Consider the following 72,089-nt stretch of genomic DNA (forward strand, 5'->3'; position numbering starts at 1 on the left):
CCGTCCGACAATGCAAAATGTTCTAACAGATGTTTAGGTACTGGCGAAATCTTGTCTGGATCGTTGAGAAACTGGGGTATTTCGTTACTAGCCTTTTTGGTAGCTATGCATTTCCGCACGCCGTTCCACATTCTTTTTGAGTTAGTAATATGCGAGTTAATCTCACGTGTGAACGCCGCCTGCTTCTCCGCTCTCACCATCTCGGTGACGTGGTTCCTCAACTGGCGGTAGTAGCGGTGCGCGGCGGAGTCGCGCGGCTGGGCGGCAGCGCGCGCGCCGGCTCAGATGAATTTTGAGGATTTTGAGAATTTTGAGGCTCAGATGTGTCAGAAGGTTCACTAGAAGTATCAGCTGTTTGAGACAAGTCTTCGGTCTCCTCTTCCTGCAGTTCTGATAATGGTACAATAACGCTATTATTTTGAACTGTGTGCTCAAGAAAAACAGCATCCCTGCTTTTGTATATTCTTCTCTGCTTTAAATCATAAAATCTGTATCCCTTAGTGTATTCACAGTATCCGACGAATAACATTTTGACCGCCTTAGGGTCCCATTTTTGTCTTTTCTCTTTAGGCACATGAACCATGGCTTGACAACCAAATATTCTTAAATTATCAATATTAGGCTTCTTACCAGACCACATTTCATATGGTGTCTTGTAGTCCAGAGCTTTGGTTGGTGACCGATTAATTATGTAAGCAGCTGTAGATACTGCCTCGGCCCAAAATGCTTTTTCTAACCTGGAATTCAGAATCAAACATTTAGCTTTTTGCACCAGATTTTGGTGCATCCTTTCGGCCATCCCATTCTGTTCACTGCAGTAAGGATTCGTTGTTTGATGTTGTATGCCGAATTTATTCAAAAATAATTTAAATTCCTTATTAATGTATTCTGTTCCATTGTCAGAACGGATCATTTTTATTTTCTTTCCAGTCTCATTTTCCACTAGATTCTTAAAATCCTTAAAGCTCTGTAAAGTTACAGACTTGTTTTTCATAAAATAAACATAAACTTTCCTACTATAATCGTCAATAAAATTGACATAATATTTGGAACCCCCTATAGAGTTAGTTTCCATCGGTCCACAAACATCTGTGTGAATTAGTTGCAAAGGTTCAGTAGCCCTGGTTCCAACATTTTTAAATGGTTGTCGTTTCATTTTACCTGCCATACAGGTTGTACAGACTTGGCTGCCTTTTTTTGATAATTTTACACCCTCTGTACAATCAACTATTTTTTGTAAATCTGTGAAGTTCAGATGAGCCATTCGAAGATGGCAAATATTTATATCTTGTTCTTCAACGGTTGATAAAAATGCCAGTGCTACAGAAATTTCTTTTAAAAGATACATGTTATTGCACTTATAAGCTGTCATGATCAGTCTTTTATTTTGATAAACTATACAGGCATTTTTTTCAAAATGAAGCACACAGCCATTATTTGTCATCTCACTTACAGAAAGTAAGTTAGTAGCCAGAGTAGGTACATATAACACATTTCTAACCTGAATTGTCTGAGGTTTGCCTTCGGAGTCTTTTATTTGTAAGTTCACGTTGCCACATCCTTCCACTTTTAAAGTCTCCTTATCTGCCACCTTAATGCTACTTACTGTTGACGAAGTAACATTGTACATCCAGTTTCTGTTCCTACACATGTGGTAAGAACAGCCAGAATCGATATACCAGCGGTTCTCATCCAAATTGTCTGCAACAGAAAAAGCGGCAAAATAACCATTATTTTGGGTATTTGTTTTATTTTTCTTCTGGAAGTGACAGTTACTGCTAAAATGGCCATATTTATTGCAATTATAGCATCTTGGCCCCTTCTTTTGTTGATTTCCATGTGAACTTTTCTGAGACTTAGGTATATTTTTAGTTTTATTATGGTTTACATATAACGCTGCAGAATCTGAAGTTTTCACCTCCTGGAGCAGCTTTGTTTTTACAAAATCAGCTGTAATGGACACACCTGAGCTCTCAATAGCCATGATCATCGGTTTGTAGACATCAGGAAGACCAGCGAGCAGCAAAGTACCAAGCCACTCATCTTCGACTACAAATTTAATATTTCTAAGCTTATGAGCTGTTGTCATTACTTTATTTACGTACTCTTCAATACCAGAGCTGTCCTCCAACTTGGCTGAAATCAGATCTCGTAATAAACCTACTTTTCTACTGAGCCCGGAGTCGTCAAACACTTGTCCTAATTTTGTCCATACCTGTTTCGCCGTGGTCGCCTCCTGTACATGGACGTAGTTAATAGGATCAATCAGAAGTATTATCTTCGACTTTGCTTTTGTATCCTTCTTGACGTTTGCCACATAACCGGCACTTGGTTTGATAGTCTCCCACAAGTCCTCATGTTCCAAGTAATTTTTGACCGCAAATTTCCATGTCGGGTAATTTTCCCTGCCAATTAACTTCTCAATTGTGCCCATTGATATTTGCGCAGACATGATTCAATGATAATTTAGGCTGAAATTGCTGATAAGATAAAAACTTGCCACACAGCGCATGGGCACTTTGAGGTTAAGTTAACCTTTTTTGACAACTGAGCCGCGAAACTTGTCGGTAAAACACTAATTTTAATTATTTGAGGTAAAAATAGCCCATAACCTCTTAGAAACCTCTAATATTGAGCAGATTAATGTTTTAATTAATATTTAAGGGCTTAGGAAAATGCGAAATGAAACCATCGGATGTAAGACATAGACAAGAGATTTATTTTTTTAAATAGAGATGTTACACATACATGTCAAAACTGTGTTGCTATAGTTTGCGTTTAACTATCTATTCTAACAGTTATTATCTTCACAATTACAACGAAATATGAATATGTGGGTATACACGATAAAGCCCAATACTTGTCGCTCACCAGTCGGCCGCTCGCTATGACGCGGAACGGAGGTGCTAAGAGACCATTTTTGTTTTCGAGTGATCAAAGTAAGTATTTACGAGAAATATTTTGTCATATTATTCAAAACTAAATAATCCTAGAGTTAGATTGGTATTTGAATATTCTCCTTCTTAACTGAAAATATTGATTACAGTTAAGCTCTAAAATAATAAACCTTTTTATAATAAACATTGGGTTTTATTTACGTTCCAATTATTTATGTTACTATTGACCCGCACGAAAGGGTCAATTGTACCACAAGGAATCATTGACGAAAAACGGGATTTTCTACCATACTCTTACCGTTTATTAACAATTACCCTCAAAAATACGTAAATCAATAACCTACTATTTCATAAGTACGTACAGTTTTGGTTCAGCTCATATACATTCTGAACTAGGAACCAATATCCAAAAAATGGTACTATTGCTCCCGGTCTACCCTACGTTCACTTCACAAGTTTTTATATGTAACTACCTATGTGAATTCAACTATCATCGTCGCGATCACTAGGTACACTCCACGTCACATTTTTAGGGTTCCGTACCCAAAGGGTAAAACGGGACCCTATTCCTATTACTAAGACTTCGCTGTCCGTCCGTCCGTCCGTCTGTCTGTCACCAGGCTGTATCTCACGAAACGTGATAGCTAGACAGTCGAAATTTTCACAGATGATGTATTTCTGTTGCCGCTATAACAACAAATACTAAAAACAGAATAAAATAAAGATTTAAATGGGGCTCCCATATAACAAACGTGATTTTTGACCAAAGTTAAGCAACGTCGGGAGTGGTCAGTACTTGGATGGGTGACCGTTTTCTTTTTGCTTTTTATTTTCGTTTTTTTTTGCATTATGGTACGGAACCCTTCGTGCGCGAGTCCGACTCGCACTTGCCCGGTTTTTATCATAGCTACTCATATTATTGTATCCTTTTTGAAGCCGTTTTTACTTATTTTTTAAAGATGAATTTTATTTGAGTTAAATTTTTAGACGAAGCAAAATCAATTCTCTATTTCCTACACTTGGTTAAAATATCGTCGTTTGTAACTGGATATAAAGATTAATTTGTAGAAGGGTAAGATAATGATAGCAATTAAATATTCAAGTATAAATCCAATCAGGGAAGTCTCGCACTGTTATTACACGTAACACAAATCACATGCCTGAAATATTCACCATTAAACATGCATGGCTACTGCAATTCACTGCTATAATCCTCACGCCAATTTTCGATTTATTTGATCGGACAGTTCATTTATTCGCTAGGGTCGGACAGCATTAGACTTATCTTTAGAAGCCGTCCAACGTTCAAAAATGTCGATAGAGGGATATAAACAAATTAGAAAAAAAAAATCATCGCGTTATTCACTACAAAACATGCTAAAGTGTCTTGAAGACCCTGAACACCCGTCAATGGGTCCGTTTCTCCGCTTTATAAATCTCACGGGAAACTGGCACCCGAACATGGAATTAAAATCCACCCGTTTCAAACAGGTGGTATTTTACATTACCATGACCTTTTTCTTCACCCAGTATTTAAAGTGTGTGATCGGCTTAAGTCTAAGTGCCCTCCTTTTCATTCTACAAACCCTCCCTTTTCACATGGGCACACCTAAGTGCATCTATTTCCGGAAGGACCATCATCTCTGGCAGAAACTGATCGACTATATGTCACGCACAGAGCTGCGACAGCTCTCTGGTGAAGATGAAGAAGTTATCGACGTTATGGGCGAGTATATTAGGAAGAGTAGAAGAGTAATTTACTCATTTTGGTTTATGGCTATCTGTTGCAACATAAGTATATTCACTGAGCCGTACCAGAAAAATCAAGTTGTGGAGAATGGAACGGATATTTATGTACCGCTTTTCCATTTTTACGTTCCTTTCAACCAAGAGGTTCCACCAGGATACTATTATTCTATGGTTCTTCAGACAATTCTAGGTAATATAATGAGTTCATACGTCATCTCTTGGGACTCGTTGGTAATGTCTACGTTCATATTTTTCGCTGGTCAGCTCAAGATTTCTCGCGTCTATTGTACCAAAGTTATAGACCCTGAGAACAAAGAAAGAAGTCACCAGAATATTATAAAATGTCACCGTTTCCACACGACTCTCATTGAGTAAGATATCATTTTATTAAGCAATTTATTCATAGTACCTACTTACATAGTTGGTATGTAGATGAGGACACGAGTGAAACGCACCGTAGCTATTTGCACACTGGTTTATTGATAATAGGCCTACCGCGGGGGGGCGCGGGCGCAGCCGCTACTAATCATACGTACTAATAGTGATCATTGATGAATTTCAAAGCCAAAACGGTTTATCGTCTTATATGAGATATTTTTGAGATACCTACTCCTGTACTCTTACTGCCAACTTGCTGTGCTGCCTTATATGCTAGGTCGTAATGGCCAATAGTTTAAAATAAAGTAGCCGTGATCATGTTGCTATTAGCTACAGTAGCTTTCGTTAGAAAAATAACAACGTCCTGTAACTTTTTTTGTCTCCGTCCCATCTATTTGCAGACACCAGAAATTATTCCAAAAATTGATATCATCCGTGATGTGCATATATCTCGTTGCGATATCTATCAACCTAGGATCCTGCATCATAGTAATCTCAAATGTAAGTGCCTATAATCTTCTCATTAATCTTAATCGTCTCCTTCTCATAGATTTTGTGCTGCCGGGTATCATAGTCTACGCAGAATAAATGACCCACTCGCTATTTACATTATCTTTCCCTATTATACTCGCAGCTCGCAGATGTGTTAATTAGGGTTCGATAGTTTTGATTTTTAAATGTCGTTTATAACTGGATAATTATAAAGATTAAAGACGAAGGTTTTCAGCCAGTGTGTGTTGCGGAACAAAGACGTGGTCTCACATTGGGTCTCAAAGCTCCATGCTTCGCGGTTTATCTGTGAAATTAGGAGATCAAGACTCTTCTTGATCTCAGCAAGAGTTGCCAGACTTAAGAGCCAACGGGATTGGTCATTTCTCCATACAAACGTACTCCTCGTTTTCCTCCGTGGTTTTTGAAGCTAGAGCAATGATTTTTTCAACACAGATTAATATTGTCAATATCTGTGTCGGACCGTTTTGCTTTTTTTGATATTCTTGTTTTTTAAGGCGCTAGAGCCCTTCTAAAATGGCCAAAATGGCCTAATTGACTATGCCGCAATGAGAGGCGTGGCATTCAAAACTGATATCAATGAGCCAAAAAAGCAAAACGGTCCGACACAGATAATTTCATAATCATTTAGATTTCCAAATTTGGTTACGATTGGTTAAGTTTTGGAGGAGGAAACAGAGGAGTACGAAACCTCGATTTTTGAGATTTTTACGCAGGATTTTTCGCCTTGTCCTTATCGCACTACTTTTAGGTGCCGCTTCCGTTAGCGAGACGGGTATATTTACCTAAAATATTTAAAACTCAGCTCCTGTTTCGTCTTAAGTTGCAGTGGGCGGGACATATAACTGACATAGCACATGGGGCACGAAGATTCTTGAGTGACTACGGCGAACCTTACCTATCTACTTACTTTTTATTCTAAACAAATGAAATATAATTTAATTGTTATAGTTTATCATTTCAGGCGTCAGGCGATTTACCAGCAATTATGGCGGCCATACTATTCATATTTGGCATTTTAGTCCAACTTTTGATATTCTATTGGTTCAGCAATGAAGTTACAGAAGAGGTTAGTAATAAATAAATAATAAATGGTGTTCATAAAAAAATAACATGATTTAAAACTATCTATAAACTAAACAAATTAGAAAATTAGGTACTTAAAAATGAAACGAATATACAGTCCGTTATAATAAAGATTAAATAAATACTGCGGCGGTGCGGCGCTGGCATGCCACATGCCCGGTATGCGCCGGAGTCCTCCCGAGCGCGCCGGCTGCCGGTCGCTCGCGGTATCGTGAGGGATGTTCCCTCGTCAGTTTGCGTTGCACGGAGGAGATCCTTTTCGATGATCTCCGCTACCGTCCGCCGAGTTCCGCAGGCCTTTACAAATAAATCACGCCCGTTGAGACGGGACATAATAGGGAAATGCAAAAAAAAGTAAAACACCGAAGTTCGAACGTTCTTTATGAAGAACTTAATTAGGGCTGCCAGATGGTCGGGATTTGGCGGGATTCTCCCGATTTTTAGCATGTGCTCCCAATTCCCGACAAAGTGAAAATTATCCCGAAAAACAGCTTCACGTTATAAAACAATAATTACAAGTTCCGAACTGTCGTCGAGCGAGCGAGCGACACGTGTTGATAATATAGGTAGATAATGAGAAGACATTTTTTTCTGTTTGTTCAAGATCTCAAAGAATTTATACTATTTTTATATAAAAACGTCTATGGGCAGAGCAGCTGACGTAGTGCCAATAATGTAAAATATCGTTGGTTTTAATACAATTACATACTTTAATTTGCATGATTGTTTTTCCCGACATAAGTTCCAAAATCCCGAAAAATTTATATTTTTTCCCGATAATAGCGCCTTTTGATCTGGATCTGGTAAATATCAAATATTTATATATTATTTGTACATAAGTTCCGAAAAACTCATTGGTACGAGCCGGGGTTAGAACCCGCGACCTCCAGATTGCAAGTCGCACGCTCTTACCGCTAGGCCACCAGCGCTTATTATTAATCCGTTAATCTTTTTTTTATTTTTTCGAATCTTTATTAATTACAGAGTTTATCAGTTAGCTCCGGTATATTCGAAAGCAAATGGATAACCATGGATGCAAAAATACAAAAGGAAGTAGCTTTGCTGCAGCTCACCACATCCAAACGGCTTTGTTTCAAAGCCGGACCATTTAATGAAATGTCTCTCAACACCTTTGTTGCAGTAAGTAGTGAATCTTGTGTGATTTTAATAACAAAACTTCCGTGAGACACAGACATATTAAATATATTAAAAACGGGTCACTCACGTATTTTAAGTCGAAAAACGCTCGACATGTTTCACTCCGTACCGAGGAGTGTCATCAGGAGCATGCGTTTACGGTGACGGACCGGCGCAGACTGCGGGCCGCAGCTCTCCGCGCCCGATGACTCGGCGCAGGCGCCGGTGGCGGCAGGGGGGGCGAGAAACTACCCTCATTTATGGCATTATTGTTAAATGATGGGTTGCACACAACACTCACTACGTCATTCGCTAATGGTTCGGCCACACTGTCCACCGACGTAGTATCCAAAATAGTCGGTACGGAGTGAAACATGTCGAGCGTTTTTCGACTTAAAATACGTGAGTGACCCGTTTTTAATATATTTAATATGAATCTTGTGTGAATTAAATTATACCGGGAAGTACCTATTTCAATTTAAACTTTAGTCATATTTATGTCCAGGCTAAAGGTGACACGAATATTCGGCTCGCAGGTAGGTATCCAGTCATCGATATGTATAATCTTCACATATTACACCTAAAATTAAATGTGTTCGATAAAGAAATAGTACATTACGAAAAGTAGAAAATTCGCAACGAGTGGCGATAAATTAAAACACAACCAAATAGTGTTCTAATTTAGAAAAAAAAATGTTTCGATCGGACACTATAAATTAGCACCATAAGGTAACTAAGGGTACTAGTGCTCGACATGCTAAAGCCCAATAGATGACACCTTGCTGTCACCTCTATTGGCAATGACTTAAAGGGGCCCACTGATTAACAGTCCGCCGGACGGTATCAGCCTGTCAATTAGAACAAAATTTTGACCCGATCCCGATACCGTCCGGCGGACTGTTAATCAGTGGACCCCTTTAGTTTCAAAATGACATGTAGTACTGGGACCGCGTCGAGCACCAGTACGTTTACCTTATTTACTGTAAATATTGTTTTTTATATTTGTGTTTATCATACGACTGGACTGTGCGTTGTCGCCATTATCTTCCAAGCTAAATGTAAAGTTAAATCATTTAATAATTTATTGTTTCAGATCCTAAAAACCAGCTATAGTTTCTTTACCCTACTGCAAGAAACAAAGTAGGAGCCCAAGCCCAATTCAACTTTCTACACATCCACACAAAATAACATAGTGTACTTAAGCTGTTTCTGTCTACCACTTTAATCACCATTATAAAACTAAAAAACACGTAGAATAATAAATTATATTGTTAAGTAGTACCTAGTAGGTTTGCGCCTGTACAGTCTGGGTGTATACCCAGCTGCAAAAGTGCATGGCCACTTTGTGAATTGAACTCTATTCTCTCGTTGTACCTAGAAAGAAAGTTGTCTAGCAAATCACACATTAACAGTACTCACACAATAGGTAAAACATGAACAACACAAAAGTAAACCAAAAATAAAGCTTGGATTGAATAACAATAAAATTGTCTTATTTGGTATGAATGTTATTAAATATATTAAAAACGGGTCACTCACGGAAGTTTTGTTATTAAAATGGTATGAGAGTTATTTTAAGTATCTATTTTGGCAACGTCCCTCAGTCCAATCCGGGCATTCCCAGTTAAGCATGGTTAAAGTTGAAAATGAAAGAATAATAAAATTTACTCTGGAAAGTCTTGTCAATGTGTGTTACCAGTGATGACTTACGGCTCCGAAACGTGGTCTTTCACTATCGGCCTCATCTCAAAGCTCAAAGTCGCTCAACGAGCTATGGAGAGGGCTATGCTCGGAGTTTCTCTACGTGATCGAATCAGAAATGAGGAGATCCGTAGACGAACTAAAGTCACCGACATAGCCCACCGGATTAGCAAGCTGAAGTAGCAATGGGCAGGCCACATTGCACGCAGAGAAGATGGCCGCTGGGGTCGAAAAGTGCTCGAGTGGAGACCACGGACTAGCAAGCGCAGCGTAGGACGTCCACCCACAAGATGGACATACGATCTTGTTAAGGTCGCCGGAAAACGCTGGATGCGGGTCGCTTCCAACCGGTACGTATGGAGGTCCATGGGGGAGGCCTATATTCAGCAGTGGACGTCTTATGGCTGAGATGATGACCTCTGGAAAGTCTTACCAGGGCATTTAAAATTCAAATCATAATGTATGTATGTCTTTTTGATGATTTATTAGTGCATACAAACTTAATATAATACATTTATGCAATTAGGTCGGACCTTAGGCAGGGGTGCGAAACTCCTGACTTCGGGTAAACTCGGCTCCGTTCGGCTCAGCATTGCTCCGAGCAATTATTACGGTTGACACAACTTGACGTCCCTTTGCGTGCACGACCACAGATAAGATAATGGCTTGAATTTTGACAACCCTAAATAGCCGAAAGGGATAGTGCCATACTTATATTAGAAAGGGACAGCATAATTCGACCCTGAACCGCTGTCAAACTTCGTTTTTGTAGGAAGTTTCCTTTCTGTACGGTAGTAATATCACTTATTCTGTGCATTAGGGGCCGTCTTTCAGAATGGTCTAGGAGGGATTTAATAATGAAATTAGTAACGACGAATTGATAGAATTAACTTTGATCAACAAAGGTTCGCTTCTTTCTCTTGTTTACTTGGTAATTTTAGTAATTTTTTCTAACCCATCAGCAATTTAGGAGTATTTTTTATAGAATAGCTACAGCGCAGCGCTCCCGGTTTTTGAAGAACTTATAAACAATTTTGGCCGTAGCCTTAGACCTACCACAAATGATTGAAATATCGAGCTGTATTCGATTTAACGACGTAAGTGACCTTTTATAAATACTGTATAATAATAATAATAGTTCTACATGACATCAAATCTCTTCGAACGGCCTCTACGTGTTGGATCCATATCCCCACGCACGCCTTATAAATGACCGGGCTCGAAAGAGTTTTAAAACGGAGATACAAATAATAATGATAGCCCGCGGGGGCAGCTTGCGGCAAGCTGACGGTCAGTGGCGACGTCACGGACCCCTATTCCAGAGGGCACTTTCATCTGGCCCTCGCCTCTGTGCTTGCCTTGACTGGCCGGCCAGAGTGGAGTCGCAAGAGCGGGACCTATGCTCCAGGTTGGAAGTGTAAAATGTCATAACGCCGGCGGCCTGCTGAACGGATTACCGGGATCTGGCTACCGCAGACCCTCTCGACAACCTCATAGCCACTCCAAAGTGTTGCCCTATTGTCGCACTGTGCGTGCGGCCATTGCGGGGCCCACTCAATGAGTTGGCGAGTAACCACCTGTCTTTTACAATTTTGAGACTGATTGTCACGGCAGGTGTCCGCTAGTCTCCTCCCATAGCCTGATATCCAGTCCATCTAACATTCAAATCTATAGTCTATGACCTTAGTTCCCATCGCAGCACAAAAGTGCTGCACTGCAATAGTCTTTGCACCTGGCGGGGCCATCTCCGGATGTATCACATTGTGCGTTCGGGAATGGTATCTGTAATATCTGTGGTATTAGTATCCGAAACAAATGTAACAGTATAGGACGTTTCCGAACGTAGTTTTAAAAAATTGATATGTAATGTCAAATGGGTGACCACACCCTCTTTGCCGGAAGCTTCCCTAATGATAAGTACTACTTGCTGTAAAATAACTCAATAACTAAAATAAAACATAAGTGTTCCTCCAAACCTGCGTTTCACTGAACTCCAAATACTACATGGCGCAGCCGGTAGGATTATTATTCGGGTATCCGCCACGTGTATCCCTTGCTTTTAGATTAACTTGTCTTCAAGGGCCTCTGCTCTGTTGGCTTCGGCCCCACGCACGCCTCCCAAAAGTCCGGGACCCCATGGTCCCGAGATATGGGAAGACAGACAAATAATAATGAAGCCCGCAGGGCAGCTTGTGGTGAGCTGTTGGGGAGTAACGACCCCACGGACCCGAGTGCTCCCGAGAGTCGGTCAGGGTCTCCGTCTCCGGCGTGTCTTCGTCGGTCGGAGTCGATCTCAAGGGGACCCGCAGGACTCTCAGCTCTGGCTTGCCTTCATTGGCCGTCCAGAGAGGAGTCGCTAGCGCTATATGCTCCAGGGATGGAAGTGAAAGATGCATAAAATGCGAGTTGGCACAGTGGCTGCTGGCTGGTAACAGCCACTGGGTAGAAAGCGGCGCACACCACTCGACACCCCTGACGAGCCGCTCACACCGATGTTGCTCCTGGTCGTCTTCGATACGGCAGTTTCAGGGGCCCATCTAGTCAGCGGCAAGTCACCACCTGCCTCGATAACGTGTAAAACATTGTTATGGCAGGTGTCCGACCTCTCTACATTAGCCCAGTCTCATTGTCCACCCAAACTTGAATCTATATCTATAGACCGGTATATACTGGTCACTTTTTCTACAATAGTCCCAATGCCTGCTGAGACCGGTTCATGGGTGTCTATTGTTCCGCCTGTGAACGGGTTCCAGCAGGCGTTCTACATGACATTAAAGCTCTCCAAGGGGCCTCTACGTGTTGGATCTATATCCCCACGCAAGCCTATCAAAAGACCGGGATTTATAGGCCCGTGAAATCCAAAATGGAGATACAAGAATAAGAATAAGAAGAATAATATTTGTTTAATTTAGTGGATAACATTTTAGTTTCCAATAGAGTGTTTTTCAACTTACGCTGCTCTTACACATTTAGTTTTGAAAAGTTTGTTGCAAAAAGTACTATCTGTATGTATTATCAACGCCCCATATCTTAGACCGGGAGATAGTGACACATTTTACTGGGTCATTTGTACCAGTATGGCGGTTCGTCAGGGGTCTAAGTGCGTAATGAAGGAAATAAAAATTATGGTCATAGCGCTGGTACCGGCGGCCCAATCGCGTGGGCGTTAGTCGAACGTGTCGGATAAAATACGAGTGTCGAACGATTTGTTCCACAAAAATCCTCGTATTTTCCGATAGTCCATAAAAAAGAAGTAGGCGGTAGCGTAATGCCATACTTCTCCGGTGTGACTTACAGCCCACCATACTGAGGCGATCACATTAATTTAAAAAAAACAATTCAATCATTTGTGCCAAGCTAATTTTTGCACAGGTGATCATCGTCGAGCAGCCATTCATGGACATCAGCATGCCATACTTTTCGGATGGTTCCAAATGGCCGCCATACCGCCGCAAGGGAGTTATTTTTTTTTATATTGCTAAACGATTTGTACCATCTTGAAATTTTTTTTCAACACTTTCTGTGTGATCATAAATGGAAATCTCATAATGCCATACCTGTAGGAGGTGGCAAATATGTACAATTTTTATTTTTTATTTCAAGTATGGTGCCCCTTTTTCCCCCTATTAGAAGTATGGCAAATATAATAATGGTCACATTGCATCATATAATTTCCAAAAATCCAAATGCCATACTGGTACAAATCGTCAAATTTTTTTTTTTATTTTAAGTCTTGGCTTAAGTCTCACAGTCGTCCGCCCCGTAGTTATAATCTGGAATATTTTTTTTAGGTATAATTGTATCCAAACAAACAGAATATGATGATGCCATGCTGTAAAACATTATTTTACGTATTGTATAGTCGTATTTTTGAAACGTAGCGATTAAATAAGTTTTTCAAGTATGGCAGCACTTTTTCCTCCTACTATAAGTATGGCAATTATAATAACGGTCACATTTTATCAAATACTCTCCAAAAATTTAAATGCAATACTGGTACAAATCGTTTATCAAAAAAAAAAAAAACTTAACTCCCTTGCGGCGGTATGGCGGCCATTTGGAACCGTCCGAAGAGTATGGCATGGTGATGTCCATGAATGGCTGCTCGACGATGATCACCTGTGCAAAAATTAGCTTGGCACAAATGATTGAATTGTTTTCTTTTAAATTAATGTGTTCGCCTCAGTATGGCGGGCTGTAAGTCACACCGGAGAAGTATGGCATTACGCTACCGCCTACTTCTTTTTTATGGACTATCGGAAAATACGAGGATTTTTGTGGAACAAATCGTTCGACACTCGTATTTTATCCGACATGTTCGAGTAACGCCCACGCGATTGAGCCGCCGGTACCAGCGCTATGACAATCATTTTTTTTTCCTTCATTACGTACTTAGACCCCTGACGAACCGCCATACTGGTACAAATGACCCAGTAAAATGTGTCACTATCTCCCGGTCTATCTGTATCAGTGTGATAAGCCCGCTCCACACTCGCGTCCGCGGCTTCACGCCGCGATTCGCGCACGAGTGTGGAGCGGGCTATAACCTTTAGACTTTGCACATTGTATTTTCGGTAGTCATTCTAGGTATTTTATTAGACTATCGGAGTTAATTTAAAGATAACATTTTTTATGATATCAGTTATGTATTTCCATTTATTTCTTTGTGCAACAATAACACAGGGAGTATTAAATCATCAGATCAGGGTGACAACCAAAACTCACTAATTACTGCCACGATTTCTTGGGTTCTATTATCTCTGTTCCTCTACGTATGTTCTCACTGCTTAGGGTGAAAAATTTTGTGTACTACACGAGATCAAAGTTATGTACATCTCGTGCGCTTTTGAATCCCTTACTACGGTCAAGATTCTATAGAATTATTTAATCTTTAGAAATTATAGAATCTTTCGCTTGCACGGGACTCAATATAAGCACTCGAAGAAATATGAAACTTTGATCTCTTGTTGTACAAATAACTATAATTCAAACTGGTCTGAGAGAGTGATAATGTTTACGCAGAGTAGTATCTGTAGGCTACGCCATCCCATGCGCTGTTGGTAGCCGTCTGAAAAAAACAAGTTTGCTTAATGTTCTAATAGGTTTCATATTAATAACTAAAACAATACTTTTATTTCATGTCTTTAAAGTGGAATGCAACTGTTTTGGAACCGTGATTCTGTACGGAACTCTGGTAGATAATCGAAAAAATTCCTATGCTTTTTCTCACCATGTAAAGCTTATCTTTATTCGTCAAAAACTGGTGTGAAAGTTGCATTTTATCCACAAGAGTGCAAAGTAATTTGATGCAGTTGTTTCCTCGCGTTGACTGCGGGAAACAGACTATTACTTAAGTGATAATTTTGAATGATAAATAAAAGCTTTATTTGGATTTGAATTGTAATTTTTTACAGTTAGTCCTTGCGTTGGTCTAGTGAACCTTGTTTTTGTTTCACTCGGCATTAGAGCGCCCGCTAGCTGAGGGCTTACCGCCATCCACGTTAGACGTGTTGCCTCCCTGTCACACTTACATACGAATTTACGAGTGCGACGGAGAGGCAACACGTCGAACGTGGTTCGCGGTTGGCCCTCAGGGCTATAACCGCGAAAATCGAAGTTCGCAAATTGCGGGCATTTTTCTCTGTCACTCTAATTACGCCTTCATTGGAGTAAAAGAGAAAGATCCCCGCAATTTGCGAATTTCGGTTTTCGCGGTAGCCCCTCTGGCGCGGGTGCAAGTAGCGGGCGCACGCACACGGGTGTCATGAAATCCGTCGCACGCGTCCGCGCCAATTAGCGTTGGTTGCTCATACTATTTTTCGTTAACCCCACATTAATGCTCATACAATTTTTCGTTAACCCCACATTAACCCGCTCACCCGCTCCATGCAACCGATTGCAACCGCGCCGCGCCAACTAACTAGCGTACGCCATTAGTAGAGTCTGACAAAAAAGAATAGAAATTTAAAAGTGGCATTACAGTAGTGTCGTCCCTTTTTCTTATATAAATTTTAAAGGGACGACACTACAGTATTGCCACTTTTTAATTTCTACTCTTTTTTGTCAGACTATATGATAGGTTTTTTTTAACTTACCACGACAAGTTTGTTGTCTGAAAACTGTTTCTTAAAGGTGATAGTGCGGCCGTCTTGAAACTTTTGCGTTTGCGTGACAGTGTCACCCTCCACCACGAAGGTGGACTTGCACTGGAATCAAAAACCAAATTCTATATATCTTATTTACCCAATTTAATCCGGCTATTTAAGTAATTGGACATATTTTTTACTATGTAAGTGAGTATAATTTGCACACGCCACCGATTTACCCACTCTCTTGCTTGATGTGTTTCAGTGAACTCTATTGCCTAGGTAATAAGGGTGATGGCTGGTCAATCGCCAGAATGTCTGGCATGAAGAATAATAGGTATCTGAGTTTCTCTAACTGTCCCATTTGGATAAAACCTTGTATAAATATATACAGCTGTCAGAAAAGGGGATATATGGAAATGATTACCTGATGTCCATCACCGACGGTCTCGTCCAACTCCACGCCCGGCTGGAAACTGGTAGTTTTGTTCAATAATTTCTGGGTGTAGGTATCACCATTTTTCTCCAAAATGAGTGTGGCTTTTTGGGAGCAGATTTCATCAATTTTTTCCTTTGGCACTCCTGAAAATATTGTTTTTAATTTTTATATGGAGCTCAGAAGAACAGATGCGGCATAGGATTTTTAGGGAGTACTTATAGAGGATTTTAACACATTCACTGCCCCCGACGCACATGTGCGTTCACCGTCATACAAGTTTGTTCCTAGGCCACGCCCCCTGAATGCGTTAAATGACTAACAACGCGCATGTGACACCCGTAGGCAGCAACAGCATATGGGCTCATAGGTACAATATGAGCTCAATTTCACCGTAATGTTATAAAAATTCGTCCTGTCGAAAACGTATGCGATTTTGGAACAATGGATAATTGCATAGGTTTAGCTACATTTGTTTATTGTTTGTGTATTGGGATTTCTTGTTTAATTCGCCTACAATGACGACTTCTCAGACTTACTAAAATTATGAATACATTTTTATCAAAATCGATTAAAAAACAGAATCGACAACAATTTTTTTCCCCAATCAAGAAAATAAAATGAAAATCGACCAAATAGCATCTACTTCTTAACAGAAATATGGAGCAGCGATGCAACTCAGTAAACAAACCACAAAGTGAACTGACTGCTTTCAATTCGAAATATCAGCAAAAAACTTCTAAGGAAACTTTATATGGTATTAAAAAAACTTACCCAGAGCTGCAAGGAACTCGTCGAATTTCTCGTGTTTCTCGAAAGTGAACGTTTTTCCGAAGTAAGACATTTTGTCAGGAACTTTCAGATCAAATAAGAGCACAAAGTACCGTTTATAGTCCCCACACGAGTACTGTCGGCGCCAATGAGTTGCAGTTAACCTAAATAGAATGAGTTCCCTTTTTATATTAATCTATAGACAGGTTAATCAGTTTTTGTGGGAGATTAAGATAAGCTATATATATAGATACATTTCTTCTATAGTTATCGGTAGTTTTAAGGATCAGTTTTATCAATTATCAATGTGTATGTAGTGTACGTGAAGGTGTATACTGTTCAAGTGCTGCAAAACAATTGATTAGATATGATTAGGTATTATTTGTTGCACTTCAGATTTCTGGGTCACCGAGCAGGGTGCGTTTTATGACCTGAGTGAAAAGATTTTCGTTCATTAACGTGGCTTAACGTGCGAACCATAATTGCTAACAAATTTCTATGCATGGGGTCACTTATTGAAATCAGTGTCAATAAAACAGTACCTAATAGTCATTAAAACCCAACAAGGCCTTGGAGTGTCTAGCAATAAAATGATCATATAATATAGTAGCGTAAACAATTGAATTTTGAAATTTCAGTACCCTCCCTTATTAGAGAATAAAGTATTATTGCTTGCTTAATAGCAGCAGCATAGACGCCGCAGGGTGGATTTCAAAATCCAGCGAAAACTTATGGTTCGGTCTTTATAAAAAAAACTAGTAGGTTGTGCGAGTTGCAACTTTTTTATATGTTTTTAAGAACTATTATCTTCATGTTCCTTCAATTACCATCTCCAATAACTTAATAGTTTTTTTTATATAAAATGTTTTATGTGTCTAAAATCATCACCGTCGACCGGAAAAATCTGAACCTTTTTGTTTGCAGTGAAAATTATAGCATACCTATCGTACGATTGCGATTTTTCTTTTACTTATATCTTTTCCATGTTGTTGTTTAACACATGAAAAAATATGCAATAATTCCTTCACCGAGAAAGTACATTTAAAAATATTTAAAATTTTGTCACGCATATTCGTCAACACCGTCATGGTAATGTCAATGTGAGCTTATCTCGGTGTATGAACAACGAAATACCGCTAAAGGTCCTTGCCCTATTTTTCACTTTAGTATAGAATGCCGAAAATGATTTCACTATAAAGTCACATCACTGAATCGTGAGAAATATTACGAACAAATTTGTAAAACGTAGTTTGTCACAACAGAGCATCATCACCGTTATGCTTTGGTTTAAAAAAGTTACAAATGATATATTAGAAATAATTACTGAAATGAATGGCAAACTACATGAAGTTTATTGTGTAGCATAGACATTAACTACTATTATTCGTATTCTAGAAATAAAAACAAGAAACTCTCAAATCGTCAACACCATACCCATCATCACCGGGAAAAAATGACGACCGGTGATGATTTCATGTGTATGGTGATGACGGTTCTCAGAAACTTTTCTAGTTATTTTGCTATAATTCATTATGAAATTAAGCTGTATGTTTGAAAAACGTTCTCTATGTCTTCTAACACTATATAATGTCTACCTTATAAATGTAGAATAAATGTACAAGAAGATATAACTATTTCTTTCACACTAGAGGATGCTTAGTTTTTAATTAACATTTTGACTGAAGTAGGCAAAATTTAGGTCATTTAGAACTTAGAACATATAAATGTTTTTTTTTTTTATAATCTAATAATGTAAATCGTGCAACTTAGAGTCTGTAATTGCATGTTAGTCGTGTTAAAACAAAGTATTTAAACAAGCAACATATATTAAGTTTTAAGCGACCATAGGCTACGGTACTGGCTCACTATCGTGATGGCTTTATGTTTTTTGATAATATTATATTAATTGATGTATATAATTACAGCAATTAATAATTATACCATTGGGTAGTCACCGGACCCAATACCTAACATTTTGTAACTTATGACATGCATTACAAGTAGGGGTCTTGCAACTTATAAAACACTGATTATATATTAATGTTTAGCTATTAAACAACATATATATGGATTGGGGGGTGAAGTTGCTCGCGTCCGTGGGAATTACCTTCCACTACCCCACACGTGCCCCCCGGGTGGTGCTAAACGAGTAACAACGCCGAGCATCGGGCGGCGGCAAATAACCCGACACCCTGAATTAAAGGGCGGCAACAGAGGCCGTGAGGATTAAATAACCTCTAAAAGACTGGGACGGAAAGGAATGGGACACTACCGTTACTGATTTATCCCAAGAAAATTACCATGCATAGCAACACTACACGGAATGGTTTGTCGGGCCACCCGGCTGACACCCGGCGCCAGGGCGGGTCCGGGCCCCCTGGTGTGAAATTGGCGACCGGCTACAAAACAGCGCATCGACAGGCTGTTGGTAGAAAATGGGCTACTGTCGATCAGATGCCACCAATAAAACGTAGACAAACCATGAAGGAGGTCTTGAAAATAGCTACCTGGAACGTCAGAGGCCTTCTAAAAGCCGGCAAAATTGAAATCATAGAGCGAGAGATGGAGAGGTACGGAATCGATATCCTGGGATTCAGCGAGACGCATATAAGGGAAAGTGGCCATTTCACATCTCCAACTGGCAACCTCCAGATAAATTCCGGTACACCGGATAACGTTTTTAGCGGAGTCGGCTTTTTAATATCCAAGAAGTTGTCGGAAAAAGTGATGGGATATGACACGGTTAGCGATCGAGTTGTGAAGCTCAGGATTTCAGCACATCCATGTCCAATCAACCTCATACAGGTGTATGCGCCAACACTGGAGTCATCAGTCGAAGATATAACGGCTTTCTATGCAACCCTTAGAGACGTGTATCAAAGAACACCAAACAAAGAAGTGACGGTTGTGTTGGGTGACTTCAATGCCAAGGTCGGCACGACTACACTCGATGACGATCTTAGGGACGTCGTAGGAAAATTTGGTCTAGGAGTGAGGAACGAGCGGGGACAAAGACTGCTAGACTTCTGCGCGGAGCAAGGAACCACCATAATGAACACATGGTTTCAACAGCACCCACGGAGGCTGTGGACTTGGCGCTCCCCCAATGGGAAGTATAAGAACCAGATAGACTTTGTTCTCATAGGGAAGCGATGGCGCTCTTCTATCTTAAACACAAAGACGAGACCAGGGGCAGACTGTGGCAGTGACCACCAACTTCTGGCAGTCACACTTAGAGTGCGGCTGAAGGCACCCAAGAGCAACACCATCAGGGCAACGGTGACGCTTTCTGAGTCTCAACTAGCAGCATTTAAAGAGCAAGTAAAGACCCCACTCAACGACATCGAAGTAGACGATTTTGAGTCAGCCAACGCAACTTGGGAGAAGCTGAAGGTGACACTCACTACAACAGTTCAACGAGTACGGCAAGACCGGAGTGAAAATCGCCCTAAGGCAGAATGGATGAGTGATGAAGCCTGGTCCGCTGTTCTGGAGAGGAAAGCCCTTAAAGAGAGTGGCATAACCACGGAGGAGCGGCGGCAACGTTACTCAAAGTTGCATAGCAAGGTGCAGAACCTGTGCAGAAGAGACAGAAGTGCCTATTTGGATACAGTATGCCAGGAGTTAGAGAAAAACGCCCAAAAAGCTCACGCTCGAGATATGTTTCAAAAAGTGAAATTTCTTGCAAGAGAATTTAAACCTAAGAGTTGGACAGTAGAAGATGAAAAGGGAGTGCCTATTGTTGACACGGCATTAGTACTAGAGCGATGGAGATCGTACTGTCAGAGTCTTTATAGGAGTAACGCATCCGAAGAAGGTGACGAGAGAATGGACTACAATACTAAAGAACCTGACATTCTCCTTCGGGAAGTGGAACTTGCTATCGGGAAACTAAAACAGAAGGCACCTGGCAGTGACGGAATAACAGCACAAATACTAAAACAATTAGGAAACGCCGGTACTAAACTGATCCATACCATATGCCTCAAGGTTTGGCGTACGGGCCAGTGGCCAGAAGACTGGATAGAGTCGATCGTAGTACCACTGCATAAAAAAGGATCGACACGCAAATGCGAGAACTATAGGACTATCTCGATGATATCACATGCGAGCAAAATTCTTCTCTATATTATTAAAGAGAGACTAGCCTACTACAGTGACAAAGTGATTTCCAGGGAACAAGCCGGTTTTGTTAAAAACAGAGGGACGCGTGAGCAAATATTTAACTTGAGACAGTTAATAGAAAAAAGTCGGGAATTCAACCCATACCGTTAGCACTATGTTTTATAGACTACGCAAAAGCGTTCGACTGTATTAACTGGAGTCATATGCTGCGAGTCATGGATGAGATGGGCATACCCGAGCACCTAAGGTTTCTGATTCAAAACTTATACCTAGATGGACAGTCGAAAGTAAGGCTAGATAACACCGTCTCAGGCAATTTTAAGCCAGAACGTGGAGTCCGCCAGGGCTGTATACTCTCCCCTGTACTTTTTAATCTGGTTGGAGAACACATTATGCGTAGAGTACTGGAAAACTGGAATGGCGGTGTAAAGATAGGAGGAAATCGCATAAATAATCTACGCTTCGCCGACGATACGACTCTGGTGGGATCGAACGAGGAGGAGTTAGCGGAAATGTTGAGGACCCTGGAAACAGTCAGCTTGGAGTACGGCTTGAGAATCAATAGAGGCAAGACCAAGCTGATGTTCGTAGACAGGAACAACACTGCGCCACGTACGTACGAACTCCAAGATCTGGATACTGTGGACGATTTCATATACCTGGGCTCTCTAATACGATCCAATGGCGACTGCGACAAAGAGGTGGTGCGCAGAGGTCAGATGGCAAAAGCCGCGGTAAAAAGATTGGAGAAGATATGGAAGAACCGCGGAATACGCGTGAAAACAAAAGTGAATTTAATGCGGACCCTAATCTTCTCCATCTTTCTATATGCGTCAGAAACGTGGACCCTGAAGGCAAGAACAAAGGAAAGGATTGATGCGTTCGAAATGTGGTGTTGGCGGAAAATGCTGGGGATCAAGTGGACGGACCGCCGCACAAACGAATCAATCCTTAGCCAGCTGAAAATTCGAACACGACTCTCCACTATTTGCACACAGCGCATACTTCGATTCTTCGGACACGTGGCTAGACGCGAAGATAGTCTAGAGGTATTGATAATGGTCGGTCACGTAGAAGGGAAGAGAAGTAGAGGAAGAGCGCCTACCCGGTGGATAGACACAGTAAAGGCATATGCAGGACCCAAGGCCCAGACCTGCCTGCAAATGGCGCAGGATAGGAGTGCCTGGAAGAAAGTGGTATTAAGCGTTGGTAATCACGACCCTCAGCAATGAGGATACGACTGGAAAGAAGAAGATATGGATTTAAATCATTATAGCTATTTTTAAAGTTAATTAATAAAACAACAAAAATACAAACTTGTGCAATGAATCAAACTATCAAAAAAAAGTAATATATCATAAAAATTAAGCTCATTGGTAAGCCAGTAATTTTATAATATGACATAAATACCAAGTTATGCAGTAGATAAAAGAAGATGCGGGTTTAAACTGATAATAAGAGTACAATATTGTTAATATAATTTAACATTGAAAAAACCCAAAAAAATAAATGAATACATAAATTGCCTATTTCGGAACATAAATTATTTAAAATTATACAATAAAAATACTTGTTATATATTTATTTATATGAATAAAATGTATTTTTTATAATTTTCTAAAAATAATTTATGTAGCTAGTCTTATGTTCAAAAACATGTTATTTGTAATGTTTATTAAAGTTCTAAAGTCTTACAATTAAAAAAAGTTTTTGTTTTTTTAATACGTTTTTAATACATATGTAAATTAGTTCCCAAATCGTCATTACCGTACATGCAGTGTCATTACCGTCTATAAAAGAGTCATTACCATACCATGGTTGTCATCACCATCTTGCGTTTTTATTTTCCGAAAGCGATAACTTCAAATATAAGCCACAAATGATCCTCAATATACAGCCCCCCATTACTTTACCCAGCTAGAATCGTGTTAAATTAAACATTAAAAAAAAATTTTTTTTGTATGGTGAAATTTTTTGTGCTGAAATCCACCCCGCAGCAGTAATTTCACATCACAACAGTACCGCAGCTACATTATCAGCAGTTACTTTAGTTGCCATGCGAATGTTACTTGTACTAGTCAATCATCAATTTTAAGTGGACGACCTTTACAAGTCTGTGTAATTTAATAGGTACCAGAGTCAAAAAAAAACTTATATAAATGATCATAATTAAGAACAAACAATTTATAGGTACCTACTTTATGGTCAGTATTACCTAATTATTTCCCTGAAAACATATGATCTTAAGGTCATCGATTTAAATTAAATACTTAGCCAGCAATTGCCCACTTCCCCGCCTCATTATCCCAAGGGTCGGCAAACTTTTTAGAAGAAGAGCCAATCGTAGTAGAAATCATGGACAGGATAGACATGGCAGGGTTAGTATATTGAACCTAATGAAATGTGGTTTACAAGTTTCCAGTAATCTACAAACAGATCTTAAACATTTTTTTGCATCTTAAAAGCAACCTCGCGATCAGAGGAATTTCCCCAGAACATGACGCCGTATCTTAGTGTTGATACTTCATAGGCAGTCAGTAAGTTGTATGCAGACTCGTTAACTCTTTTACTTAGATTATACAATGCATTTATGAGAAAATCTGGTGAGCTTATTAAATACAATTTCAATTTGTTTTTTCCACGTCAACTTATTGTCTAAACTTAGTCCTTAAAAATTTGTTAAGTATGTCATTTTCATCAATAATGTTATCTTTATATGACACAGTGAGATTAGGCAATTTGTTTATTCTTTGTTTATTGTGCGCTAGGATTAATAACATATACCTATGCTGCTCTTACTCACTTAGTTTTGCGTAAGGGGAAGCAGGACTTATAAACAGATTCAATATGAATTGAAATGTTTGTTACAAAATGTAGGCCGTCTATCAACGCCCCATATCTTTATCAGTGTGATGTTTTCGTTCGTTGTTCTAGGTATTTTATTAATTTTATTATATCAGAGTGCGAAAAACAAAACAAACAACAGGTTTATTTCATAACGTTTTATAAAATTGGTTCTATAGTTAATTTAAAGATAAGATTTATTATGATATCAGTTATATCCATTTATTTCTCTGTGCGACAATAATACATAGGAAGTAAATCGTCAGATGACAACCAGAACTAACTAATTACTACCACGAGTTCAGAGCCATAGTCCACCGTAGTAGAACCAAAACAAAGTTGAATTTGTGTAGGTACCTATTTTTTGAGTTAGTGAGTTTTGGTTGTCACTTGACGAAATCGTTTTGGAATGTCATAAAAGTGTATAATATTGATGAAAACTACACTTTTTAAATATCTTACTCGAGTTTTCCAAAAGCTATTATGACCTTCAACTTAAATATTAACCTTTTTTTATGATTAACATTAATTTAATTTAATTTAATTCAAACGGGTCTGAGAGAGCGATAATGTTTACGCCGAGTAGTATCTGTAAGCTACGCCATCCCAAGCGCTGGTGGTAGCCGTCTGAAAAAAAATAAGCAGTTTTGACTTATTCACAGTGTTAGTGATGGTACTTGCCATAACTATTCCAAATTTTAGGTACCTACATCAAACGGTCTTTGAGAAAAACGCATTTAACCGATTTGCAAGACCGAAGTGATCCCATAAGAGCACCGTGAACAAAGTTTTGTACGGTGCTCTAAAAACAAGATATGCTTTGTTAAATGTGTTTGATGATAATGATACTAAAATATAACGATTTCAAAAACAAATGGCATAAATTATTGTGTTTTATAGTCTGGATGAATTCTATAGCTTTAAGTTTTAATTTAATACTTGTGAAATTTAAAGTAATAATGTAGGTACCTATGTGTATGGTGTAAATACTCTAAATGTTCAAGTAGTATCTATGTGTAAGAATAGCTAGGTCCTTTTGTATTGCATAAATATGTATACAATTCCAAGTTTCACATGCCAAATGGCAAAATATAAAAAAAAAAGTTATTTATTTAGGTATGAACCCATTACATTACAATAATAATTACATGCTAAATATTATTTATAAATTAAAGCTATAAGTAGCCTATAACTTAAAAAGTAGGTACTAATTAAATTAAATTAAATAGGTGCAAAATAAATAAATTAAATAGATATTAAATATAGTGCATGCGCTGTATAAATGAATAAATAAATATTATAGGACATTTTTTTACACGAATTGACTAAGCCCCACGGTAAGCCCTGAAGGCTTGTGTTGTGGGTACTTAGACAACGATATATATAATATATAAATACTTATGTACATAGAAAACAACCATGAGTCAGGAACAAATATCTGTGTCATCACACAACTAAATGCCCTTACCGGGATTCGAACCCGGGACCATCGGCTTCATAGGCAGGGTCACTACCCATTAGGCCAGACCGGTCGTCAATCGGTCGGAGTGAGTGATTTATTCACTTGAATACATAAGTGAATACCTACTTAAATCATTAATTAACTAGATTTATTTCACGTTTTTAAGTCTGGTACTAGTAGGTTATAGAAGGATCCCATAGCTATGCATTCTTTTTCACCACACCAGCACGTAAAGCCTATCTTTATTCGGCATAAACTGATGAGATCTTAGTTGCTTTTTATTCAATAAGCGTGGCAAAGTAATTTGACACAAATTTTGAGTTTTTTTTTTAATACCACATCGGTGGCAAACAAGTATACGGCCCGCCTGATGGTAAGCAGTCACCGTAGCCTATGGACGCCTGCAACTCCAACATGTGCGTTGCCGATCTTTTAAAAACCTGTACTTACACTTCTTTTTTGAAGAACCCCATACAGTAGACCCCCGGGAAAACCTCGGAAGGGAGCTTATTCCACAGCCGGAGCGTCCGCGGGAGGAAATTCCTCTTAAGGGGCCCACTGATTAACAGCCCGCCGGAGGGTATCGGCCTGTCAGTTAGAATAAAATTTTGACAGTTCCGAACAACTGACAGGCCGATACCGTCCGGCGGACTGTTAATCAGTGGGCCCCTTTAAATCGCACAATTAATGTTGTTTAATGTTTTGGTTGTTTCGTCATGTTGGTTGGTGGAATTGACTATTACCTAAGTGATGATTTTGAATGACAAAAACCTTTTTAAAAGCGTTCATTTGGATTGTATTAGTAATATTGTATAGTTAGTATTTTCCCTGCGTTGGTGTGGTGAATATTATTGTTTCACTAGGTACCAATTAAATAAATAAATAATAAATATTATAGGACAATTTTACACAGATCGACCTAGTCCCACAGTAAGCTCAATAAGGCTTGTGTTGTGGGCACTAGACGAGGATATTTATATAATACACGTATATATAAATACTTATACATAGAAAACATCCATAGCTCAGGAACAAATATTTGTGATGAACACACAAATAAATGCCCTTACCAGGATTCGAACCCGGGACCTCCTGCTTCGTAGGCAGGGTCACTACCGACTAGGCTAGGAGGCCGTTAAAAGGCCGCAATTAGGTATTCTGATAAGTTTATTTTAACTTACCACGACAAGCTTGTTGTCTGAGAACTGTTTCTTAAAGGTGATAGTGCGGCCTTCCGGAAACTTTTGCGTTTGCGTGATAGTGTCACCCTCCACCACGAAAGTGGTCTTGGACTGGAATCAAAAAAATATCTTATTTATCCAATTTAATCCGGTTATTTAAGTAATTAGACATATTTTTATTAGGTATACGCTTGGTGTAACAATACCATATCCTGCTTTAACACTTGCTACGAATTGGACAGACCCACTGATATAAAAAATGTTTTGCGAATACAGACTTTCACAAATATTGGTTGCTATATTTTCATATAAAAGAGTATAATACGGCCTCACACTTAAAGGGGCCTCGCGGAAGCCTCGCCCACGGCTAGATTAGTTCACGCTACGCCACTGGTAATAAGGGTGAGGGCTGGTCAATCGCCAGAATGGCATGAAGAATAGTAGGTAATCTGATTTTCCCTAATTGTCCGATTTTGATAACACTTTGTATAAATATATACATTTGCCAGAAAAGGGGATATATGGCTAATTATTAAGTACCTGAACACCATTTCTGACGGTCTCGTCGAACTCCACGCCCGACTTGAAACTTGTAGTTTTGTTCATATATTTCTGGGTGTAGGTATCTCCATTTTTTTCCAAAACGAGAGTGGCTTTTTGGGAGCAGAAGTCATCTATATTGTCCTTTGGCACTCCTGAAAACAATATTTTAAATCAAATCAAAATCGTTTCATTTCATTCATTCGTTAATTTTTGTTATAATTATGGTGCTCAGATTTTTAGAGAGTACCTAGGTATCTACTACCTATAGTCATCGAAATTACGTGGTTTATCGGGTGGCACTTGCACTATTTAGGGCATATTTTCGTTTTTTTTTTCGTCAGATTCCGATAAATCGAATCGAATAGATAGATAGAGTTCCCTATTCTGTACAATTTAAGCGCAATTTCATCGTATGTCCGAAAATCTTCCTGTACCTAAATTACGACAACGTATCGGATTTTCGTAACTCAATGAAAAACTACAAAAATGTAGTACCAAAATTAATACTTATAAAAATCGGACAAAAAAATAACACTTACGAAAACAAAATAAAAATCGGTCTATTAGCATTTGCTTCATCATTATTTTAAAGAAAGATGATGCTATCGATGCAACTCAATAATAAATCACGATGTGAATTGACCGCTTTCAAAAGAAATGTCAGCAAAAAAACATGCAAGTATTATATTAGGTATTATAAAAAAAACTTACCCAGAGCTGCAAGAAACTCGTCGAATTTCTCGTGTTTCTCGAAAGTGAACGTTTTTCCAAAGTAAGACATTTTGTCAGGAGCTTTAGATCAAGTAAATAAGAGCACAAAGTACTGTTTATAGTCCCCACACGAGTACTGTAAATACTGTAATCTACTTAGGATGAGTCCCCTTTTATATATTAATATAAGACAGGTTAATCAGTTTTTTTGGGAAATTAAGATAAGCTATATACAGATAAGCTTCTTAGATAGTTATCGGTTGTTTTAAGGAGCAATTCATGGCAGTTCGCAGTTATGTTATCATAAGTAGGTATATGTACCTCTATAAGTAGTATACGTGAAGGTGTGCATTGTTCAAGTACAAAAAAAAATGATTAGATATGATAAGGTATTATTTGGTGCATTCTAGCATGAGTTGCGTTTTCGCGCGCGAGTCCCTGCTTGAAGTCGCGCTAGATGTATGGACTGATGGAGTCGCGCGCGAGTCCCTGCTTGATTTCGCGCTAGATGTATGGACTGATGGAGTCGCGCGCGAGTCCCTGCTTGAAGTCGCGCTAGATGTATGGACTGATGGAGTCGCGCGCGAGTCCCTGCTTGATTTCGCGCTAGATGTATGGACTGATGGAGTCGCGCGCGAGTCCCTGCTTGAAGTCGCGCGCGAGTCCCTGCTTGAAGTCGCGCTAGATGTATGGACTGATAGAGTCGCGCGCGAGTCCCTGCTTGAAGTCGCGCTAGATGTATGGACTGATAGAGTCGCGCGCGAGTCCCTGCTTGAAGTCGCGCTAGATGTATGGACTGATAGAGTCGCGCGCGAGTCCCTGCTTGAAGTCGCGCTAGATGTATGGACTGATAGAGTCGCGCGCGAGTCCCTGCTTGAAGTCGCGCTAGATGTATGGACTGATAGAGTCGCGCGCGAGTCCCTGCTTGAAGTCGCGCTAGATGTATGGACTGATAGAGTCGCGCGCGAGTCCCTGCTTGAAGTCGCGCTAGATGTATGGACTGATAGAGTCGCGCGCAAGTCCCTGCTTGAAGTCGCGCTAGATGTATGGACTGATAGAGTCGCGCGCGAGTCCCTGCTTGAAGTCGCGCTAGATGTATGGACTGATAGAGTCGCGCGCGAGTCCCTGCTTGAAGTCGCGCTAGATGTATGGACTGATAGAGTCGCGCGCGAGTCCCTGCTTGAAGTCGCGCTAGATGTATGGACTGATAGAGTCGCGCGCGAGTCCCTGCTTGAAGTCGCGCTAGATGTATGGACTGATGGAGTCGCGCGCGAGTCCCTGCTTGAAGTCGCGCTAGATGTATGGACTGATGGAGTCGCGAGTGAGAACGCAACTCATCAGCATCAGTATTTTGTTTGCGCTACAAATGATACTAACTAATTAAGTACCTACAAATTCTTTTTTTCTACCCCAGCACTTCTATTTGTCAATTAAATGATTGCCAGTGATATCAAATCAACTTCATTTGAAGCGCGATGCGAAAACATATCGCCGTGAGTCATCTAGTTTGGCGGCCAAACTCGGGGTAGGAGATTAAGACTCGGCAGTCATCGTGAAGTAATAATTATTACGATAAGGCATTTGAGCGTTTAGTATGTGCAGTCGTATGTTTTAATCTATGACCCATTTTGTACCTTGTCAAGTTGTCACAGACACAATAGTATGATGTAGGTATCTAGTGAGTCTCATATTGATTGTCACTGTGACAAGGTACGAAATGGGTCATAATCATAAATTAATATATTTAATTACACAAACGGGTCTACCGCGATATAATTTCATTGTTTTTACCTTTAATTCCGACGCTTCAGCTGAGTTGCACCAGCTGTGGTCACGGAAAGACTGACGCCCCAACAAATGTCAACGGAGATATTAATAAAACACCACTAAACTACCCGAAATTGTGTAATTAAATATGTGTACAAAACGCGAGAGTTTAAAGTGGCATAAGTTAATACTTTCGACTTTACATATATTGTTTTGTTAGTAAATAAATGAATTTCAAAAATTTAAATTCTCAGGCTCCCTGAAATTCTAAATAGGAGGTACAATTTTTCTTTAAGTGTAAAAACCATGAAAGTTGGAATTATATTTTCCGTTATAGGTAATACATATCAATTATATTTATTTTGTAAAAGGGGTTGTCAATAAAAAAAAATACTTAGTTTCGTTGTCAATATTTAGCAAATTAATTTGATAATACTTTTTTTATTTCAATTTAAAATCCCTAAAAATAAATACAACACAGTATATAGCACAATTTTATTATACAAAGTGGCTGACCTACTATAAACTTAAGTAGTAGTAGTACTCATATCACATAATACAGGAATTTTCTTTTTTTGGCATATTTGTTCAGTTCCAAACTCGTATTTTACCCAAAACTAGTCTTAAAATATTCTTAAAACGAAAAACCAATAGTTCGACATTGATCATGTGGTGCCATAAAATTATTTGGTACCATAATTACACATTCGACATTTAGCTTTTGGTACACATACACATTCACTCAATCACTTTGTAAGTTCTCACACATTTGCCGTCCCAACCTTCAGCTGTGGTCGTCTGAAAGAAAAATAAAACTATTAGTACAAGAATAATAATAGACTCCCCACCACACATAACAACTGTAAGAGGAATTTATTGAATTGATTGAGTTTTTGACTGTCATTTATCGGCGTAGCTAGGCGTGGGCGAAGTGGGCCATTGCCCACGGCCTCGCGCCTTAAAACGGGCCTCGCGCGGTCTCTTCGAGCGCAGTGAAAGAAAAGGGCCTCGCAGATGCGATTTCGCCCACGGCTAGATTCGTTCACTCTACGCCACTGCGTTTATCCCGTCGAACTACCACTATACTTACAACAAATTGATGCGTTAATTCAGTTCAATAAAATTTACATAATATTCAAACGAAAAAGGGTTGCATTTGTTTTATTTGATTATTTCCTTAAATTTTCAAACAAAACAAAACCAACTGTATTTCCTACGATATAGGTTCAAATTTCAGAAGCAAATTTTGCATTTGTCACTTGTACAGCCGCTTCAGGAGGCTATTAGAGAGACTCCACACTACTTAGCGTTTCCCGAGCGTCGGTGTCTAGACAACAGGCAACTCTATGGCTGCAGATCGACGCAACGTTGGTGCAACTGCGCAGCGACGCTATTTTCCAATAACTGTGGCGACGCTCAAAAGACGCTAGTGTCGGGTGGCCCTTATTCCACGTACCACGACCAAGAACTCTGGCGTGAACTCCCTCAAGTTGGTTGTTATCCTCCCGTTATCTTCTACTTGTTTCTGAGTCAGTTTATTTCCTTCTATGGTTACAGTCGTCTTCACCTAAAAAAATATGGTTTTACTTTAGCTAAAAATTCAAAAACTCAAAATTCAAAAATGTATTCTGTATGGAAGGCTTTTGCACTAGTTAATACAACATTTACAGTGATATGAAAATGGCGCAGGTCGCTAGTCTAAAAAAAACCCTCAATGAGTCATTATCACAACGAACTCACGGTTCTAAGTGCCATAGACATTTTGTAATTTTTCCAGAAAACGAAACGACAGATCGTAACGAGCTCACAAAATTTTACGAGAATGAGCCCTGCAGAGTAAAACATCCGGACATAAAAAAGCTTTTTTGCCCAAGCTGGGACGGAGACCTTCGCTAACGCTCGGCTCGGTCAACTACTTAGTAGTAAGAGAGACCCCACACTAGCGTCTTTTGAGCGTCGGCGTTTAGTCAGCGCTATGGAAAATGGCGTAGCTGCGCAGTTGCGCCGACGTTGCGTCGAGCAGCAGCCATAAAGTTGACTAGACGCCGACTCTCGGGAAACGGTAGTGTGAGGTGGCCCTAAGTGCATAAGTAATAAAATTATGAAGGTCACCTTGGCTTCATCGAGTCTGTTCTCGACAAACTCCTCGCCCTCTCTAAAGGTGACGATGCTGGATTTGATGGGTGACGTCACGGAAAACGTGTAGCTGCCGTCAGCGTTGCGCTCCAGAAACGACACAGGCGACACCACCTGCGCAGCTTACGGGACTGGGAAGAGAGTATTGTATTGTATTGTACCTTGGCTCCATCGAGTCTGTTCTCGACAAACTCCTCGCCCTCCCTAAAGGTGACGATGCTGGATTTGATGGGTGACGTCACGGAAAACGTGTAGCTGCCGTCAGCGTTGCGCTCCAGAAACAACACAGGCGACACCACCTGCGCAGCTTACGGGACTGGGAAGAGAGTATTGTATTGTATTGTACCTTGGCTCCATCGAGTCTGTTCTCGACAAACTCCTCGCCCTCCCTAAAGGTAACGATGCTGGATTTAATGGGTGCCGTCACGGAAAACGTGTAGCTGAAGTCAGCGTTGCGCTCCAGAAATGACACAGGCGACACCACCTGCGTAGCTTACGGGACAGGAAATAGAGTATTATATTGTATTCTACCTTGGCTCCATCGAGTCTGTTCTCAACGAACTCCTCGCCCTCCCTAAAGGTGACAATGCTGGATTTGATGGGTGACGTCACGGAAAACGTGTAGCTGCCGTCAGCGTTGCGCTCCAGAAACGATACCGGACACGCCGCCTGCGTAACTTACAGGACAGGAAATAGAGTATTATATTGTATTCTACCTTGGCTCCATCGAGTCTGTTCTCAACAAACTCCTCGCCCTCCCTAAAGGTGACGATGCTGGATTTGATGGGTGACGTCACGGAAAACGTGTAGCTGCCGTCAGCGTTGCGCTCCAGAAACGACACAGGCGACGCCGCCTGCGCAGCTTTGCGGGACAGGAAACCGACCTCTGGAATCATTGGAAAATGTCTGTTAGAAATTATGGAGTTAGCACTCTATTCTTACTATATTTCTCTATGCAATTGCGAAGAAAAAAACTAAATTATAAGCTATATAATTAGAACTCCTAACGACATCTATACATCTTCATTGAAAGTTAGTAGACATATGCCGTTGCCAACGATTAGGAATAATCAACAGATGTCGCTTTATAGTTAATTTAATAAATCATGAATCTAGTTTAAAACTGGATCAGGCATGAGGGGTGGAAGGAAATGACCGAACAGGATAGTCTTATGAATCTTTCAGTAGGAGTAAAGAGAGTTAGGGCACTTAAGGAGTACAGGGAGGGAAGGGAGAGGCAGGGTACAGAGAAATAGCGTAGCCAAACGGTATAACCATAAAGTAATTTCGGAAAACGATACTGTGGTGATGGTAATATTTATATATTATATGCTACATAAGTCTTGCCGAAACTATTTAAACCGGCTGAAAATAAATACCTGTCCTAATAATTTTGCGCATGCTACCATTGGTGCATGGCAAAAGGATTAGACATTACTACTAGCGTAAGTCCGTGTATTTACCACCATGGCACTGGTACTTGAGCGTTTCTTTATATTTTTTTAATACAATTGCTCAAAAAGTTTAGTTTTTGTAGCTGCAAATCGTGCGTAAAGTTTAATTTTTTTACACTAGTGCAAAAAAGTAATCTGATTGATACTTTTTAAATAAATGAGTATTATGCGAGACCCGCTTATAAATGACCCACCTGAACAACGCGCGATTGGGCATAAAGGAGTATTATTCGAGACCCAATAGTATTAGGTACTTACTTGAACAACGCGCGATTGAATGAAGCTGTCGTTCGTACACTGTACTTAATATAAATGAACGTATAAATGTAATTAATTAGATATATATCAATGTTGTTTTTTTACATAATTATATGTTCTGAATTAATAATACAATTTTTCTTCAATTGGCATATGCTTACAACAGTGACAACAGAATCCACATTGAAAAAAATGGCAATTAAAAGTAAAACTTTTTTATTCTCTTCCGCCTTTTTGCCACGAAAGCATAAGTTATTAAATAAAAATGAGTGATTCAGACGATTTTGGAGTTAATTTAACGCCACCAGATGTCAAAGCAAAGGCATCCGTTGCAAGTGACAGTATACCGGGTGTGGCCTGTAACATGAGCAAATAATTAAAACATAGATTGTACTCCTCAAACGGTGACACTTTTGTTCAACAACTTTTAAAAATTATGAAGTAATTAGACTCCCTATTTTTCATACAAAATAAATATTATCTTCAATGGACGCCATCGCCACGCCATATCATTGTGATTGATGTTGCTTGTCACGCCTTAAACATAACAAAATTCGCAATACATTGCGTCTTAGAATAAACTTTAAAGTGTATTAAAAATCAAACCCCAAGTTATTTTTAAAAGTCGCTGAACAAATGTTGGTCAGTATGAAGAGTACAGCATACTGTTTAATTTTTTGCTCATATTACAGGCCACACCCGGTATTACCGGAAAAATCGAAAGCATTATACATTGCTGCCTATGAACATTTTCCGCAATTGTATTAAAAAACATTGTTCGTCACACGTGCGGAGGTGTAATTTTTTTTCACTCGTCCCGAGTCTTGACCCTCGCCTCTCGGCTCGGGTCAAGAAACCTCGGTACCTACTCGTACAAAATGACATACTTCTCGCACTTATATCGAAAACTACTATTTTTGCCATTTTTAGGGTTCCGTACCCAAAGGGTAAAACGGGACCCTATTACTAAGACTCCGCTGTCCATCCGTCTGTCTGTGATAGCTAGACAGTTGAAATTTTCACAGATGATGTATTTCTGTTGCCGCTATAACAACAAATACTAAAAACAGAATAAAATAAAGATTTAAGTGGGGCTCCCATACAACAAACGTGCTTTTTGACCGAAGTTAAGCAACGTCGGGCGCAGAGGCGTATTTACAAATTTGGCGCCCCGGGCCATTTTGATTTGCCGCCCCCCTTCATCAGTGACGATAAAGTATTTTATTTAAGAAAAAAAAACCTGCAACATGTACCTTTGGGGCGTGAAATAAAAAAAAACTAAACATTTACCATTTACTCACATAGGCATTTACATTGTTTTCCTATGTACAAATTGGTTGACAAAATCATCAATAACGCTGTCGTAATTTAAAACGTTTGTCAGCTCAGCGTCTATATTAAGAAGAGCTAAGCTATTCAGGCGCTCTCCGCTGATAGTGGAACGTAGATATTTTTTTATTCTTTTGAGTGCAGAAAGGTGACGTCACTAATGTCACTATTCTAGATACAGATTTATATGGGCCGTTTTTGTCACTCAATGACGATGCGACCTCGTTATATTTGCCTGATCTGATCGGTGACCGGTGGGTACTGCTGGGTTTTGGCCATTGAGAATCAAGGTGAGATATAGCAGTCAGGCTGGATATAGCTAAGGAGTTCGGTCGGGTCTGGCATCGAGTCTGCTCGAGGGACTATATGTTATACAAATGGATCGCTAGCTTTCACATGAGCCGTATAGTAGACGGAAGCTGCTCCAATAGTGTGGACATTACCTCTGGCGTTGCACTAGGTTCTGTGCTGTCATCGCTGCATATCAATGATAATCATTGCTATGCAGACGACAGTAGTAGGGATGCGTATTACACAGGCCGTACCATTATCCCTCATTCTGTGGTGCTGGAAAGTCATGAAAAGTATTGTATTTGTATCTGATATCGAGAGCACTCTATCTGTACTGAGTTTCGGCATGGGATCGGAACAATTTAGTGAGATTCAATACCACGAAGACACAAGAACCGCCCGTATGTATATAGTCAGATGGGTAACAAATAATGTTAGGTACGTACGTGAAAACGCGAGCGTAGCGAGCGCGAAATTTTTTCGAGAAAATAGTAGGTACATTTTTAGGGTTTCGTACTTTAAAAGAAAAAAAACGGAACCCATATAAGATCACTTTGTTGTCCGTCCGGCCGTCTGTCTGTCTCAATATAAGGGTCTTGACATGACAGAGGGCGGCAAAATCGACAAGGCTTGTTATTTAAATTTTACAAATAAATAGGGGAGCGACAAAATTCTGGTCGACCCTATCTGAACAGCTAATAAAATATTTTTTTGACCCAAATTTGCCGCCCTCTAAAATCTGCCGCCATAGGATTCAGCCTACTCAGCCTAGTGGTAAATCCGGCACTGCGCCGTACTAATACTTCTTGAACGAAAATGTTGCTTAATTTAGGTACTTGTTGGTAGATATTTTTAGCAATTGGTGGGGTTTGAAGCGTTCGTTTGTTTATTAATTTAAATGTCAATTAAAATATAATAAAAAATATAGCTAATTTTGATTATAAAAGGCGCCCAGAAAAAGCCGCAAGGGGGCGGCTTCGTCGCCCCCCTGCGGCCTGCCGCCCCGGGCCATGGCCCCCTTGGCCCTATGGTAAATACGCCCCTGGTCGGGCGGGGTCAGTACTTGGATGGGTGACCGTTTTTTTTTGCCTTTTTTTGCATTATGGTACGGAACCCTTCGTGCGCGAGTCCGACTCGCACTTGCCCGGTTTTTTATATTGTGACCTTTTTTGCCACTTTTGTCTTATTTCTACTCAAATTCACGAGCTCTTTCGATCCTAATGGGATAAAATACCTCAATACATGCTCAATTCACTCTTATCGTGCCTTCTAAAAATTTACGATACAAGTTGCATTGCAATAACTACAAAAAAGTAACTGATTTGACTAGTTCGAAAATACCCTATTGTAACAATGGGATGCGACGTTGTCGAGTCAAACTTTCGCTTCGCAGCAGTTTGGCAACGTCGCGTCTTGCTTTTATTTTTAAGCAACAGATTTGTACCATTGTATTTAGTACCTATACAATGATATGTTTTCATAACGTTCCTTTTCAACTTCTACCATGGCAAAACCCGTACCTATCAAACCGGAAATTATTACAAAAGCATTTAATTTTTGTTTTTATAAACTTTTTGTTGTAATTAGAATAGGTAATAAATATATCTAATTTTGCTTATATCGACCAGGCAGGTGTTTGTATCACTAATTATGTGACCTTTAAGTATAGACAGACAACAGCGTGCACAGAAACGTCAAAAATGGCATAAAGTACTGATGATTGCTATTTTAAAATTAGTCCCCTACTTCAGGGTAATGTTATACGCCTGTTTAAAAAAGCAGAAATGGACACTGAGGCATTTCATTCTTTTGGAATGTAAGTACTATATAATATTATTTGTAGTCTTTTGGAATATCATATTTTATTTGAACTAATAATATTGTATACTAATAAATCATAAAAGCTCTATTTAGGGACAAGAAAGAACTTTCAACGGCAACACTAAAAATAAACTGTCACACACACAAAGTCGTCACGAACCGGCATCGCGTTTGATGGCTTTGCTTTGTTTCTGTTTATACAAACTTTTTAATTTTATATTATAGCTTCATTTGAAATATAGTACAAGTACGTAAATATAATACCTAGACGTGTCTTGCTTGGTGCAGTTACGTAGGTATGCTAAAAGGAACGTTGGAAGACCGATGCGGCGCTTTAAAGACTGTGCTAAGCGAGACATGTCTGCATTTGAAATCGACCACTATACCTGGGAAGCCTTAGCTGAAGACCGTGATGGTGTAGTGGAGGAGAGAAGATTATGCGACCAAGCCTGGTTTAAGATAGCAGATAGCAGAAGGTGTCGCAGAAAGAAAGGACTGGAACCTCAGGTGGCATGAGCTTTCTCTGCCCAAAATGTGGGAGGTCGTGCCGCTCACGCATCGGCCTCCACAGTCACCAAACCCGTTGTCTAAACAGCAATGAATAAATCGTCTACAATAGACGGAAAGACCTGTGATGATGACGTGAATTGCCGATGTAGTAACGGAACACTACTAATCCTAAAATATACATATTAATCTGACAGTGTCTACTGTTTGCCACTTCAGGTAAGTTTGTTTTGAATACAAAGGTTAATTAAATAATTTATCACCACACCAACTGGTAAAGGCCCTCTTGATTGTTCAAATACTAAGGCCCTGGTCTCCTATAAACGCCATCGGCCGCTTACAGCGTCTGCGTCACGATGCTTACTATAGAGATGTACTGTTGTGGTCTGTTTTAGACGTCGACGTCAGCGTCTTTTTTGTTCAAAAACGTTGACGCTGACGCCAGACGCCGCGTACAGCATAAAATAGGAGACCAGGGCCTAATGAGAAAATTGCATTTTTCCCACATGTGGGGCAAAGTAATCCGATCTAACTTTTCAGTTTCCTTATGTTAGCTGGTAGAATTTACTTTTAAATGATGATTTTGAATTATAAATTCTTTATAATGTTCATGTGGATTTGATTTTTATGGTATTTTATAGTTGGTATTTTCCCTGCGTTGGCGTGGTGATATATTTTGTGTTTCATTAGGTGGCAATGTTTGTTTAACCCTCGTGCCTTGAATTCTCACAACGCTCAAGATTCTACTTCTCGAACAACTCGCTACTCTCATAGTTCAAATCTTCTGCTTGCTCGGGAAACAACATTAGCATGAGCGGTTAAACAACTGCTTTGCCCCCTTGTAAAACGAATAACTATTGTCAAGTTTTATTTTAACCCCCCATGCTAATATTGATTAGCGAAAGATTCCAAAGTATTTAGTGTTATTTTAAATAACACATGCACTGCGTGGGCTATCATAATCGCTGCAGACTTTTCTTGGTCTAAATATATAATGGTTAGTGTTTGCCACTTAATGCAAGTGAAATTAAGCAAATGTATGTAATCAATTTGCAAACAGACTCCAATGTGAAGGCCAGCCACGCTTGCCCCGCAGCGACACCTTATTGTGACTGTGTATTAACTTTAGTGTGATATTACATTTTATATATAACAAATATGTTTCTGATTTCAGGACCCAGCCTCTAGCCACTAGAAGTAGCAATGTATGCAACAAGAGAGTGAAGATGAAATAGTCAATGCATCTCTGTACCAGAAGTAAAATATTTTGAGTGGAAGATGGTTGAGATTGATTCCTGTATCGACGGACAGGCACATGCTATGAAGATTCTCTTAAAAATAATAAAATACAATTAATAAATTCAATGTTTACATGATAGTGACTTTATTTTGTCTACCCACTAATAACCAATTTGTTCAATGCTGGCGGGCAATGGCAATATACTTAAATATTTGATGTGGTTTGAGGCTCAATATTTTGACAAAGATGGCCAGCCACTAAAAAGTTTTAATCCTAGATTAGCCATTAGAGTGTGGCTACCAGTCTGATTTGTTAATTGTTATATAAGTACAGTCAGCGTCATATAGTAGGTAGCATCCAAAGTATTCAAATAGTTCGGTACACCATATTATTTGTATGGCGTACTGAACTATTTGAATACTTTGGATGCTATTTACTATACGACGCTGTCTGTACTTAATTTAAACATATAATGAAATAAATTGTATATTATTTCTACGGCCTCCTAGCTAGTCATTAGTAGTGTCCGACCGAAGGTTCGGTTTCGGTTTCGGTTTGGGCCAGTTTCGGCCAAAAAATCATGTTTCGGCTGTAGTTTCGGTTTCGGCCAAAAAACGGCCGAACCTTTCGGCCGGGCCGAAACTTACGAAGTGGTACTTCGTACTATGAAACTAAACTATGAGACAAAGACCAAAAGTTGGGGAATAAGTAGGACAACAATATTAATATGTACCTACATAATTATACTGATTAATGTATAGGTACAGAAATTAATTGGTTTATTATAAAACACAATTCCACTAATGAGGGCGCTACTAGACGGTCGACGCAGTCTTAAGAGGCTGTTAATACCTATAACGCGCACACTGTCTAATTGTATCGGAGTAAATGAGATAGCACTGTCGCATGGTACTGGGCCTGGGCAAAGAAATAAGAAAACTCATCATCTTCCTCGCGTAATCCCGGAATATTTGCCACGGCTCATGGGAGCCCGGGTCCAATTGACAACTAATCCCACGAATTGGCGTAGGTACTAGTTTTTACGAAAGCGACTGCCATCAGACTGACCTTCGAAGCCAGAGAGTAAACTAGGCCTTATCGGGACTAGTCCGGCTTCCTTACTATGTTTTTCCTTCACCGAAAAGCAAATAGTAAATATCAAATGATATTTCGTATATAAGTTCCGAAAAAGTCATTTCTACGAGCCGGGGTTTGTACCTTGCGACCTTCGGATTGAAAGTCGCACGCTCTTACCGCTAGGCCACCAGTGCTCAAGGAAATATCTCGCTTTTTAATACAATGGACATTGGTTGGAGTCTCTGTGCTCAACTACTTATCCTGAAGCCTGAAGCACGGCTTTGACTTCGCCATGAAAGTTCGCCTCACTGGGGCACTTCGGACGTTTAGGCCCACGTGAAGATCGGTACCCGGCTTTGCGATATTGTCAACAAAAAATTCGCGATCTACGTGTTGGCTTGACTAGTGAATGAATAGAGTTAGACCAAGACATTACTGCAATTATTTTGATAGCATCCGCAGTGCAACTAGTGCAAATGTTATTTATACGTCATAATTTCATAGAAGTTTTGACGTTTAAAATAACACATGCACTGCGTGTGTTATCAAATCGTTGCAGAATTATCTTGGTCTAACTCTAGTAACTTTCTTAAAAAACTGCTTAAGTAACATCAATTTCAAGGACATTGGGTGTTGACAGCCCCATAATATGTGTGTAAAAGCGGTTTTATTACATTTTTTCAACGATTTAACAAGTCTACAAAAGGTTCGGTTTCGGTTTCGGCCGAAACTAGAGCCAAAGCCGAACATTCGGTTTCGGTTTCGGTTTCGGCAAAAAAACATGTTTCGGTCGGACACTAGTCATTAGTGACAGTGACCCTGCTCTGCCTATGAAGTAGGAGGTCCCGGGTATAAATCCTCATAGGACATTTATTTGTTTTTTAATTGTGTGTGTATATATTAATGGTCTATTCCCATTTGTCCACACCTCTTGTATGGCTTTGATATGATCATAAAATATATATAAGATAAGTATCTATTTACATTTACACATTGTATTATTGCTCTCATACATATACGGATATGTTTTTAGTGTCGGATGTCTCTTTTCTTTGAGCAAGTTTTTGTCACCTGCCCTGCTATTTAAACTGCTCAAGAATTTACAATGTTTTGTTACTAAGTATGTCGGTTAGTGACTACTACTACTACTAAGTATGACAATTTTGCAATGCGTAAGGTTAAGTCATGAATCTAGGATATACCTGGATCTGGCATGAGTGGTGGGGGTAACTGACAGAACGGGATAGTCTTATGTATCTTTCAGTAGGAGTAGCAGCGAAAGAGCTATTATTGTTTGTCCTTGTCACAGTCTCACATTTTATTTGTTCCCCACCTTTTTTTTAGTATGGATAATGGTGGGCAACAAATGAATTCGACCAATCACAGTGTCGCATTTGCGTATGTTTTGTCCCTCACGGAGGCACGCGTATACCACTTCTATACGATCCTACCTTCTATGGGTTAAGTAAATAAATGTACAAACAGCAACACTGCTAATTGTACATCGGTGGACTTTATTTGCTTAATACAAAAGGCATAAGGTCCACCAATGTACAATTAACAGTGTGGGTGATGGTACCATGTCGGTTTAATTTATTTTAATTATTATCACGTTTCTAAGAACAAAAATTATATTATTATTTAATAATGTTGATAGAGTTCGACCACAGAAACTTTGCAGCGCAATAGTCAGTAAACGTCATTCTCTATGGTATGTGTTTGTCAAAATCGTTTAGGTAAATATTCGTTGTGTTTTGTGATGAACGGGAAAAACATGGTGAAACCTTACAAAATCGACGTGCGGGAATTACTTTTCCGCGTGACGAATAATTTTACACTAGTAAAAAATCAGCACTAGGCAATTCAAGCTCAAAAACGACAATGTTTACAAAATTTAGAGTTGATGACGGGTAAGTGGAATGAAACATTTTAATACTTGCATCATATCTAAAGTCAGACCGTAAAAAGTGTGCAGCGATTTTGATAGCCCACGCAGTGCAAGTGTCATTTTAAACGTCAAACTTCTATGAAATTATGACGTATAAATAACACTTACGCTGCGTGGGCTATCAAATCCGCTGCAGATTTTTATTGGTGCGACTATATTACATAAATAGATAATATATTATAATATTGGTTTAGACTAAGGTTTCACACCAAATTGAACACACCTAGTAGGTATAGGCAATTAGGCATACTATTACCTTATGAACTTTCTCTAACATTTCGAAAAACCCATTGGTTCGAGGTGGGTTTTGAGATCGAAGTCCTCTAACCCACAACCTCCATGCTTATGCTTATACGGCATGGGTGGCCTACTAGTTAAAGCTTAAATTTATTTTGAATGTATGTTTATTGTTTTAATGGTTTATTTCGTTTTTCCGAAATCCGAAGTTCGCGAATTGCGGGCAATTTCTCTGTCAATATAATTACGCCTTCATGGGAGTAAAAGAGAAAGATGCTCGCAATTTGCGAACGTTGGTGTTTGCGGTTGGCCCTCTGTACCTATTTACTGCTAGGCCGTCGCGCGGATATTACAAAAGCTCAATAATTTTGATGAAGCCAAATGTCATATTCTCACAAATCTCTAAATATTATTTATCAACATTTAGTATATGTATACATATTAATAGTGACATATATTGTTGGAATTAAACTTATTTAACCATAAATGCACAGCTTAAATTTTTCATAGACGGTAAATATGGTAGAAATTTCACAAGTATCAAGACTATTTAATCCATTTTCTGTGGTGTTGTCGCATACTGATTTTTAAAAACTATTTTTTATCTAGCGCTGCAAAGTTTCTGTGGTCGAACTTTATGATCAAGATCATTAAGAGCGCTCTTACAAGAAAAGTCGAAATAATGCAAAATTGATGATACTAGTCGACGAAATTCAGGACTTTGCGCTCATTATTAGAAACAATGAGTACTTGTTCCAGTAAAAGCGTCTTCTTATCTTTATAAATGTCGTTGTAAATATTAGAAAAAGGACTTATTAAATTAGTAATGATTTTTTTTCTGATGGTCGTTTCCGAAAAACCCCGTGAAGCACTGAATGGCGAGCTCTTATTTGGAAATGTTGAGAATTTTACTCTGCTAAACCTGGCTATTTTGTATTACTAATACCCTGTACTTTAGGCATATCAAACTATATTTTTCCTACATACCTTTGAGAAAGAGAAAATCAAAGTAAAACGAACTCGATTTTCTCTCCGAAACAAGTGTCAATTCCTACGAAAATCTACTTAATATCGAAGTCATTTTCATACTCAAGCAATCTGCAACGTTTGCTTATACTGTTGGTATACATTAGTGTTTATGAAATTCTACTATAATTTTTTGGCAATTTTTTGAAAACTACTCTATATTACCGATGACGCGCGCTGCGCCAGCTCAGTGCCGCGGCAGAGCTTGTAGAGGCAGGACGTGTGTCGGTCGGCTCCGCACATTTTCAACGGCGACGACGAGGTTTTTTATCATTGTGTGCGGCGGGCGCCGTGTAAAACGCTATACTGTGTGCGTGTAAACCGCAACGAGAGACTTTGATCCTAGCACCGTTTTTATAGTATTATAATTTATAATGGTACAGTTTAATAAACTACCGGACAGGATTAAAAATATTTGAAACGACCTGACATTCTATATGTATTTATTTGACTCAAGATAGTACTCAGGGTCTGATGATGGAGCCGGAAGGTGGGCACCGGTACCAATCAACCATGCCACTAAACCACTTTGTGTTTAGGCTCGTTTTATTCATCTCAACAAGATCTTTGACACAAGATAGTACTCAGGGTCTGATGATGGAGCCGGAAGGTGGTCACCGGTACCAATCAACCATGCAACTAAACCACTTCGTGTTTGGGCTCGTTTGATTCGGCTCAACAAGATCTTTGACTTAAGATAGTACTCAGGGTCTGATGATGGAGCCGGAAGGTGGTCACCAGTACCAATCAACAATGCAACTAAACCACTTCGTGTTTAGGCTCGTTTTATTCGTCTCAACAAGATCTTTGACTTAAGATAGTACTCAGGGTCTGATGATGGAGCCGGAAGGTGGTCACCGGTACCAATCAACCATGCAACTAAACCACTTCGTGTTTGGGCTCGTTTGATTCGTCTCAACAAGATCTTTGGCACAAGATAATACTCAGGGTCTGATGATGGAGCCGGAAGGTGGTCACCGGTACCAATCAACCATGCAACTAAACCACTTCGTGTTTAGGCTCGTTTGATTCGTCTCAACAAGATCTTTGACACAAGATAGTACTCAGGGTCTGATGATGGAGCCGGCAGGTGGTCACCGGTACCAATCAACCATGCCACTAAACCACTTCGTGTTTAGGCTCGTTTTATTCGTTTCTATAAGATCTTTGACACAAGATAGTACTCAGGGTCTGATGATGGAGCCGGAAGGTGGTCACCGGTACCAATCAACCATGCAACTAAACCACTTCGTGTTTGGGCTCGTTTGATTCGTCTCAACAAGATCTTTGGCACAAGATAATACTCAGGATCTGATGATGGAGCTGGAAGGTGGCCACGGGTACCAGTCTACCATGTAACTGAACCACTTCGTGTTTGGGCTCGTTTGATTTGTCGCAACAAGATCTTTGACACAAGTTAGTACTCAGGGTCTGATGATGGAGCTGGACTGTGGCCACGGGTACCAGTCTACCATGTAACTGAACCACTTCGTGTTTGGGCTCATTTGATTCGTCGCAATAAGATGTTTGACACAAGATACTACTCAGGGTCTGATGATGGAGCTGATGATGATAGACAGGTACCCGTCGCCACCTTCGCGCTCCATCATCAGACCCTGAGTACTACCTTGTGTCAAAGATCTTGTTGAGATGAATAAAACGTGCCTAAACACGAAATGGTTTAGTTGCATGGTTGATTGGTACCGGTGACCACCTTCCGGCTCCAACATCAGACCCTGAGTACTATCTTGTGTCAAAGATCTTGTTGAAACGAATAAAACGAGCCTAAACACGAAGTGGTTTAGTTGCATGGTTGATTGGTACCGGTGACCACCTTCCAGCTCCATCATCAGACTCTGAGTATCACCTAGTGTCAAAGATCTTGTTGAGACGAATCAAACGATCCTAAACACGATGTGGTTTAGTTGCATGGTTGATTGGTAATGGTACCTTCCAGCTCCATCATCAGACCCTGAGTACTGTCTTGTGTCAAAGATCTTGTTGAGACGAATCAAACGAGCCCAAACACGAAGTTGTTTAGTTACATGATAGACTGGTACCCGTGGCCACCTTCCAGCTCCATCATCAGACCCTGTGTATCTTCAGTGTCAAAGATCTTGTTGAGACGAATCAAACGAGCCTAATCATGTTACTACATGGTTGATTGGTATCCGTGACCACCTTAATCATCATCAGATCCTCAGTACCAGTTCGTTTTTAAACCCTCGTTGATACAAACTTTACAACCTATAGGTACCAAATGCAATGACGACACATGTAAATGAGCGAGTAGGTACCTATAATTTCTTTCGAGTAATATACCTTCATAAGTACAAGTATGGGGCTATTCATAAATTACGTCGTTTCAAATGGGAGGAGTGGGGGGGGGGGGGGGTCTGGACATCGGATGATGGTAACATGACGTAGGAGGAAACAGATTCATCCGAAGCTTGATTTTTGGATGATTTGAGGGGTGGGGGGGGGTCAAAAATCGTCAAAAATAGATGACGTAATTTATGAACAGCCCCTATGTACATTTGCACTGCATTTAGTATTTTCGTACTTACCAAATAACAGTTTTAGAACTTTAAAAGTTAAGTACAGTTAGTGTTGTTATGGTTGATTTCAATATGCTTCGCGAACGATCAAGAATGTTTAATCCATCATTGTAGTGCGAGTGTGGTAGAAGGGATCGGCGTACTGAGCTCGCACGGCCTGCCGCAGCGCGTAAAATACCTAAACTCGCTCAACGCCGAAATGTAATAGCGCTCTTAAGTATGAGGATTTACCATAGAGGTACAATCATATAGAGATGACACGGGGGAGGGGCCAAACGACCGATCGAGATGCACTTATGGAAATTTCAGTAGGAGTAGCAGAGAAAGCGGTATTATTGCTTGTCCTTGTCACAGTCGCACTTTTTGTTTGTTCCCCACCAAAAATTTAGTATGGTTTATGGTGGGCAACAAATAACCCGACCAAATTACGTAGATTGTTTTTGGTATGTTGTCAGGAATGTTAAAACGTGTTTTTAATATTGTCGCTTTGCGTATGTTTTGTCCCTCACGGAGGCACGCGTATAGCTCATTTATGCAATACTAGGTCTATGGGATTTACTACAGTGACATCTATTGATAGTTTTTCTCAAACAATCGAGCTATTTAGTGTGTTACAACGGCAAGAAACTAACTGTCTAATAAGGCGATAGATGGCGCTTAGAATAGTTCATGCCATTATTTATTTATTTTTTTCTGCGTCGATTTACTATGTGTAAATGCATGTTTTAAAAGGTTTTTGTTGTAATATAGTAAATAAATTAGAACTATACATGTTAATTTAAAAATTGGCAAGATTTCAAATGACACAAATATCTATTTAGGCCCAATGGTGCTCTGAGTGACATCTCTTGAATTTCTGTGGAACTAAGCGAGGCTTGTATGGGTCGGCGACTCTATATATATTTACTTTATGCTCTTAAGTACGGTATTTGCGTTGCAACTGGATACTTTAAGTACCTCCGACTTGTTCAACTACTACTATAAATGCTAAAGTGGCCTTGGTTATAATAAGATAATAATCGTTGCAACAGCGTTTGCGCAATTAGTGCAGCTTGGTGCAGGTATAAATGTGCCATTCTCAATCAAAAGGGTACTTGTTGTCGGTTGTCAATAAGGCGATATTTCCATATGGCTTCAATTTGAAATCAACCTTATCGACAACCAACAATGTGGTACCTTTTGATTGAAAACGTCACAAATATGCGTTTATATTTACTTTGTATGGACATTTCCGCAGTAAATCAACCGTTTTCAATGGTAGCAACAGACTCACATCAAGCGAAAGATATTTCTCGAATGCGCAATCACAGTGTACCCAGAGGCGTATTTACGTATTTGGCGCCCGGGCCATTTTGATTTGCCGCCCCCCTTCATCAGTGACGATAAAGTATTTTATTTAAGAAAAAAAAACCTGCAACAAGTACCTTTGGGATGAGAAATAAAAAAAAACTAAACATTTACCATTTACTCACATAGGCATTTACATTGTTTCCCTATGTACAAATTGGTTGACAAAATCATCAATGACGCTGTCGTAATTTAAAACGTTTGTCAGCTCAGCTTCTATATTAAGAAGAGCTATTAGCTATTCAGGCGCTCTTCGCTGATAGTGGAACGTAGATAATATTTTATTCTTTTGGGTGCAGAAAGGTGAGGTCACTAATGGGTTACATATCAGAATACCGAAAACTGATTTACCTAATGTTGAATCACCTGTGCTTGATTCACCTATTTTTAAATTACCTATCGATCATTTTACCTAAACATTGACTGACCTAAGTTTATAATACTTAAGCTCAAATAAGCTAATGGACGAAACACCTAATGCACGATATACCTAATGCACGTTTTACCTACTGCACGTTTCACCTAAAGCTATTATACCTAATGCACGAAACACCTATAGCTGATATACCTAATGGACGATACACCTAAAGCTGATATACCTAATGAACGATGTACCTAAACTTGATTTACCTAATGGACGAAATACCTAAAACTGTTAAACCTATCGCACGAAATACCTAAAGTTGATATACTTCCTGAACGAATTACCTAATGTCGATATGCCTAATGCACGGAATACCTAAAGTCTATATACCTGGTACAACGTTCATATAATTTTGCCGAATGATCAAGTGGCAACTCCACCCAATAAATCGTATGATTTCCCAACCTTACAGTAGATACTGTTTGTTTGTATAACAACTTAAAAATACACTTTTTGAAACGCTACTTTTTAGGTAGTAAAATGATTTCGTAAGTCTAATACCAAATTAGTTATCTTATCATATCTTATCAAAAACTTAATTTTTGTAAGTTAACATCATGACGATGAAATAAAAGTCGGTTTTGGCACTGTTTGGTCGCAGTTAACATAACACGCTCCTCCTCGGTTTGCTCGTCGTCGCACATATCTCGACTCTGGCAAATGACTAGACCTTATATTATAATAAAAAATTGTAAGCCAATTGAATGATTTGGCTAAAAAAATATACCAAATGTTGTATGTCCTAATAGTTATAGTTTTATTTTATTATGGTGTCATGAGCTTAGGTTAATTGATCATTAGGTATTTAAAAAAATAGGTGAAACGAGCATAGGTGATTCAACATTAGGTAAATCGATTTTCGGTATTCTGATATGTAACCCACTAATGTCACCTTTCTGCTACAGTTTTATATGGGCCGTTTTTGTCACTCAATGACGATGCGACCTCGTTATATTTGCCTGATCTGATCAGTGACCGGTGGGTACTGCTGGGTTTTGGCCATTGAGAATCAAGGTGAGGCATTGGCAGTCAGGCTGGATATAGCTAAGGAGTTCGGTCGGGTCTTGGCTTGGCATCGAGTCTGCTCGAGGGACTATGTTATACAAATGGATCGCTAGCTTTTTTTCCGGTAGACGCACATGAGCCGTATATAGTAGACGGAAGCTGCTCCGATAGTGTGGACATTACCGCTGGCGTTGCACTAGGTTCTGTGCTGTCATTGCTGCATATCAATGATAATCATTGCTATGCAGACGACAGTAGTAGGGGATGCGCATTACACAAGCCGTACCATTATCCCTCATTCTGTGGTGCTGGAAAGTCATGAAAAGTATTGTATTTGTACATATCTGATATCGAGAGCACTCTATCTGTACTGAGTTTCGGTATGGGATCGGAACAATTTAGTGAGATTCAATACCACGAAGACACAAGAACCGCCCAATGTAGTCAGATGGGTCACAAATAATGTAGGTACGTAAGTGAAAACGCGAGCGTAGCGAGCGCGAAATTTTTTCGAGAAAATAGTAGGTAAATTTTTAGGGTTCCTTACTTCAAAAGGAAAAAAACGGAACATTATTACGGAATATTATTTGCACATTAAGTCATTAACATATTTTAGGTAGAAGTCAACGATCTATGGCGGCACTTATGTATATTTCTCATGGTTCGTTGTTCTTTAATGAATTTAACACGGTCTGTTCACATTTTTCTTATATAAGACACAGGTTTTATATGCCGAATGATAATGGAATCGGGAGATGAGGCCTCATACCAACATGCGCCTACTGAACGAGTACCAACAAGTAAAATGAAAGGGAATTAATTAAGACTAGCCAGTTTACCTAAGGTATGTGGCTAATTCCGTCATAGGGACTATTCCGTCCATCGCTGCTTTGTCGACGAAATTATCAATGTTGTTAGTTGTTCGAGAGAAACGCTAAGTGGGCGGAATAGTCCCTATGACGGAATTAGCCACATTGACCTTACAGTGTTATTTCTACAAAAATAATTAGCTATCATCATTTTATCCAGAAACTACGCTACGAGTATAATTATAAAATATAAAAATCGACATGTTGATGATTTAAATCACCGCCTTACCTATATAAACCTGCACAATGGAAACAATAATAGAGTTAATGAGTTATTATTAACATATACAAAACAAAGAGAAAATCAATAAGTAGTATAAGTACAGAAACGCCTTTTAAAGGTAACCAAGGTGGCCAAGATATTAAATGAGTATTCCGTATAAGTAGGGTTACCAGATTCAAATTTAGAATTTCCTGACAAAATTCCTGATTTCCGAATATTTTTCCTGACATTCATATTTTTCACGACGACGGGGGGGTGTCTAGCCGTTAGCGATGGCCACCCGATTGAGCCGATAGCCGCGTTTTATTAATTTAAGTTTTATTACATTTATTATTTGTATTTATTTAATAAAAAGGTACTTTATAAAAAAATCGATCAATTCAAAAACTTCCTGACATTTTCGTGTTCCGTCGCCATTCCTGACAAAAGGCCAAAATTCTTGACATGTCAGGAAAATTCCTGTCATCTGGTAACCCTACGTATAAGGGTCATTATAAAGACTTTATATAACCTCCTTAGACCCTCGTTCACATTTTGGTACAAATTCCACAGTCAATGTTTAACTAAAGGTTCTAAATTCAACAACAAAACAACTGCTTCCTGGTCTCAGGAGGTTGAAGTAAAAGTCGTCACTCCTGTGGACATTTCATCACGCAGGTTTATAAATCGAAAAGGAATTAGCTAATGCTTTAGCTGAGGACGCTAACCACGAAGAATTTCGTACATTAATCCGTCTGCTCATATCTCTATCGCACGCGCATGCATGATTACTGCTGTCCCGTTCACATGCACAGTGGCATTTACCGCACACACACCTTAAATAGCGTCCTGACTAAGTAAGTCTATAATGTCGAATTTTCTGATTGATACCTTATCCACATAAAGGTGTACAGTCTTTATTCACATTATGGCCACATTGTCCACAGGAGAGACCTGAACCTAATTGCTGTATGAATGGCACATAAGGCTACCGGCTACTAGTAGAAAACAAATTCAAATAGTGATCGATTAGGTACACGATTTATTCGTAAAACTTCAATAGAAACACTGGGGCGGCAAAACAGTTTAGTTGTTTGGAATCTACATAAAGTTCCTTGTGCCCCGGTCATAATTAATTATATTCTTTTGTTTCGCCTGAACTTAACCTTCTTTTATTTTATCAGGGTTAAACAGTGGCATCAACCTTTAACGTGAGTTAAAGAATTGAACGATTTTTAGAATAATTATTGAAATACACTTAATAAAACTATGATACGGTGAACGATTAATGCCGGAGGCCGATTTTTGAATTTCGACCGCTCGATTTCGTGTATTTCGTTCAATAATATGTATCTCCACTACTAGGCATTTAAATTCTACTAATATAATTGAAATCGAGTGGTCAATACCACTAGATTCCAAATTTCGATCGCTCGTATTTAAAAAATTAGCATTTCGCCGTTTTTTACCGATTTTCGAGTGACGAAATCGAGCGATCGAAATTCAATAATCGGCGCCCAGGCGGCCGGGCCCTTCATTTTACTGAGACACAGAGAAAGAAAGTTTGGTCAACGCCGCCGAGAAAAAAGCGGCGACCCCAGGTCCGGCGCATATTCAGTCCAACATATTTCGCTCGCTGTTCAAAGAGGCAGCGTGCTAGGCACATTTACCCGGGTACCTATGGACCCTAGTCTGTAAATTTCTATAATATTACTTTTTATATTTGTTATATAAATAAATATATATTTACTTAACAAAAAGTTAACAGGTACCTACTTAATATTTTTTGAAATACCTATAATTATGGGTATTGTACAGTTAGCATCAAAAGTAGCGGAAGAAACAACGCTCCAAAAATATCTGCATCCTGGAATGCTCTTCCAAATACCTAAACATATAGGTATCTCTACAGTTTGCATTCAAAAGTTTCATTCACAGTGTCAGTTCTACATGTACAGACAGGTATCTCATTTTGTAAAGTTATAGCAGACAATACTTTCTCTAATACTAACTTTACAATATGACGATACTTTTACTGCATACTGCAGATACTGCACTGATACTTTTGACGCATAGTCTGATCCGTTATTTTTGATGCTGACCCTATAAAGCTTAGTGCGCAGGACTTTATTTTATATCATTGTTTTATTAGCGCCAATTTCAAACTAATATAAATACTAGAGTCGCTTAGCTTCATACTCGGGTATATCCATTCGACCCTCTCAGGAAATATATATACCTTTTCTTATTGTCAAAATTAATCTGATAGATGGATTTACCCGAGCTTGAAGTTAAGCGACTCAATTGTTGGACAGTACAAAACTGTTGCGTTATCAATATAGCTTTATCGAATAAAAAATTAAACTTACGTATGAACTTGAGATATTCGTCGAAGTTCTCCGAAGAGACCAGTTTGTATTTTTTCCCAAGGAATTTTTCCATTGCGCCGTCCCCGCGTCGTTGGCTCAAGGCAACTTGTTTGTGACTGGCGGCGTATAATTGTTTATAAAATCATTGTACTTACCTTAACCTTTTTGTCACGAACTTGTCCATATTCACTGTACTGTATTTTATATGTACAGGCAACATGTTATTGGAAAAAGGACAAAAAAATTCAGATTTTTTTTGGGCTGTTCGCATCGACATTTGGGTAGTCTAAATGATATTAGAAATGGATTGGTGGCAAGCGTTTAGCTCACTCTAGACATCCGTTATATTGCATGACGACGCGTTATACTTACTCACAGATGGAAAATTTAAAGCTTTGATTTGTCAAGAGTTCTTCCTAGCATAGGGAACGCCGGTGGAAGCTAATTAAATCTATAGATAATAAATAAAAATTGCAGATGGCGTTTTTCCAGGTTCCATAATTATGATACGACAGAGATAGAAGATGGCTGGTTTACATTTTATATGGAAACCATTTAAAGCTAGCATACATTGCATTTAGCTTTAATTAATGTTCAACCATTTACAGTTTTTCAAAAAATGGTACCTACATTCAGCGAATCTTTATTGGCAAAAATAACTAAAAAATGCATCCCGCCATACAAATTTCCCTTTTATAACTGCTGGAAATGACGCTTTGACAGATATCAATGTTATCATTCAGACACCATAAATTATAAAACCGAATTGTATTCTAACTATAGGTACCTACCTTGGTAAGTATTCATATTTTATTGGCGTTATATTTGCATTAGAACTTCAGTTTTGAAACGATCCCTTTGGACATAAACCTGTTATGTACAGTCAGCAGCAGAAGTTGCTAAGCGGGCGAGTTGTTCAAAATTACCTTGACGCGCTCTTATTCTCTTAACAATAAAGTCGCGTCAAGATCATTTTGAAACCGCGCCCGCTTAGCAACTATTGCTGCTGACTGTTCTACCAATTTAATTTCTTGGGTATGGTCAGGTGCACCAATAGGTACAGTCACCTGCAATAATATGTTACTCTTCGAAGGCCGCAAAAATATCTGACACGATCTTATTTGTAGAGCCACAAAGAGCGTGTCATATTTTTGCGGCCTTCGAAGAGTAACATATTATTGCAGGTGACTGTACAGGTAAAGTAAGTATTCAGATACGTACGATGTTATAATAATAAAAAGAAATATAAAGGTCGCAACGGTTAACAAATTAAAGTGGGAGTGTTTTTACTCAGGACAAAGTAAAATAAACTATTTTATTTCTCTTCCACAAAATTTCATAAAATTAATCTTATATATATCGTTTGCCGATATCCCTAAGATCCGCTCGCGAGCTATAGACAAGCCGCCCAGCAGCACTGTCTCTGCGGAGTCCGCAGCGCGGGCTGGCGCCGCCTGCGTGTGGTGCACCTCGATGCCCCGTCGTTTGACACCATATGTCAACATTGAAAATGTTTACTAACAAATATTTCTGTGAAAATATTCCACCAATTATCGAAACTACACTTTGAAAAGTGCATGCTGTATCAGTGCCAATTCTCAACAGTGTTCGAATTTTGTTAGCTCGGCTCTTCTCTTCCTTCTCGGCCTTGAATAAAAAAACATATCCTGTGCAGAAGATTCATTTAGTGCAGTGGTGTTTTTATATCATTTTATTTCTTGTTACTTATATTTAAGACATAGTATTTAGCTTGTATTTAGCCTATTATATAGTTAATGCTCCCTAGCCTTATGTCACAAACCCCATCAACATCCGCTCACCAAAATGGACCTAGCACTGCCAGCAACAACGCCACTGAAGATCTTTTACCCTGCCCTCACTGCCCACCGTCCCGCCGTCTTTACAAAGGTAGCAGAGGTCTCAACGTCCATATTACTCGCATTCACATAACTCAGTCGCAAACTTCTCAACAGTCGCAACATATAAATACAGCGCCCACTCATATCAGGAATGACAATACAATTAACAATTTACCGGATTGGCTTGGTTCACAACGGAATGCAACTCCTATCGTTAAAAGAATTCCTAAGGGAGCTCGCATTTCCGTCGCGAATGCTCTATGCCCAATTATATTAAAAACTGTTAGCGAAAATTCATTTCAAAGTTGGGCCCAACTATTATCCTTTACCTACAGAACATTACACGTAAGCGACATAAACAACAACATGTCCCTTACTCAGAAAATTAAATCAAATTGTACCCTTCCAACTGACCCTGTTCCCCGCCCTCAGTCGAATCGTACCCCAAATAACAATAAAATATTTAAAATAGTGGAACAAAAAGTCACAGAAGGTGATATAAAGGGAGCCGCCCAAATGCTTTTCTCCAGTGACGTTGTTGCACCAGATACTCCTGACACCATTTCAGCATTAATTTCTAAACATCCACTTCCAGCAGCATCTCTTCGCCTGCCTGATCCCCCGGACCCTGGAGCACCACACCTCATTGCCACTAAAAAGGATGTGCTAGCTGCTGTGATGTCATTCAAGAATGGCTCCGCCGGCGGCCTCGATGGCCTCTCTCCGCAACATCTGAAAGATTTACTGTGCGGTGCCACCGGTGACGTCGGAGAGCATTTGCTGGACGCCATCACGCAGCTAGTAAACATCATGCTTTCTGGCAAAGTATGTGACGAGGTATTAGACATCCTATATGGTGCTAATCTCTGTGCCCTTAAAAAAAAAGATGGGGGCATTAGACCCATCGCCATAGGCCTAACTTTTAGACGTATCTGTTCTAAAATTTGCTGTAAATCCATTTTTCCCACTCTCACAAAAAAATTTCAGCCTCTACAACTCGGTTTTGGCAGCAAAGGTGGCTGTGAAGCCGCTGTACATGCAACACGCGCCTTCGTTGTGGACGACGCTTGCGAGGTGCTGCTGAAAGTGGATGTGAAAAACGCCTTCAATTCTGTTGACAGAGGCGCTCTTCTTACACAAATTCAGGACGCCACCCCCCTGATCTACAAATACCTATGGCAGTGCTATCACCAGCCCTCGCACCTACTCTTTAAAACAAATCGCTTGTCGTCAGCGGTGGGCTGTCAGCAGGGTGACCCTTTGGGACCCGCCATTTTCAGCCTCGCCATCCATCCAGTCATTTCCGACCTAAAGTCAAAATTCAACTCCTGGTACCTCGACGATGGGACTCTAGGGGGAGACTGGAAAACCGTTTTAGATGACTTGAAAAACCTAACTGACTCCTTTAGCGCAATAGGTCTGGAGCTAAACTTCTCTAAATGCGAGCTCTTCATCAACAAGCCCCTTCCTGCTGTTGACTTGAAAAACATAATCTCATGCTTCAATATTCTGGCTCCCAATATCAAAATTATCGACAGACAATCCCTCCGACTCCTAGGTGCTCCCATCTTCCCGGAATCATTTCCACCGCTCATCAACGAACATCTCAGTATCCATCAAGCCTATTCGGACCGCCTTTTAAAAATCAGTTCACACATGGCATTAGTCATCATAAAGTTTTGCTTGTTCGTTCCCAAATTCACATATATACTCAGATGCAGCCCCATCTGGAAACATCCCCATCTTATCGAGCCTTTAGATTCCGTACTCAAAACTACTCTCTCATCAATCCTTAACATCCACCTCGATAACCGCGCCTGGACTCAGGCCTCCCTGCCAATCCGTCATGGCGGCCTGGGCATACGCCAAGTGGTCAGTGTGGCCCTCCCTGCGTTTTTGGCCTCTTTCCATAGTACACAGAACCTTGCGGCTAAAATTTTTTGCCCAGCTGCTGGAAACGAGTGCACCACCACTCTGAATGAGGCCCAAGACGTCTGGCTGCAGTCCTGCCCAGGCAGCCCGCTTCCAGTTTCCCTTAAATCACAAAAACAGTGGGACGAGCCGCTCTGCCGATCAACCTTAAAAGAACTCACGGACTCTGCTCAGAGTTCAGCAGAGCGCGCTCGTCTGCTGGCAGTGGCGGAACCGGAAGCTGGTTACTGGCTTCACGCATTACCATCAGCCAATATTGGCACCCTGCTCGACAAGACGACCCTCACTCTTGCCACCTGCTTACGACTGGGCACCAAAACTAACGAGCCCCACCGCTGCCGCTGTGGCACAATGGTAGACGATCTGGGTCACCACGGCTTGTCTTGCCAGAGGAGCGCCGGCCGTATCTCCCGCCACGCATCCTTGAATGATGTCATCCGTAGGGCGCTTGCTTCCGTCAGCGTGCCGGCCATACTTGAGCCGAACGGTATCGCACGCGACGACGGCAAGCGGCCCGACGGGATGTCACTCATTCCGTGGAAGCTGGGGAGGACGCTTGTGTGGGACGCCACCTGCGTTGACACGCTCGCGCCGTCCCACCTACAGGCGACCTCCGTCAAGGCGGGGGCTGCGGCCACAACAGCAGAACTAAACAAGCGGCGCAAATATGCTGTCCTCGGCGAGGGCTACATATTTGCACCGTTCGGAGTCGAAACTCTGGGTCCGTGGGGGCCCAGTGCGAAGTCTTTATATAAAGAAATTTCCGAGCGCCTTATAGATGCGTCTGGTGACCAGAGGGCTGGCAGCTACTTCGGCCAGAGACTAAGTCTGGCCATCCAACGAGGTAACGCTGCCAGCCTACTGGGCACCATAACTCATGACAGCGACCTAGGGAGCATTTTTTATTTATAAGTTTATTTATAAGTTCATTTATAAGTTCATTTATAAGTCTATTTATATGATTATTTTAAGTTTTATATTCCATGTAGTTTAGTTTTATTATTGTTTAGTTTGTATTTTTTGTCTCAATAAAGTCACTTTAATTAAAGGTTAAATAAGTTTTGATCTTGTGAAATACACTATGAGCCGTGTCACACAATTTTTTTTATACAATTATTATGTTTACATGGCATTACAGTGAAAATTCCAATGCGCCGAGAGACGCTTACAAAATATTTCATTACAAATAACACAAAAGTAGGTACAAGCATGGTCGTATTATACTTAACAAAATCAAAACCTCAGCAAATTATGATATCAGAATAGGCCTAAACAATCATAATAAGATGATGTGTGATGATAAGTAGATAGAATTTATCACACACGTTGATCGAATTACATAGATAAGGTTTTTAGTCACTCTAGGACTCGTAGTAAAGGCACAGAATAAATAATACTTAGGGCATGCACTGAAAATTCCTGGACTGGCCACTTAGAAAAAATATGTCGTCAATCAGAATCCAGAAACTTTCAGTATGGTACAGAAATGACACTTCCTACAAAACTGAAGTTTGTATGCGATTCAAGGACGAATCATGATGTCCCTTTCTAATGTATGGCACTATCCCTTTGGGCTATCTAGGGTTGTCAAAATTCAAGTCATTAATGTGATGATGATCCTTCCGGCCGGTTTCGACCAAGGCGACCACTTCGACTCCTAGTTAGCTCGGCGCTCGTGCGCCCGAATATGGCTGACGTAGCCGATCTTTGAGGTGAACCCCCGCGCACATTGAGGGCACGTGAGAACACCAGCCACATAGTGGTAGTGAATGGAAGCAGGCTGGCGTGCTTTCAGCTCATCGCGTTTAACGTCGAGGTCAACTTTACGTTGCTCCTCGAAATCGCGCACTTTGTCATGCACCAGCCTGCGCCACTCAGGACGCTGTGCTGCCAAACCTTCCCTCTGAGAGGGCTCGATGTTGCATCTTTTCATGTGCCGTTTCTGAACATCTTTGTATCGGAGGAGTTGCCCGCCAAGTTTCCGCTTACCCTCCTCTAGTTCAGAAAAAAAGATGCGCTTCGCCACTCTCTCCTCCGCCATACGCGATACGTGACCGCACCACCGAAGCTGTCGACGCATTAGGTAAGCCTCTAGTCCACCGACCTTGGCGCGTCGCAGAACTTCGGTGTTTCGCACTCGGTCAGACCACTTGATGTTCATAATCTTACGTAGGCATTTGAGGTGGAACTGGTCTAAGGTACGAATGTGATGACGGTACACGCACCACGTCTCGGAAGAATATAAAAGGTTTGGCAGCACGATCGCCATGTAGACCGAAATTTTGGTGGCCAGTTTTAGGTCGTGCGAGCAGAAGACCCTGGAACACAGTTTTCCAAACGCTGCAGCTGCAGCGCCGATCCTGCTGTTGATCTCAGCGTCAAGGTCACACTTCGACGTTATAGTGCTTCCCAGATACCGGAATTTGTTGACCTGCTTCAGCACGTCCTCACCAAGCTGTACGGCTAGAGTCTCGTGACCATGTGAGTCCAAAGACAACACCTCCGTCTTTTTAACACTAATTTTGAGGCCGAACTTGCAGCAGGCTTGGTGAAAAACCATCTGTGTTCGTGCACGCAAAGGGATGTCAAGTTGTGCCAACCCTAATAATAGAGTTAGACCAAGAAAAGTCTGCAGCGTTTTTGATAGCATACGCAGTACAGGTGTTATTTAAATATACGTCATAATTTCATAGGTTTGACGTTTAAAATAACACTCGCACTGCGTGCATGTGCTATCAAAATCGTTGCAGATTTTTCTTGGTCTAATTTTAATTGCTCTGAGCAATGCTGAGCCGAACGGAGCCGAGAATGCCCGACTGGAGGAGTGTCGCCCCACTAGTAAAGGTAACAATATTAAGAATTAAAATAATAATTAACGTTTACAAGACAAAGGTACCTTATTAATTACTCTCACGCACATTTGCCTATGCGCTACCGCCAGGAGAACCAATACATTTAAACCAGTTTCTACTAATCTATTTGAAATGAATTCACGATGACCCAGAGACAGGTTTTAATTTATGTGTTCTATTCTTAGAGACTTAAAAATAACCGTAAAAATAGTTTATACCTAATATCATAATATTGATTGGTAATGATTCCTTTGTAATAAGGCGAAAAATGTAAACATAAGTATCTTTGACGCCGACTGTACACTACTGTACAGCCCTACCAAAGCTTAGTTAGGACGGGCTTTAAGGCCTGTGCACACCGGCTGCGTGTGCGTGACGTGGACGTGCGCGTGCAGCGTTCTAGTATACAGATCCTTATGAGAGACGGCACACCGCTTGCGTGACGTGTGCGTGTGCGGCTCCAACATTTTAGCGCACGCACACGTGCACGTCACGCACACGCAAGCCTGTGTGCACAAGCCTTTAAGCGTGAAAACCACTCCGAATGTACAGTCGCCATCAGATATATCGGAGCGGCCAGGATGTTCACAATATCTGAACACGCACTCTAACGCCTTGACAATAGAGGCGTGCTCAGATATTAATGAGCACCTTGGCCTGATGGCGGCTGTACCTATGTTTTGTTACGATATCGACCTTCGAAGTGACCGATCAAAGTGCAAAAAAAGTGTTTTTAGGGTTCCGTACCCAGAGGGTAAAACGGGACCTTATTACAGACTCCGCTGTCCGTCTGTCCGGCCGTCTGTCGTTCTGTCTGTCACCAGGCTGTAACTCATGAACCGTGATAGCTATTAGATTAGACAGTTGAAATTTTCACAGATGATGTTTTTCTGTTGCCGCTATAACAACAAATTTAATACTAATAACAAAATAAAATACTTAAATATTTAAGTGGGGCTCTCATACAACAAACGTGATTTTTTTTGCCGTTTTTGGCTTATTGGTACGGAACCCTTCGTGCGCGAGTCTGACTTGTAATCCGCCGGTTTTTTAAACTGTCTGTTTGTATTTAGAATTATTAATGATTGTGCAGAAGAGACGGTGGCCTTGCAAGTTTTTTGACCGTTAAAAATGACGGCATATTTCACTTGATTAAAGGATGACTCGCGCTAGACCGGACCGGGTACGACGTTTCTATGACGGCTGATCGGTGATCACGTGGTGCTTTCCAGAGAAAACGAAGCCCCGGAAGCTCCGGCCGGGCCCCGGCCCGGTCTAGCGTGAGTTATCCTTAATGTTTTCGTCAATTTAACATAGGCACAGAATAAATAATAGCACTAGGTTCAGAAGACTCACTCTCTAACGCGTCTGTTACGATCAGGACAGATATGGCCGCTAGGTGGCGACAGCGCCACGCGCGGCTTATGGCTAGCCACCAAAATTGGTGTGGAACGGATGTCCTTTTAGCTACCTGTAGCAAAGCGACGAAATCGCGGAGTAGGCCACGCCTGACATAGGTACGGTTTAATTTTAAAAGGGTTCTGTACCCGAAGAGTGTAAATAGATTCTGATTATATTATATCGCATCCAATGAAGACCGCCTAAAGCACGCACATTTTGCATATATTTCTAGGTGAAATTTCCATTGTTTTACTACATGCCTTGATGACCACTATCACAGTTTTACGAACATGACCGAACTTTGAGCTATTTTTCGTCAACTAGTTTACGATATACCTAATGTTACAATAAACAGTAAGTATAAACCAAACATTTTAGTCCAGTCTAATAAGGATAGTCGACGTCAAAGACTCAAAGATATGTTTACACTTTTGGAACTTACTCCTTTGCAATAATGCGAAAAATGTAAAGATATAATATTTTAAACTTTCGCGTTTTGAACACATATGTGACGTTATTAGCGATGCTCCGATATAAAAATACAATGCCGCGCGACGCTTTCATAGATAATGCCCCATATTAACTCACATTTATAGACGGGTCTAACGCGAATTTTATTCAATTACCTTGATTTACCGACGTTTCGACACAGGTTTCACTGGTCGTGGTCGCGGCTGATCACCACCACCACCGACCGATTTATAGACATAAATGTGAGTTAATAAATGTACTTAAATATATCTTTGACGTCGACTGGAAGTCTAAGAACACTCCATACAAAATCAGTGTTCGGTGAACAAAGTTTTGTACGGAACACTAAAATAGTGAAATTAATACGGGATAGGTGCACATGTAACATATGGATAAGTGTGGCTAGCCTTCATACTTAGGGCATATTGAAAATTCCTGGACTGGCCACTTATAAAAAATAAGTCTTCTCATACATCAGAATCCAGAAGCTTTCAGTATGGCCCACGTATTGGGGCCTTTTTACTCATTGATTAGTATTTATTGCGAGTTCATACATTATATGCCACACTTTCCCGTATTCCATACGTAAATAAAAATTGATCGTTTGGGATCTAAAAAGAGCCATTTAATAGAAAGCCTAAACAAAGGAATATAACTTGTTTGTAAATCGTACATCGTACCGTTGTGTCGCTAAAATAATTTTTAGTTATTAAGAATTTAATGTATAAGTAATAATGTTAATTTGTAAGGCATGTGCCTTTATGTTTATATGCCTCATCATGGGCTTTAGTTGCCCGACAATAAATGATTTTGATTTTTTTATTGAATAGGTAATGATGGTTTAAACGTGAAATAAAAAAAACTTAACAATTTATTTGGGTGACTCCGACTTTCATTTCATTCAATTAATTCATCATCATTTCATTAATTAATTTCATTTAATTAATTTGGAGACTTTTAAGGATGACTCACGTTAGACCGGGCCGTGTCCGGGCCGGAGCTTCCGGCACATCGTTTTCTATGGAAAGCATGACTTGATCGCCTGTCACGTCCTAGAAAAGTAAGCGCCGGAAGCTCCGGCCCGGACACGGCCCGGTCTAATGTGAGTCATCCTTTAAGACGAAACAGGAGCTGAGTTTTAAATATTTTAGGTAAATATACCCGTCTCGCTAACGGAAGCGGCACCTAAAAGTAGTGCGATAAGGACAAGGCGAAAAATCCTGCGTAAAAATCTCAAAAATCGAGGTTACGTACTCCTCTGTTTCCTCCTCCAAAACTTAACCAATCGTAACCAAATTTGGAAATCTAAATGATTATGAAATTATCTGTGTCGGACCGTTTTGCTTTTTTGGTTAATTGGTATCAGTTTTGAATGCCACGCCTCTCATTGCGGCATAGTCAATTAGGCCATTTTGGCCATTTTTGAAGGGCTCTAGCGCCTTAAAAAACAAAAATATCAAAAAAAGCAAAACGGTCCGACACAGATATTGACAATATTAATCTGTGTTGAAAAAATCATTGCTCTAGCTTCAAAAACTACGGAGGAAAACGAGGAGTACGTTTGTATGGAGAAATGACCACTCCCGTTGGCTCTTAAGCACTCATGGCAAATACTCCTCGTTGACTGGAGTAAGTTGTTAAGGATGAGATAAGAACAATAGATACAAAATATACAAATAGGTCTGTTAACCACAATGCTCATTTTTTCGCGAAACTTTTATCGTAAGAAAGGGCATTCCATAAAAACATCGTTTTATCGGTGCGTTTGGGAGATGGGAACAACGCCAAACACTTAATTTATTCTCTTAATAACTGACTTACGGCCACTTGTACCGTTCAGTAACCCGGGGTTAACCGGTCAAACGTGGAATTACCATGGTTACCAGTACAATTTGATACTAGGTTAACGGTTTAACCGGTTAACCCCGGGTTAGTGGCATGGTGCAAGTGGCGTTTAGTGTTTGCTACATACGAAACTACTACTTAAAATTGTTTATAACTTTAGTTAAACTGTCTTAGTTGAAATCAGAATTCCATTTATTAAGATTTTACTAGCCAGAATAAAACCTATAGTCACAAGTACCTACATTATCTGGACATACTTTGTTTGAATAACAATAAAAAATCGGTAGGTACACAACCCAAATTAGGTACTTTAAAAACCTGCTTTGAGTAATCGCCATAATTCGAGGAAATAATATATGATATAAATAAGATCATTATCATTACGAGTAACCCAACCTAGGTAGTTTTGATATCGTGCAGTCTAGTAACAATGCCAGAAAACCTGGAAGTCAGGTGGCACTCATTTTCGTTAAAACTAGTGGCTACGCCAATCCTTGTTAGTTGCCAAGTGGACCCCAGGCTCCCATGAGCCGTGGTAAAAAGGCTTGGATAACAGAAGAATGATTTTCGTCGAACCTAAGAGAATTTGAAGTAGAGAGTTACTTCATCATCATCTTCCCCGCGTTATCCCGGTATTTTGCCACTGCCATCTTTCAACAGAAGATTAACACTGTTTGAACGCCATTTGACTTTGATCCTTATTCTTTCACTGATATGTGTTAACTTGTTAAATGTTAATATTAACGCCGTCTATTCGAGCATAGGCTGAAGGTATGGCGCCATCGCTCGAAAACATTGCATGATACCTTTGGCCTATAGTCGAGTAGATGGTGTTAATATTAATATTTAATAAGTTAACATTAACACATATCAGTGAAAGAATAAGGATCAAAGTCAAATGGCGTTCTAACAGTTTTATGTTCTGTCGAAAGATGGCAGTAAATTTACAGTGGCTACATAATTTACTTTGACAATCCGTCTCTATAGACTCTATTCTCTTTGGTCGAACTAAGGCCATGCGTTTGAAAGCTGTAGGAATACCTAAATGCAATCTCTTTATGTAAACCGCCCCTGTTTGTACCCGATCCTTTAGGTCAATATCATCAGAGCATGAATTGAATCCACCCAAAACAAATGAATATAGTCCCGGGAGTAAAGTTTGCGAAACAATAGACCTACTGAGCCTCTACCATCAGTTTTAACATTGACATAACGCTCACGTCTACGTAATTTACTTTCTGTACATCTCGCTTGCACTATTGCTCGCATATGCGAGTACGAGCGAGATTCATAGAAAGTAAGTTACGTAAACGTGAGCGTTATGTCAATGTCAAAACTGGTGGTAGCCGTACTCGTATGTGTGCGTGTATACTTGGAAGAATGTAGAGAGAATCGCGATATAACCAAATTTTGTTGTGTGTATCGCTTAAATAACTCAGTCGATTTGTAAAGAAAGGGGTGTTATGTAATCGATCTGCAGATTATTCCTATTTTGATGATCAAAAAATATATAATATGGTCAGCAGAAATTGATACACTTGGTCGGCAACTTTTGGTAGGCAAGAGTATTTGTAAACCAGTTCGCAATTAATGTCATTGTACTGAGCTGCTCTAAATTGATTTGGTTGGCAAATTAATTATTTGAGTGGCAGTAAGCGATCCACCATTAATCTAATTTTAAAGCGAATTATTTCATTTTGGATTACAATTTAACTGATCCGCACAAATTGGTTAGCTGAAAAATCAGTTGATCAGCAAAAACCCACTTTTCTAGCAACAGTTGTTTTTTGTAAAGGTCGCATTCTAACCTAACCTAACCCACTTTTCTAGTATAGCAGTAGGCTTCTGTGAAGGTCGCAGTTCTAACCTAACCTAACCCACTTTTCTAGTAGCAGTTGGTTTCTGTGAAGGTCTCTTTCTATATCTAATATATAATAACTTTGAACGAGCAATTCTTATATATATATATTTATTTATATATATGTCGCAGAAGAGGGCCTAATGGCGGTGGGCGCATCGGCGTAGTACCTCGATGTATTACTTCACAGCTACATTAGTATGCTACCAGTGCATGAAATAAACATTCGGACTCGTTAACCATACTAGCGCCTACTATATGTACTAAATGATAAAAAGAACTAATCACTATTTGGATGTTTAAGGATTGATTTTAAAACAAAAAGATGACATAAAACGTTCAAATCTTTATTCAAGTGAAGCTATGCCGGCTCCAACCCTACACCTCTGACCGGAGAAGATTTAGCCCAATATGAGACCGGCAACAAACTCTGCGGGACACATCTTTTCAAAACAACACATCCTTTCTTTATTTCACAAAAGTAAGCTTCTAATGAAACATAAGAAATCAAAATAACACTTGAAATAAAACGTTGGATTCTATAAGCTTTCAGAATAATCCTTCAGGAAAGTGGCGAGTTAGGCACGAGTTTGGCTAACGAGTACGTCCGATCTCTAGCGCGGGCCGATCAAGAAGAAGCACCAGCGGCGGAGCCTTGCTGCTCCCGCCTCAAAGTCAAGTTGGTCAACCTGCTTGACCAGTATACCAACATAACGACAAAAATGCCACCTCGTACCGAACTTCACCCAAGTTAAACCCCTTGACGTTCCAAAGCCTTTTACCTGTCATCTTAGTTCAACAATACGCCAATAGACGGCGTTACTCTCTACGTTATAAATTTCGTTACAACCAAGTAATCCGTAGCCAAATATTGCTAATCGAATTGATACAGGCGTCTAAAACTATGAACTATAAAGCTGCAATACGTCCTTCTGGAGTCACGCTCCGACATTTATATTTCGGAGATCTCGGAACCGGCTCTAACGATTTTTTCGGTGAAATTTGCTATATGGGGGTTTTTGGGGGCGATAAATCGATCTAGCTAAGTCTTATCTCTGGGAAAACGCGAATTTTTGATTTTAATGTTTTCCGAGCAAAGCTTAGTCTCCTAGTAGTCATACGTATTATGAAAACAAAGCTGCACTTGAAAGTGGAAGCAAGCCGCTTTGCATGGTGATACTAAACACCAAAGTAAGCGATTTTGTCCGAAGCACCCAAAAATTCACCCCTTAGGAGCCGAGATTTAGCGAGGTCTATTAGGAAAAGAAAAAAAATCCACAAGTTTCAGGGAACAACAAATATTGAAAAAAACTATATCATTTGAAAGATAATCACATTTTTTAACGTAAAAAAAATAAATACAAAATCTTTTCAAACAATATTAGTGTGAAATTATTAAAAACCCTTTTTTTCTCTTTTGCGCTTTATTCTTGCAAATAATGTCCTCGACTTTGAAGAATGTCGGAAAATAAGTATTTTTGGTTAAAGTAAAATATATTTCTTACTAAATGACGAAAACCGCATCAAAATCGGTTCGGCAGTTTTTGAGATACACGTTTCAGAAGTTGGCTTACTTTTATTTATACGGGATTTTTCGTCTTATATTGTCCAAAAGGCGTGTAAGTCATAGTAAATTATACGTAAATTAGAAGGTACTCAATTTAACTACATTAGGGATATGTATATTATATATTTATATGTGGAAAACTGCCATAGTCACCATCTTACATAAAAAGGGATATATCGAAGCCGAGTAATTTTCGCCCCATAAGCCTCCTTTCCCATACGTACAAACTCTTTGCAAAAGTTTTATGAAACCGCCTAACTTGTATCCTCGATAAATGCCAACCTCCCGAGCAGGCTAGTTTCCGGAGCGGATTCTCTACAATCGACCATATACATGCGGTAAAGCAGTTAATGGAGAAAAGTTACGAGTACAACCGGACCCTGTGCATGGCCTTCGTAGATTACGAAAAATCCTTCGACGGTGTCGAGCATTGGGCGGTGTTTGACTCTCTTCATCGCTGCTCAATCGACAATCGCTACGTGGATCTGCTCTAGGAGCTATATACCACAGTAACAATGCAAGTTTGGCTTTACAAACTCAGTAACCCAATATCTATCGAAAGGGTATACCATTTCACCCAAGTTTTTTACGGCAGTGCTAAACGACGTCATAAAAACGCTTGCATGGGACAGAACTGGTATTAATATCTATGGTGTCTTCTTGTCGCAGCTGCCGCCTTTTTTGTTTGCCGAGTCCCTGGAAGATCTTCAAGGCATGGTTGAAAGCCATGTTTCTTTGAATAGATCTTAAGCTGAATACGTCCAAGACTGAAGTTATGACGAACATCTCTAGTAAATCGATTCCAACCATTACGGTTGGGAACGAAAGACAGGAGGTGGTCGAGCAATACGTGTATCTTGGATATATTCTACCATTTGACAAAACACATCAGAAGAAGGAGATCTCCAGGAGAATCCAGCTGGGTTGGGCGGCATTCAATAAACTAGCGGACATCCTCAAACCCGTTAACATTCCACAATGCCTGAAAACTCGCCTCTTTAACCAATGTGTCCTACCTACTATGACCTACGGTGCCGAGACATGAACGCTCACTAAAGAGGCTGTGTATAAAATCCGAGTGGCACAGAGAGCCATGGAGCGCGCCATGCTCGGCATCAAACTTCAAGACCGAGTGAGGAATGTCGAGATCCGACGCCGCACCAAGATGCAAGACTTCGGATGTGTCATCACCAAACTTAAATGGAGCTGGGCGGGACATGTTGCCAGGCAGAGTGATGGCAGGTGGGCCAAAATTTTAACGGAATGGTGGCCGCTTTCAGACGAAAGAAGTTCCTGGCGTCTGTTGGTTCGTTGGGTGGACGACATTCCGAAGATTGCGGGTCACTTCTGGATGAGATTGGCTCAGGACCGGGATAAGTGGCGTACTCGAAGAGAGGCCTATGCTCAGCAGTGGGCGATTAAAGGCTGATATGATGATATTATATATTTACAAGAAAAAGATTATTCATCTTCAGCTTCATTCATACTGGCTAAATGAAATAAAAAAGAGAATAAAATACAGATCTTTTTTACAGATAAATATACTTTATATTGAAAATGTAATATTTAAAAAAAAATATATAAGTTAGAGTCTGGCTACTGAAATATTACACAAATGTTTGGCGGGAAATTCAAAAAATCTTGGGCTGGTCACACTTTGTGTAGTAGGAATAGTAGTTTTGATACTAGAAAATATTTTTGATTTTCTGTGCAAACGTAAGGTACCTAAGGATATACTCGTACGTTAAATATACGTTGACGTGCACTCAGAGCTCGTTCCCACTATGTCGGATGTCGTGGCGATTTTTAATCGTACGTTCCACTGACAGAACATTTTATATGAAGCTGTTCACACTCGTCCGACAACGATTTTGTGTCGGATACTACGATACGACATAAAATGTCGTGCGTTTTGCCAGCCCTCCCAGCCCGGAAAAAAATCGTGTCGTGTCTCGCTCGCGTACGAGTGAATATAGCGCTGTTCACATTTTGTCGGACGTCGGAACGATTTCGCCCGCGTCGCCCGCGCGGCACCCCCTCACACATCCGCGCGTCGCTGCCGCGTCGTTGCGATCGCTCGCATTGCGCAAACATATTTTGGCGCGGAAGGAGAGTATTGTGTTTTTATGCTGCAAAATTGTAATAATGGCTGTACTTAATATAAATTCTGAAGATTCTATAAATTCTGAATGTACTTATAGACATTCTAGAATAATTGAAAAATTTCACTTCATCACTTCTTAATTCAGCTATCAAATTCTGAAATATTCCTAAGGTAAATCTTTCCCTGAGAATTGGGTGTACCCAATATCTCCTTTTTTTAACTGCCTCTAATCGTTTCTTTCGCAAATAATACAAAACCACAAACATTTCGTCGACGTTCATCTTGTACTAAGCCTCGCTACCCACTCGAAAAATACACGCCAGCTGCGATCGTGCACGACAGACGACTAGTGGGAACAGTACCGCCGACACCCGATTGAAATCCGGATCCGACATCCGACATAGTGAGAACAGCGGCAACGACACACGATTAAAAATCGCCACGACATCCGACATAGTGGGAACGAGCTCTCAAAGTCAACTCACATAATTTCTACTAGGGCTCGCGGTCGTGTCCGGGTTTCGTGTACACGTGTTCGGTACCCGTTTCCGAACTACACGTACACGGTTTTCTGACCCGTTCTACACGTGTAGTCGTGCACACGTGTAATTAAGATCCGTGTATCCGGGTACCCGTGTACCCGTGTACACGGCGAAACGGACCTTAAATACACGCGGGCCTAACCCGTCCTTGGCGTGTAGCGGAGATTGTAGTAATGTATATATGGATGTTCAATGTGATTGATATGTGTTGTACCAATTTAATTTATTTTTCACCTCAGCAGCTCGAACAAGGGTACTTTGCTAACAGTGAGCAAAATGCGATTTTGTTAAAGGAAAATATAACATATTCCGTTCGTGGTAGTTTCAGTCAGAGATGGGCAAAATTCATTTGAATGACGAATTACGAATGAGAATTACCAAATCATTCGCGAATGACGAATAATTTTTTCGAATGATCATTCGTGTTCAATTCATTCGCGAATAATTTATTCGGCGAATAAAATAGCCCACGAATAAATTATTTGCGAATAATATTGTCGAATAGTTAGCTTACAAAATAACTATTTAGCTGTTTTATATCCCAATAGTAAAAAGAAAATGTTTTCTATCGGTTTATCTGGTTGGTTGATTTGAGGTGTGGAAACTGGGAATACGCCTCATGTATTGGCGGTCACGTGGGGCGAGAACAACTGGAAATACACCAATAATGGGGGTATTCCCGTTTGTCCCCTTCGGGAACATGTGGGAAAAGACAAACAATCTTTCCCATTTGTCTCCACTTCATTGAAGCAGGAACAAATAGGAACACACCATTAATGGGTGTATTCTTATTGTTCCCCGATGGGAATAGGCGCTGCATATAAAACATTTCCATTTGTCCCTCATGTATGGCGTAGGTCACGTGGATAGGGGACAAATGGGATTACATCAATAATGCACCCATTATAACCAATAATGGGTGTATGCCCATTTGTCTCCGCGGGGAACATATGTGAAGACCCTGCATAAAAATATTTTCCATTTTTCCCCACCTTATTGGGGTGGGGATAATTGGGAACACAATTTTCGGATGTATTCCCATTTGTCTACGTCGGGAACTGATGGAATAGGTGCTGCATATAAATCGTACCCATTTGTCTCCGCCTCACGTATGGCGGCGGTCACGTAGGGCAGGAACAAATAGGAATACACCAATAAAGAGTGTATTCCCATTTGTTCCCGCGAGAAACTTATGGGGAAAGACGCTGCATAGAAATCTTTTGAGGTGGGGACAAATGGCAACGCCAATATCGGGGACAAATGGCAACGCCAATATCGGGGACAAATGGGAACACCAAAATTCATATAAACATTCCCATTTGTCCCCGCCTCGTGCATGGCGTAGGTCACGTGAATTGGAGACAAATGGGAATACACCAATAATGCACCCATTATTGGTGTATTCCCATATTACTAATAATTACCAATAATGGGTGAATTCCCATTTATCTCCGCGGGGAACATATGGGTAGACCCTACATAATAATATTTTACACAAATATCGGATGTATTCTCACTTGTCCCGGCCGGGAACAAATGGGAATAGGCGCTGCATATAAACAATTCCCATTTGTCCCCACCATGGATGGCGACGGTCAGTTGGGGCCTTTCCCAAAATTTTCCTTGGCTCTAAAATACGCTGCAGTTGCATACCTATTCAGATTTGCCATCTGAGTGTGTATTACAAAAATCCTTCGTGTAATTTATTCGAATAATTCATTTCTTATTCGAAATTCTAAACGAATGGTTTATTCGCGAATATTAATCTCACCATAATTATTTAGATTAAAAATGATTCGAATAATGCCCAACTCTGGTTTCAGTAAGCATAACTATCTACTTTTGTATTAAATAATCATTTAGGTTTATATAACACTTTAAACTCTCGCGTTTTGTACACATATTTAATTACACAAACGGGTCTACCGCGATATAATTTCATTGTTTTTACCTTTAATTCCGACGTTTCAGCTGAGTTGCACCAGCTGTGGTCACGAAAAGACTGACGTCCCAACAAATGGTAACATGGTGGTGGTGGTATTTAGGTTTACTTTAATTATCAAAAACTACATCAATGAAGAAACTGAAATACCAACAATGAAGTCAACGGTTACTGAGATGTTGTTAATTTTAATCTTATGATTATTGAAACAAATTGTACTTACCTACCTATTATTGACATTACAAATCAATCCAGTAAAACTGCAAAGTAGGTAATCGAATCTTCCTAACCTTCCACATATTCAATCGTATGTCTTCATAGCACGAATCTCCGCTACACGAGAGTGAAGGGTCGAACCGGCGGGTAAATAAGATCCGTTATTTCGTGTATCCGTGTACCCGTGTACACGGGTACCCGTGTAAACGTTTCCGAATCCGGGCGGGTTCGTGTAGTTCGGGTTCTTAAGCCCGGCGGGCTTAAGAACACGGGTACCCGTGTCAGCGTGTAACACGTGTATCGGGAGCTCTAATTTCTACCTCTATGTAAAGTACAGTCAACGATAAACACATAGTTAACACTTTCTCACCACTTATACCATTGTAACAAGGCGAAAAATGAAATGTAGTGTAAATAAAACCTAGCTCGATAATACCGTAATATTAATCCATCACCAAAAAAAATACATAATAAGTACTATGCCAAATATGCTAAATGCTAAGTGTTCTGTCGATTTCCGTCCCCGTACTATACCTATACCTACCTAGAAGTATAGCCTCTCGTTAGTTACAATAAATAATGTTTAGAAACCAGACGCGTTTGCTTTGAGATTCACCTGCAATGGAAATTGAACCTTATTCCGTAGAGAACATGGTCCATTCGAACCAAGATGCTTGAACAGTGACACGTAAAAATAATTGGTTCAAAAGAAAATTGGTGTCATTTCGGTGAAATAACGTTAAATACATATCAAAATGTGGTTAATTAGTTGGACAAATATGTAACAAAAGTGAATTAAGCCAAAAGAACTTTAAGGATTCAGACAATTCAGTGTTTTTACAAAAATAGTTTTGCAAATTAATTACGTGTGATAATTGGACAAAAGGACAAGGTGTATCGTGGATATAACGTTTTGTGTTGTTAACTACAAATAAGACAGTACTTTGCCGTGTATTACAATAGTGAGTCGCCGTGATTTCGGTAATTTGTTGGACAATTTCGTGTGGCGCTCGCTTACCCTACACATAAAAAAGTTAACAAAGGAGTGGAACTTTCCTACAGTGGTTACGTACTTTTATTGCTGTGTTTTTGACTATATGTGATAGACTATTGATTTATTAGTTGTGATAGACTTATTCTACAATGGATAAGATTGAAAAACATATAGTTATTCAAGCAGATACGCTAGAAAAGGTGAAAAAGGCATACGTTAACTACAAGAAATCTCCTAAGGAGAGATTAACGGCTGGTTATGTGAAGGGAAGAATAGATACACTGGAATTGTACTGGAAAGAGTTTCAAGTCGTACATGAAAAGTTAATTTTGTCGGTTCCTATGGAACAGCGTCAAGCTACAAATTATTTCGCCGACAACACGTTTGAGGCATTTGAAGAAGAGTATTACACATACAAAGGCGAAATGATGTCTAAGTTAGAAAGTATGGTTCCGACAAAAAGTGAGTCTAAACAAACACTTACACCTACACCTAGTACATCGAATAGTAGTGAAGTAAAATTGCCACGTATTTCGCTTCCTACGTTTAATGGCAATTACACTGAATGGCAGTCTTTCCATGACTTATTTATGGCATTAGTGCACAACAATGAATCCTTGCAACATGTTCAAAAGCTACATTATCTAAAGAGCAGTTTAGCTGGAGAAGCGGAGGCATTATTACGACAATTTTCAATAACCGCTGAAAATTATAAAGAAGCTTGGTCAGTACTGAAGAAACGTTATGCCAATAAGAGATACATAGCTAACTGTGTTTTTAAGAAATTATTTTCACAAAAAACGATAACGCACGAATCGGCTACAGCTTTAAGACAATTGTTGGACACTTCGGTGGAATGTATGAGTGCACTGAAACATCTGGGCTTACCTACGAATAATTGGGACGCAATTATTAACTATTCCATAGTGTCAAAATTAGACTCGAGCACTCACAAGGAATGGGAAGAGTTAATAAGCAGAGATGAGACGGACGACTTACCTAGTTTTGATAAATTAAAATCGTT

The 72,089-nt window shown here is 39.9% G+C and overlaps 3 protein-coding genes across 3 annotated transcripts; 1 reads left to right on the forward strand and 2 right to left on the reverse strand.

The window, feature by feature from the left end:
* The first annotated feature begins 4,155 nt into the window (after positions 1-4,155).
* LOC134799766 (odorant receptor 49b-like) lies at positions 4,156-8,941 on the forward strand. The gene is made up of 5 exons (XM_063772178.1): positions 4,156-5,017; positions 5,426-5,525; positions 6,499-6,603; positions 7,605-7,760; positions 8,851-8,941. Exons 1-5 carry the CDS (start codon positions 4,209-4,211, stop codon positions 8,899-8,901), a joined length of 1,221 nt encoding a protein of 406 aa, XP_063628248.1. The 5' UTR covers positions 4,156-4,208; the 3' UTR covers positions 8,902-8,941.
* A 5,447-nt stretch (positions 8,942-14,388) lies between these two features.
* Positions 14,389-27,864, reverse strand: LOC134800321 (uncharacterized). Its single transcript, XM_063772821.1, has 8 exons — positions 27,618-27,864; positions 26,904-27,058; positions 26,364-26,474; positions 24,298-24,347; positions 16,755-16,915; positions 15,972-16,126; positions 15,554-15,664; positions 14,389-14,526 (listed from the first exon to the last, which is right to left on the reverse strand). The coding sequence occupies exons 1-8, from the start codon at positions 27,685-27,687 to the stop codon at positions 14,473-14,475; spliced, it is 867 nt and encodes a 288-aa protein (XP_063628891.1). The 5' UTR covers positions 27,688-27,864; the 3' UTR covers positions 14,389-14,472.
* A 2,050-nt stretch (positions 27,865-29,914) lies between these two features.
* LOC134800264 (fatty acid-binding protein-like) lies at positions 29,915-51,626 on the reverse strand. The gene is made up of 4 exons (XM_063772774.1): positions 51,483-51,626; positions 32,237-32,406; positions 30,841-30,951; positions 29,915-30,182 (listed from the first exon to the last, which is right to left on the reverse strand). The coding sequence occupies exons 1-4, from the start codon at positions 51,553-51,555 to the stop codon at positions 30,123-30,125; spliced, it is 414 nt and encodes a 137-aa protein (XP_063628844.1). The 5' UTR covers positions 51,556-51,626; the 3' UTR covers positions 29,915-30,122.
* Positions 51,627-72,089: the final 20,463 nt, after the last annotated feature.

Source organism: Cydia splendana, chromosome 19 (genome assembly GCF_910591565.1).
Source record: "Cydia splendana chromosome 19, ilCydSple1.2, whole genome shotgun sequence".
NCBI classification, from domain to species: Eukaryota; Metazoa; Arthropoda; class Insecta; order Lepidoptera; family Tortricidae; genus Cydia; species Cydia splendana.

Bases quoted from the DNA above. Each gene is read 5' to 3' on its own strand.
- LOC134799766 (XM_063772178.1), top strand. From the start codon at position 4,209: ATGTCGATAGAGGGATATAAACAAATTAGAAAAAAAAAATCATCGCGT. The intron at 5,018-5,425 runs GTAAGATATCAT...ATCTATTTGCAG, and splicing joins TTCCACACGACTCTCATTGA to ACACCAGAAATTATTCCAAA. The intron at 6,604-7,604 runs GTTAGTAATAAA...TATTAATTACAG, and splicing joins GCAATGAAGTTACAGAAGAG to AGTTTATCAGTTAGCTCCGG.
- LOC134800264 (XM_063772774.1), bottom strand. From the start codon at position 51,555: ATGGAAAAATTCCTTGGGAAAAAATACAAACTGGTCTCTTCGGAGAAC. The intron at 32,407-51,482 runs GTAAGTTTAATT...CAATGATTCCAG, and splicing joins CGAATATCTCAAGTTCATAC to AGGTCGGTTTCCTGTCCCGC. The intron at 30,183-30,840 runs GTACGTGGAATA...TTTTTCTTTCAG, and splicing joins CGCCAGAGTTCTTGGTCGTG to ACGACCACAGCTGAAGGTTG.
- LOC134800321 (XM_063772821.1), bottom strand. From the start codon at position 27,687: ATGTCTTACTTTGGAAAAACGTTCACTTTCGAGAAACACGAGAAATTC. The intron at 24,348-26,363 runs GTAAGTTAAAAT...ATTTTTTTTCAG, and splicing joins CAGACAACAAGCTTGTCGTG to ACGGCTACCACCAGCGCTTG. The intron at 14,527-15,553 runs GTAAGTTAAAAA...TGTTTTTTTCAG, and splicing joins CAGACAACAAACTTGTCGTG to ACGGCTACCAACAGCGCATG.